A 72,089-nucleotide genomic window follows, 5' to 3' on the forward strand; every position below is an offset into this window, starting at 1 on the left:
AGTGAGAGGGAGTGACAGTCTCTCCGCTGTCTAATTTTGAGCCATTTCAGTTGCCTACAATAATCAGAAATGTGGTCAGATCTCGCATCTCTACATTCATACATCTTCGCTTGCACGCGCGCCGATTATTCCGACTTTTGACTTGTACGTCTTTAAGTATTTGTTAGATTTACTACGGTCATGCTAATCTTTCTCGGTCTTTCTCTATTTCTGCGTCCATCAACATTCAATTGTAAATATTTTTAGCCGTTCTTTCGCTGTCCATTCGCTCCACTTTTCCAAACAAGCGCAGAGAATTATCCAAATATCCACGAAATTCAAGATTCATTAATCAAATACCTCATCATCATTTCCCTACCCGCACCTATTGGTGCATAGGGCACTGCACTCACACTCCAATAGAAGCGTATCTAAATATTTTAACACAGTTTTCAGGCGTTGCCTAGTATGTGAAATAATGGTGATCAGATGAATGTCTTCACAATAATAAATGTTTCAGCTCTTTTACTTCGCTAAAGTCGACAGATGGAAGAGTTGAGGAAATGTGGATGTTCAAACATGGGTGAAATAGTGAATGTTACACAGTGTGTAAAGTGGCCACTTAAACCCGCCAATGAGAGGTCATAAGCCCTGTAAATGCCTAGACTTCCATATTTCCTTCTCAAAAATGTTTCCCCTGTCTGTTGAAATAAATTTAAATACGACATAATCTTGCTCATGTCATCACTGCTTACGTATAAAATATTAACTGATTATTTTTTAATTTATTTCAACAGAGAGGGAAAACGTTTTTGAGAAGGAAATATGGAAGTCTAGGCATTTACAGGGCTTATGACTTGTCATTGGCTGGTTTAAGTGGCCACTTTACACACTGTGTAACATTCACCATTCTGCCCATATTTGAACATCCATATTCCTTCAAGTCTTTCATCTGTTGATGTTTGTGAAGTTAAAGAATTGAAGGAATATTGATGTTCAAATATGGGCAGAATGGTGAATGTTGCACAGTGTGTAAAGTGGCCACTTAAACCAGCCATTGACAGGTCATAAGCCCTGTAGATGCCTAGACTTCCATATTACATTCTCTTAAATGTTCTTCATCTCTGTTGTAATATGTTAATATAAACAGCTCCCCAGTGAGTTGAATCCCGTCCTTGTCTACAAAAATTTGGACAAACTCAAAATATTGTTGATACATGTTTATGCAACGTAATTTGTATTTGTATGAATAAAAATTATGAATAAATTAATAAATAAAATATTTTTTAGGGTGTGAAAGGGTTGTTCGGGATTTTCTCAAAATAAATACCCTTAATTCTTGTTATTTCCGAATGTAATTATCAAATTCTGAAAATTTCAAATGACTAATTTGCGACCCTTAGGCCCATTTAATACTAACATATTACAACAGAGATGAAGAACATTTAAGACAAGGTAATATAGAAGTCTAGACATCTTTTTTTTTTTATTATTAAGTTTTATTCATTTTAACAAATAAGTAACATACAAAATTGTATTTTTGTTCCCGCAAAGCCGAAGCTTGTCTGCGGGTTACATTACATTTTTTTATTAAATTTATAAGTAAGTACATAGTTCAATAATAATTAAAGAATAAAATATATTTATACACTTAAGTTTCACTTGCGGTTTAATAATTTTTTGACTATTTTTTTTAATGAAATTTGGGCTTATGACCTGTCAATGGCTGGTTTAAGTGGCCACTTTACACACTGTGTAATATTCACCATTCTGCCTATATTTGAACATCTATAGCCCTTCAATTCTTTCATCTGTTGATGTTTGTGAAGTTAAAGAACCATTTAATACGCTTATGAAAATCCACACGGCACGATAAAAATAATAAATGATAGAATTAAATTTTGATTTATTTTAGAGTATGTGTCCGGGCGGATGAAGAGTACAGTTCTGTTTATGAAAAAGGAGCTGAATTCTGGCCTAGTGTTTTCGACTCGATGGCTACTTCCGGGTAAAAATCCCAAAGTAGGAAATCGATTAGAGATACATAAGTCCACCTCGTAGGGTAGTGGTTGGCGCGTTCGCCTACCACGTTTAAAGTTTTGTGTTCAATTCCCAGCAGACGTAAAATATTGGCCTTAAAGGTTATTTTTCACAGGTATATTCAATTGTTTCTGGCTGACGCCTGAAGCGTAAGCCTGATCGCCTTACCAGTATTGCAGTAGCAATGCACTGCCCTATGTACTATTGGATGCGATGAGGATGGTGCATAGGGCAATTGATATAGTAAATGCAGAGTAGTTATCCCGATCATTATAGGACGGTAAGTTTATCTGTCTTACGCTTTAGATTGAAGATGATTAATGTTACTGCAGTGTAAAACCACGTTAATAAACTAATTCATTCCAAAAATATTTTGAGTATGTCCAAATGTTTGTAGACAAGGCAGGATTTTACTGCCGAGGGAATTATCAATATTGAAATTTATTGTAGCAGAGGGAAAACATTTTAAGGAACGGAATATGGAAGTCTAGGCATTTACAAGGCTTATGACCTGTCATTGGCTGGATAAGTGGTCACTTTACACTGAAACTTGAAGTATCCACAAATATTCGATTTTAAATATTTCATTTTTGCATATTATGTATAGACTACATAGCAGCGGCGAATCGTCAAAACAAGCGATTATGCACAGTTTACCATTATATTTGTCTTCCGAAAATAATGTTTAAAGCTAGGGTTTCCTAGGACAGCGGTGCCCGTATCTTAACGGCCGTGGTGAACAGTGATTCGGCGGACAGCCGTCGTAACGGTGACTAGAGAGTGGCTTTATTTTTTAACGGTGTTATCAACACCGTTTTCCTAGGAAATTACTCTCTAGTCACCATTACGACGGCTGTCCACCGCATCACCGCTCACTACGGCCGTAAAGATACGGGTACCGCTGTCCTAGGAAACCCTAGCTTTATAGTAAGTATGATTATGTGAAAATAAATAAAATAATTGTTTTCTGTATATATATAATTCCCCTGTACGTGTGATGTCACTGAACTCCTAAACGGCTTAACCGATTTACGTGCGGTTTTCAGAGAAAAATAGATCTTTGCGCTGTGCGTGTTCGCAGATATTAAAATCTTCAATCTAATGTGTAAAAAAGAAGTCAAGAGCATGTTTTATTCATCGATCTACCAGGGTTGCATTCGAGCAGAATGCGTTTACAAAAAAATGGAAAAATGTTGAAAAAGAGTTTGTTATTTTTTCAATTTCTATACTTCTTCATGGACCAGGTGGATTTATCAACAATATTTTGAGTTTGTGCCATTGACAGGTCATAAGCCCTGTAGATGCCTAGACTTCTATATAACCTTATCTTAAATGTTCTTCATCTCTGTTGTATTATGTTAATATAAACTGCTTCCTAGGGAGTTGAATCCAGTCCTTGTCTACAAAAATTTGGACAAACTCAAAATATTGTGAATAATGTTTAGGCCCAAGTTTTAGAAGTGTTTCAAGGAACCAAAAAAAGAGCGATTTGAATTGTATTCAGTTGAAATTAATGTAATTTGATATTTTAAAAATGTTTTGAGTGTGTCCAAAGGTTTATAGACAGGCTGGATTTCCACCCTAGGGAGTTATTGAGATCTATTTATTTATTTTTTTATTTATTAACGGACATTGTCCATGTACACAATTTATAAGGTTTAAATATTACAATAAAAGAATAGTTTAAAACATTTAAAGAAAAAAGAAAGAAGCATTGACAAACATAAGGGACATCGAGACAAGATCTGGACTATTTATGTAGTGCTCGTTTAAATCGTTGTAAACTTAAACCAAAAAAGTCCAGATCCTGTCTTGAGTTAACAATACGACAAAGGCGGGTCATTGGAGAATTTAGGCCATAGTTTGTTCTATGCTGATCGATGAACAGTACTTCATTGTTTCTCAATCTACGAGTCGGAATATTGAATTTTACTTGTCCCAGTAATGATGGAACATCGATTATACCATTTAGTATGCCGAACATATATATGGAGTCAATATTAGTTCTAGGTTTTTGTAGACTAGAAATATTTAACATTGACTCTATTTCAGCATAAGAATAATTATCTCTCTCTAGTCCGAGCATCCACGCTATTTTTCGAAGCAAGCGATGTTGGACTGATTTAATGTGATTTATGCGATTGACATAGAATGGAGACCAGACCACTGAGGCATATTCAAGAAGAGGGCGAACAGTTGAGCAATAAAGAGTTTTGATTGTACGGACATTAGTAAAATCAGAGGATTTTCTGTTAATGAAGCCAAGTAATTTCAGTGATTTATTTACTGTATTATCTATATGCTCGTTGTATGTCAGTTTATAGTCCAAAACAACTCCTAAATCTCTGATGGACTTGACTACATCAATTTTGGAGTTTTCTAATAGGTACTCGAAGGAAATTGGTTGTTTTGTTCTATGAAATGACATTATTTTGCATTTTTTAATATTTAGTTCTAATTTATTGACTTTACACCATCGGTTAAAAGAGTTAATGTCTGATTGAAGAAGAAAGCAGTCTTGTAAAGTTTGAATTATTTTGAGAATTTTGTTGTCGTCCGCGAAGAGCCAAAAACGAGAGTAAGAGAATGATTTAGCAACATCATTAATAAACAAATTGAAAAGCAGGGGTGCCAAATGAGCAACCTGAGGTACACCCGATGTAACATCAATACTGGTTGATAAATAGTTATTTATCCGAACATTTTGTGTCCTACTAGTTAGATACGATTTAATAAATGATAGTAATGGATCTCTTATTCCCAAGGCATGTAATTTATACATGAGAATTTTATGATCTACTTTGTCAAATGCCTTAGAAATATCTGTATAAAGAACATCAATCTGCTGACCATTTTCGAGTGCTTCGACAATAACCTGGGTATAATCTACCAGGTTAGAGGTGGTTGATCTGGCAGATCTAACTCCATGCTGTTCATCGATCAGTATATTCTTAAACATGGGCGTGATTTTGCTAGCAATTATAGCTTCAAACATTTTAGGGATACAAGATAATGTTGAAATAGGCCTATAATAATTGCTAACATCAGATTTATCGCCTGATTTAAAAATAGGCCTTATATAATGTTCATTTGTTTTTTTTAATTTTTTTATTTATTTATTTTTCAAAAATATTTACAAAATATTCTTAAATTAAAGTCCTGCTGAGTTGCATACATACAACTCGTCAGCAGGTTCTTATAAATTACATTAATTATTTACACTAAGCCTACATTATCAATAATTTTACTTGAAAAACAATTACCGGTTACATTTTGACAAATTAAAAACTATCACTTATACAAAAAACTTTTTTCTAATAACCATAATTTGAGCAAACGTCGAACTCCAGTATTTAACTCAGTATTTTTAATATTGTTTGGTAACATATTAAATATTTTAGGTATACTGTATTGCAGTGTCCTTTTGCCATATTTATTGCAGTATCTAGGAACAGCTAGCCCTTCCATACTAGTAAACCTGGTGTTGTAATCATGTACCAACTTAAGTTTATAATCGGAGTGCGACGCATGCTGACAAATTAATTTGTACCAAAGTAGTTGCAACAAATATGTTTATTACTTTGTCTTTTGTTGATTTTTATAATTTAAATTAACTTAGATAATATCTGTACCTCAGAGGCAGACGGATGCAAATCCAGAATTTGATGAAATGACATTTCGATTTTCGTATCCAGCTTATGATCATGTCTATTGATTTTTTTAAAACGTCAGTCTTAAAATGAAAGAACCAATGTATTAAGATACTAAAAATACAAATTAATAATAAGAAGTTACATAGAGAAAGTAGATTCTTTAGACTTTTGTTGAACATTTGACGTTTGGATTTGCATCCGTCTGCTTCTGGGGTCTAGATATTATTTGTTATTTCATTTTATCAAATTTTATTGGAAAACGCATATTCATATTAATGCGCATTTTAAACTATAGCCCTTAAAATATAGCTTGATTAGAATGACAGCTGTCAAACTAATTTCATTAGCGATGGGAAATTACTGATCACTGATCAAATCGATTTTATCAGTTGTTCCATGCAATCGTGAAACTCTGTTTCCGAAAATTGATTTATAAAACGCAAAAACAAGCCTATTAGTGTGTTTAACACAATTATTCACCAAAAAATGAGACATTTATACTTTTTTCATGAACAACATCAAATAAATTATAAATTTTATATTCGATCAATTTACATTGATCAATTTGTCCCATCTTTAACGTTTTTGTAAAATGATGTAACCTTGTAAAAACGTCGTTAATAATTAGGTTTATTTTAACAATGTTTGATTATGTCCAAATGCTTGCAGACTGGCTGGATTTCCTCCCTAGGGAATTGTTCATATTTAAATTTATTTCAAAAGAGAGGGACAACATTTTTGAAAAGGGAATATAGAAGTCTAGGCATTTACAGGGCTTATGACCTGTCATTAGCTGGATTAAGTGGCCACGTTACACACCGTGTAAAATTCACCATTCTGCCCATGTTTGAACATCCACATTTCCTCAACTTTTCCATCTGTTGACTTTTGTGAAGTAAAAGAGCTGAAACCTTTATCACGTGGGTGAGATTCATCCGGCTGAACCAAATCACCTACTAGGCAACCCCTGAAAACCATTTTCCAATTTTTATACTTCTTCTTTTACCAGGTAGTAATTCAACAATGTTTGATTGTGTCCAAATGCTTGCAGACTGGCTGGATTTCCTCCCTAGGGAGATGTTCATGTTTAAATTTATTTCAACAGAGAGGGAAAACATTTGTGAGAAGGGAATATGGAAGTCTAGGCATTTACAGGGCTTATGACCTGTCATTGGCTGATTTAAATGGCCACTTGCAGCCGGATGAATCTCACCCACGTGATAAAGGTTTCAGCTCTTTTACTTCACAAAAGTCAACAGATGGAAGAGTTGAGGAAACGTGGATGTTCAAACATGGGCAGAATGGTGAATGTTACACGGTGTGTAAAGTGGACACTTAAACTAGCCAATGACAGGTCATAAGCCCTGTAAATGCCTAGACTTCCATATTCCCTTCTAAAAAATCTTTTCCCTCTCTGTTGAAATAAATTTAAATATATTTATTTTAGTTTTATCTTAGTTTTAAGCTGATTTTATATATTAATGTCGATTTGTTTCAAGAATTGTATTTAAAAAATAAATTAACACGCCAGATACAAATGATTTTTCGTGTGTCAATATCAATAACTCCTTTGACGTTACTACAAAGTTATGTCGTCACTTTTTCTGACAGCTGTCATTTTAATCATGTTAAATTTTAAGGACTAGAGGAAAAATTCCTAATGTGATTCCATGAATAAGTCCGTTCAATCGACACATAATTTTGGGAGCAATAATGGCATATTTGTTTGTTAAAATGAATGCATAATTATTAAGCCATTTTTATTAATATATTATAATGTTTTCCTTATAAAGCCTTTGTTTGATTTATTGTACACTAATTACTCAAATCTGAACCGCACGCCTAATGATCATAAGGGTTGATTTAAATTTTCTAGGAATTGTTGACATTAAATAATATAGTACAAAATTCCCCTATAAAGCGTTTTAGAAAATCCCACAATTTTTATTACTATAACTCAAATTTCATTATGAACTCATTTGATTTCCGTCGAAATAAATTAAGTAATGAAAATTTATTAAATTGTGACTGATAAGATAATTTTTTACGTTAATTTTAATTAAAAGACAACGGTTGTATAAAACCCTTAGGAAATTACATTAATTTTAATGCATTTAAAAAAGGCCGATATTTTAGGGAAAAAAATCGTATGTTTGTGTAAAAAAAAGACAAAACTGATAGCCGAACATTCAAAATAAGTTGGCCTAAGTATAAAATATTTCTGGCTGGATTTCCTCCCAAGGGAGTTATTCATATTAAAAAAAAATTCTAGCCAGTCTGCAAGCATTTGGACATACTCAAACATTGTTGAATTAACTACTTGGTAAAAAGAAGTATAAAAATTGGAAAATTGTTTTCAGGCGTTGCCTAGTAGGTGGTTTGATTCAGCCGGATGAATCTCACCCACGTGATAAAGATTTCAGCTCGTTTACTTCACAAAAGTCAACAGATGGAAGAGTTGAGGAAATTTAGATGTTCAAACGTGGGCAGAATAGTGCATGTTACACAGTGCGTAAAGTGGCCACTTAAACCAGCCAATGACAGGTCATAAGCCCTGTAAATGCCTAGACTTCCATATTCCCTTCTAAAAAATCTTTTCCCTCTGTTGAAATTAATTTTAATATGAATAACTCCCTAGGGAGAATATCCAGCCAGTCTGCAAGCATTTGGACATGCTCAAACATTGTTGAAATGATTTATATATTATGTACTTCGTCGGCCTCACGGTGTAGTGGTCAGCGCGTTTGCCCAGCAGAGAGAGGTTTCGGGTTCGATTCCCGACATGGTTGATTTGAAATATTTATTTAAAAGGGTGTTTTTACACTAGAATATTTCATAGTCCCTGGACCGGTATCTGAAGCATACGACTGATCATCGTACATTCATGTAACAAAAATCATCAAGATACGCTGCAATTGGTATACTGATGCAGTGCCCTATGCACCATTAGGCGCGGAAAGGGAATTATGATGACGAGTAGGGGTAGACGCAAACTTAGAAATCTCCATTGAAGGAGTTACGGAGATATTTGCAAAAAACTTGTAATTATGCTTCACCAACTTAATGGAAAATGCTGTTTGCGGTGTCAAGTAGTATAACTGAAATCTGTTTGTGCAAGATTTAGAGAGGCTTTTGAATTACGCTATTATTTAGGTAAGTAGGTTTTATGCATAGTTTATTTTGGTATCAATAACGAATTTTCCGTTTTTGGTGGAGATTTCTAAGTGTGCTTCTAATACCCTCAAGCGTAGTATTAAAATCTCAGAGTAATAATGCGTAACCTAGAGAGGAGCCCAAACGTAGGAAAACCATTCTATGACTATTGAGTATTAAGTTAGCTACAGTTCGCAGCAAAACAATGGGCCGTACTCAGGTCGAGAATTGCCAAATGGATATTAATTTGCATTGTAATTACTTTTAAATATGTACCAGTGTATTTATCATTGCAGGGTTATTCCAATCTATTTTTCTATAATTCGCCTATATTTATTTTATAAAATAGAAAATGCATGTGTGTTTATTTTTTAAATTTATTTATTAATTTTATTCACAATATACTGATGTTACATTTATTGATACATAAATCCCAACTCCATTGAACCAAAGTCCTGTGTTGAGTTTGTTTGTTTGTCCGTCACATCTCCGAAATGGCGAGTCGTAGCGGCCTGAAATTTAGTCACGTCATTTTAGATGCGATTTCAAGGTTAACATTGCTATTTTCGAGCAAAATTTTAATCGACCTCTACTCGATAAAAACTCAAACTTTATATGGATGCCTAGTACTGCCCCGACATATTGCCCATAATCAACTGTCATTATCAACAGTAAACATACTTTAATTCACAAATGTATCCCCTAAACTGAGAAAAAATAGTATCTGAAGTAAATATGTTGATATAAGGAAAGTTTTTAAGCAACATAATGCATGTGTCAGAACAATTCAACTATCTATTAAAACAATTAGTAACGAAAAAATGTTTAAAAAGGCTATAAAAAAATGGATAGTGGAGCTAGGTAGGAGTAAAATGGATTGTCTCATTCGCCCATACCAATATTGAATCAACTGCTCCACAAGTGTATAGCTTATGTTAGGTTTTTGTTATTTTTATTGTGGGTTTTGTAATATAAATAATATAGATGTACATAAATACCTTGTTTTAAAACTGTCTGAATATTTTTAAATTATCTTTGTTTTTTAAAGTTAGTTTTCATTGCTTATTCTCAAATGTAATTAAAAAATGGTATATTGTTAAGTGTCCTCGGCACGGGAAACCCCAAAAAGATCACATTATTTTTATTATTAATTATAGTTTGTAAGCAAAAAATATGAATAAATAAAAATAAAAAAAATGCCAAAAATCATTGTAAATCGAGGGAAAATATTCGGAATCGATTACCTGTGAAAACTGACTCCTTTAACACCGTTGACGCTCCTACTGCTGCTACCAAACATACTGCAATTCACCATAGTCGATTTTTATTTATTATAACGTAAATATCCAAGTTATTTACAAACAAAGCCAAGCACAGCTACAAAAGCATCCGATCAAACCGTTATGTTTATGTTGTCAAATAAAACAAAATGGCCACCAACTGGTCGCTAGCTAACAGACCAACATCGCTTGCGTTCTATGAAACATGGTGTTAGGGCTTCTCTCTAGGTTACGCATTATTAATCTAAGATTAAAATAGTGTATAATTCAGCTACGTATGTCGCGAAGTAAATAATAATTTTTGTTTGAGTTGATTTTCACAGATCCGCAGAAAAAATACTCACAGTAGGTAAAACTCGTTTTTTTTTGTAGATTACCTATTAAAAGAATCGCCGCTCGCCACTGCTACACAGCGGTGTGCATCACTCGGAACGCGAAGGATGTTTTTGACACAGAAGGGGAATGAAACAATACATTATTTACAAAAATATATTTATTGTCAATAAGTTCATGTCGCGAATCCAATTGAGGTAAATTGCGATGAAAAGTTTGTCGGTGTTTGATGGCAGTAACCGATCGTGCTTTTCTCTGTACACAACACCCGCTTTAGAGTAGTCTCTCACTGTACACGCTCCTGCTCAGTTTGGGTTTTGCCGGTTGCGACGTCGTCAACACAAGAGCACTTCATCAAGGAGTGGCAAGTTGAGCTTTAGGCTGTAATCTGATAATACATAAGAAATCATACAATGTTGCCATTTTAAAACGCTGTCGGGCTCGTGAGGCTACCCTCGAGAAGACAGCCTCCGATTTCCCACTCAGCTTTGCCAAATTTGAAGCAGGATCCTTCAACTCTGGATTATCGTTATTTGAGTGAACCTACCCCGATTACACGGATTTATTTTTATTGCAAACCAGGCGAGAGAGGTGTGCTAGTCAATTTAATTGATGGATGCCTCAAGATGTCCCTCACCTGTTGATGCATTGCCCCCTTTTCAGCTTTCAAAGACAACAGCTGGAGGCGCGATGCAGAAGCCTGGGTGAAGATCTACGCGACGTCCCATCGGTGATAGGTAATAAAGAACTCACACGAGAGGTTGTATCATACATGGTCAATATAGTGCGGGCAATCGGTTAATAAAACCAAAGTAAGGAACAAAATGCCGAACACTCTTCTAGTGGAACGGAAGGCCTGTTGACTGCTGCCAACAGGCCGGCTTCTCCCGAAGAGTTTTAAGTGGTTTTCTCTCTACATGAGCAAATGCTGAGAAGTTCCTGATTGGCCCACTCCAGAATATCCTTCCTGGTCCCAAAAACTTTAAAGTAATTTAACTGCAGAAAAATATATTTTTTTAAATATATAAAAAGAAACATTTGGGTTCTTATGATTTACCCAAATATTTAATTTTGAGGGCCGCTTTCAACGAGTTGTAAATAACACACTTTGAAAATGGGAATCAAGTCGGGGTAGAGTGGGATTCGAACCACGGACCTTTGATCCGTGAGTCCGAGACACTGGCCACAGGACCACAACCAGATTCCAGTCTCTTCACATATGGAACATTTTAAAGTGGAAAAATTGAATGATTTCTAATTTTTTATCAGACTACAAGACTTAAGCCTTGTAGTCACCGGATATTAGGTCCGGCCACATCACAATCCATTTTATCTCTAATATAAATACATTTATACTATAATTAATTTAAAGAAAATACATATATGGCATTGACCCATAAGATCAAAGCCACAGAAATAAATAAATAATAAGGATAAATAATATGGCGTATAACAATGACGCATAATTAAATAGGCACGGTACAAGCGCGCAGTAGGTGGCATTTTAAATCGTCCGCCTTATCTTTATTTTAAAGAACAACAATAGGGAAATATCACATACTACGAATACCGATAAAAATATGTGAAATGGATTCAGGAACGCAACAATGTTTTGAGTATGTCCAAATATTTGCAGACTGGCTGGATTTCCTCCCTAGAAAGTTATTCGGATATAAATTTGTTGGTCGACCTCATGGTGTAATGGTCAGCGCATTTTTGCCTACCATGCAAGAGAACTCGGGTCTAATTCCCGATGTGGTCGATATGAAGTATTTATTTGAAATGGTGTTTTCACACCAGATTATTTCATAGTCCCTGGACCTGAAGCGTAAGACGAATCATCTTACATTCATGTATTAAAAAAAAGATCAAGAAACGCTGCGATTGGTGTACCAATGCAGTCCCCCGTGCACCATTAGGTGCGGAAACGGAATGATGATGATGATGAAATTTTTTACAACAGAGAGGGAAAACTGAACGAATTCACTACCTAGTAAGAGAAGTATAAAAAGTGGAAAATTGTTTTCAGGCATTGCCTAGTAGGTTATTTGGTTCAGCCGGATGAATCTCACCCGCATGATAAAGGTTTTAGCTCTTTTACTTCGCAAAAGTCGACACATGGAAAAGATGAGGAAATGGGTGAAAAATGATTCAAACACAAGCAGAATAGTGAATGTTACACGTTGTGTAAAGTGGCCACGAAACCCAGCCAATGACAGGTCATAAGCCCTGTAAATGCCTAGACTACCATATTCCTTTCTCAAAAATGTTTTCCCTCGCTGATGCAACAAATTTGGATAAGTATTGTGGAGAAATGTTTGACTATAAAAAACAAAATATTAAAAAATATGTCGCTATAAAAACGCGACGGTCACAAACAAAGTTCAAAATTAACCCGAATCGTGACACATTAGGGGCGTGGCCGATGCAATTGACTGTTTTCGCGGGAATTCAACGTCATAAATTAAAAAATATTTTTTATGCTACTAATAAGTTTGTCGGCCTCGTTGTGTAATGGTCAGCGCGTTGGACTTCGATGCAAGAGGTCTCGGGTTCGATTCCCGACATGGTTGGTACAATTTTTTTGAAAAAGGGTGTTTTTACACCGGAATATTTTATAGTCCCTGGACTGGTACCTGAAGCGTAAGACTGATCATCTTACCTTCATGATTAAAAAATGATCAAGATACGCTAAAATTAGTGTACCAATGTAGTGTCCTATGCACCATTAGGAGCCGAAAGAGAATGATGAGGATGATGATTTCATAGACCCTTATCAATTTTAAAAAGTTTTAAAAAAACGTGATATTTCCCTATTGTTGAGGGCAACGCAACACTTGCTAAATCCGGGATGTAGCTAGTAAAGGAGTAATGTGTCTATTTACTATGCGTCAGTGGCATATAATGTAAAAATAAAATATGGATGATGTGTTACAATTTGGTTTCGTGTTTTATCATTCCTAATTTGCTGATTCCATACATTCTATTTCTCAGCTGGCGGCCGTGTGCGGGCGAGACGCCAGCATAAAACGGCTGCCGATCGCCGTTGGCGAATCCGCCGCTGTACCTCTGCCCGTCGACGTTGCCCCCTTTCAGGTCGCCGTTGTTCCTGCACTGTTTGACGCCCGGGTCCTCGACGCCGCCGACTGCCAATCGTTGGTTCGAGCACTCCTCCGGCCCGAAGTCGTCCGGGGCGTCTTCGGCCGCCATCTTGCCGTAGATGCTGACGTTCTGGCAGCTCAACTGCTGCTGGACGCTGCCTTCCTGCGAGGTCTGCCCCTGCCTCCACTTGTCGGCGATCTCGCTGCTCGGCTGGCTGAGGGAGTGTTGGTGCTGGGACGGAGTGGGCATCTTCGCCGGGTGGAATTTCTGGACTTCGTTGAGGTTCGCGGGGGATTTTCTCGTGTCTCCGTGCGGAGATTTTCGGTTGGCGGACGTGTTGGAGAGGCGTTCGGATTCGTTATCGTCTCCGCTGTCCACGTCACCTAGAATATATTCAAAATGTTAACATCATTTTAATTCAAACTGAATAATCATTTTGCCAAAAAACTTAATTGAACGTAGTTATACAGAAAGCAGCAAGCCATAGAAAAGTGAAACTGAGATAATAGCCATTTTGTGAAAAGAGTGAATTATAAAATCTACACAATAGTTTGAATGTTTTTGACTTTAACAAACGATAAACAATGAATAAATTAGTTTTTTTTACATATTACAAACAAGAATCTTATTGTGTATTTGACCAGTTCAAAGATTTTTAAAGTACCATAAGATTTTTCTAGTTTTGTGGGTGTTTTCTGCAAATTGAGAAATGCCGTTTTTGTGATCGACACCTTTTTCCGGAGGTGATTAATACAGTTTTTTATATGAAAGCGGTCTGGCTGATTTAGCAGAATATAGAATCGACCTTACTGCATCCGATAACATCAATATCTCATTTTTTCGAAATCGCAGACAGGCTGCTTTCTGCATAACTACGTTCAATTGGTGTACCTAGCAAGTTTAAAACTCCGAGACTTTAAGACACCGCTTTGGTACCCAAGCGCAGAGTCTCATCATAATATTTTTTTGTTGCATGTATGAGGTGTGTTTAGAAAATAGCGAGAATTTCTTTATTTCCTGGGTGTGGAGAGTCCGATGGTCGATTTCTTTATTATTTTGGTAGGTCCCTGAAGTATGCTAAACACTTCTTAACTTTCTTAACCTAACCTAACCTAACCTTAGCGGCCGCCTCAGACAACGTAAACAATGAACACAGCTAAGAAATTTAGCATACTTCAGGGGTATGTACGAGTATACCAACATAAAAAAAATAATTGACAATTGGACTCTACGAACGCGAAAATTTAAAAATTCCCGTGATGTTCTGAACACACCTCGTATGTTAGACGATCATTCTTACGCTTCAGAAAAACTTCAAAAAAACATTTTGAATCAACACATGTCAACACATGTCAACCATGTTGCGAATCAAGCCAGAGACCTTTTCCATGAAAAATTCACTCCATGGAGCTTCATTATTATTAAAATTATTATTTAAAGAGCACATTATTAAAATATCTAACAAAGCTGTAAAATTATTAGGATTTGTACTTAGAACCGGAAAAGATTTTAATAATATAAACACATTAAAATATTTAAATTTATTTCAACGGAGAGGGAAAAAGTTTTTGAGATGGGAATATGGAAGTCGAGGCATTTACAGGGCTTATGACCTGTCGTAGGCTGGTTTAAGTGGCCACTTTACACACTGTGTAACATTCACCATTCTGCCCATGTTTGAACATCCACATTTCCTTAACTCTTCCATCCGTTGACTTTTGTGAAGTAAAAGAGCTGAAACCTTTATCACGTGGGTGAGATTCATCCGGCTGAACCAAATCACCTACTAGGCAACGCCTGGAAACAATTTTCCAATTTTTATACTTCTTCTTTTACCAGGTAGTAATTCAACAATGTTTGATTATGTCCAAATGCTTGCAGACTGGCTGGATTTCCTCCCTAGGGAGTTGTTCGTATTTAAATTTATTTCAACAGAGAGGGAAAAAGTTTTTGAGATGGGAATATGGAAGTCTAGGCATTTACATTTTTTTTACATTTTTTTTTTGCACCACAACAGGCCAGGAGGCCTAATTACAGTGGTGAATTACATCACAGAGCACCCAGGCTTGAGAAAAATCACATTTTAGTTTTTGTGTTCTCACCGGGAATCGAACCCGGAACCTTCCGTGTGTGAGTCAAGCGTCTTGACCACTACACCACGGAGGCCTTATGTATTTAGCTTATGTATTAGTTATGCTTATGTATTTAGTTATGCAAGTTTTAAACAATTATTTTTTTATACTTACGCATCCACACACACACGCACCCTCTACCTCACTCATTTACGCAAACACACATTAACATACACATGAATACAAACGTCACACACATAAAATTACGTTAAATTCAAATAATTTATTCACAAAGTAACATAACAAATAACAAAGGATTTAAGACGTTAAATTGGAACTTTATATCAAACCAAGAGCCCTCGAGCAATGGTTGAACATTATTAAGGTATAATACTCTCTAATAGCAAGAGTATTTGCCTCTTGAACATACTTTCACTAATGTGAAAGGTGTCGATCTCCAAAGTGATAATGTTCGGCTGCTTGACTGCTCTTCCAACCGGCATGACTAGAGGCAGGTTGGTTCTGGAAACCGGGAGGTAAAACAGTCTGTGCTGACGCTGTCGGAGATAGCCATCAGGAACATAAACTCTTTTCTTATACATTATGTGTCATTAGATTTACAGTGGATTTTTTAAATTGGCTTAAGTATTGTTAATATTGTTCTACTTATTTTGTTTATGTAATAGCTGTAAAAATCCCAAATAAAATAAAATAAATAAATTATAGATTTTCGGTACTCTCACCGTCGCTGCTGTTGGTGCTGGCCACAAAATGGTCCGGCCTCAGGATCCTGCGTTGTCTGTTTCTTCTGTAGTATTTAAACTCTCTGGGCAGAGTGTAGGATCGAGGTAGGGAAATCTAGAATCAATCAAAAACCGGTTAAAATAATACAAAAAAAGCAAGAAATGTTTTGATTTCAAATTTAATTTAATTTAATTTAATTTTTATTTTATTTATTTCGAATACAAACAGATGTACAGGTTAAATGAATATTGAAAAAAAAAACTATATAAAATGTATACATAGTAGGGCCTGCCTTCCAATTATATGTATTCACTAAATAATACTGTAATAAAGCGACGACGGCTTGAAGTTTAAACTATATAAATAGTAAATATACTATATATTAAAATAAGATAAATATGGACAAAACAAGGAGATAGTGGAAAGGAAAAGAGGGAAATTGATAAGGAGTGGTAAAGGATGATTGAAGGAAAGTGAGAGTGGAAAATTGCATTTGATTTAATGATTAAATGAATTATGAATGAAGAGCATGAATCAAGCCTATTAATTCTCTTCTGTACATATTGTATGGAGTGTTAAATATATCAAGACTATTAAATTTTTTGTTGAATGTTTCACATATACGAGGGATCGTAGAATGTTTCCGATGATTTGTTTTAAATTTACGAATATAGAAAATATCAGAGAGTCTAGTCGGCCTGGAGGGGACACGGTAAGCAAGTAGATTAATGAGTTCCGGGGAATCGAATTTATTATTGACAATTTTATAAAGCCGGATCTGATCAAACATATCTCTTCTGTGTGCTAATGAATCAAGGTTATAAAAATAAATATAAATTAAATACGTAATAGGGAAATATCGCATTTTTAAAGGACATTTTTAAAGGGGAGCTTGCACAAAAACCGCCCTTGAACCTGTAGCAATTGCACAGAAATCTTTAATCCGAATAATTTTTAAAAAAACATTTCGTTATCCAAGTGACTTGCTCTTCAAAGAATTCAGAGTACTGAATATTATTCAACAGTATGTATTGAGAACGGTAGTGGTTACACACATCAATCAACCACAACCATAATACAAGATACTCTAATAGGGATCTGATACTAAGTGAAGGGGTCAACACTGTTCTGGCATCGAGACAACACTATTACGTAGGCAAAAAGGTCCGTAACCTTTTGCCAGAATCGTGGAAAGACGGGAGTGTTGTCAAGTTGCGGAAGGTGTTGACCTCGCTCTTTCGTGACATTGGTCGTAGGGAGTCAGAAAAGTTGATGCATGCCACGGATTGGAGATTCTTACTGGATGTCGAAAATAAAATATAAAAAATAAGGAATAATTTTAAAAAATATATTTATAGATGACAACCATGAAGTTTCGCATAAAAAAATTGTCTATGTTTTTATGAATGTATGCATGTGTAGCGCATGTATGTGTCCGTGTGTGTGTATGTACATGTGTGTATATGTATATATATATATTGTATTTATGTGTATGTCTGTATGTATATGTATAAAAATGTGTATACGAATAAGTTTATATTTTGTTTGTCTGTGCTCTATATTAATTTGTTAACTATTATAATATATTAAAATGTAATTGCCTAGCTTGGAACGGGGTATGTACCCTTGTTAGCTGGGCAAAGTGAACATGGAATTGTATTTTGATTAAGAGTGTAAATAAATAAAAAAAAGCATGAAAAATAGCACCCCTTTCTCGATTCCATCGATAATGCATGTCTCAGCCTTACATAGTTCACGGATCTCGACATTTGTGCGCCACATTCGCCTGAGAGATCGCATTTTGAAAGCATTTAACCTACTTTTTGGTTGCTTCCTTGAAAAATGTAACAAAGGGGTTTTACAAAGTTTTTTTAAGTAAACAAATAAATGACTATCCCTTTATCAATTACACTTGACTCAGATTTACACTCTCGCCTGATTTCATCATTCGTAACCCTGTCACACATTGATTTCCCACACATGCGTCTAAGAGATCGCATTTTAACCGCGTTCACTCGGCTTTTATCCTTCATCTGCCAGTTCTATGTTTCACTTCCATACATAACTGTCGGGACTAAAACTCCGCTGTGCACTGCCAGTTTAGCTTCGATTGACATATTTTTATTAGCAATTACTGTGCTGAGTGCGCAGTTCATTTTGTTGCCCGCATTCACTCTCCTTTATACATCATTTTCTACTCTTCCGTCTCTTGAAAACATGCTTCCCAGATACATAAATTCTTCTACTTGCTCGAGACATTCGTTGTTTACATTTATTATGCAGTCAGTAACCTCACTTCCCCTTTCAAATATCATCACTTTTGACTTACTTTCGATCATCGCCAATTCGCTCTCCAGGCATACATCATACATTCTAGAGACTATTTGTTGCAAATCCTCGTTGCTGTACGTGAATTTATTTATTTATTTATTTGACACTTTATATACATATACAATAAATATACATATAAGGGCGGGCATATTGCCTTAAGGCAATTTCTTCCTACCTACCCAAACTGTTCAGTTTGAGAAAATTATAAATACATGGACATATTGAATCTTACAATTTTATACAAAAATTAAAAGCAAAGATTAACAAAAATAAATATATCTATATAAAAAAAAAAAATAACACTATACTATGAAGAGAGGAGAGGGGATGGGAAGGAAAGAAGAAGGATAAAGGAACAATTTAAATATTTAGATAGTGACATTTCAATCTTGACTTAAATGTAAATAATGAAGGGGCGTCTCTAACATTAGTGGGTAGATTATTCCACAATCGAGTGAATGAGTTACCTGGCTGTCTATATCGCTGGGAGGCCGGCAGGGTAAGTCGGGGGGCTCTCCATCTCCACTACTCAAGGCTTCTCCGCCTATGGATTGCTGACAACAATCCGTGTCGTGCTGGCCTCTGGAAAACACAATGTTAATTATTGGGTAATTTTGTAGTGGGTACTGAGGTGTTCACAAAAATGACATATTACATTTAATTAAATATTTAAATTTATTGCAACAGAGAGGGAAAACATTATTGAGAAGGGAATATGGAGGTCTAGGTATTTACACAGCTTATGAACTGTCATTGGCTGGTTCAAGTGGCCACTTTACACGCTGTGTAACATGCACCACTCTGCCCATGTTTAAACATCCACATTTCCTCAACTCTTCCATCTGTTGGCTCTTGTGTAGTAAAGGACAGTCGAGACTAATGAACCAGGGACTGAAATTACACAATAAACTACCAGACAAAACTAAACAAAAGACAGACAAACTTTTCAAAAGATGGAAAAATATTATTTTGAACAACAGAGTATGAATAAAAAATGGAATATGAATGTAATAATCCGTAAATGTTGATAAATAAATTTTCAAATAAAGAAAAAAAAAAAGGAGCTGAAACCTTTATCATGCGGGTGAGATTCATCCGGCTGAACCAAATCACCTACTAGGCAATGCCCGAAAATAATTTTCATGCAACATGGCACATATATACACTTTATATTTGTATAATAACGATTTTTAATTTCTTACATTTGATTAGCTAGGAATTTATAATTAAGAAGTTTTAAATAGGTGCGAAGGTTTTCACGGTCACTGTTATCAATATTATGTATCTTTTTTGGGTGATACCGTGTATGTTGGATTTGATCTGACGTTGAAGAATTGAAGGAATATAGATGTTCAAATATGGGCAGAGTGGTGCATGTTACACAGCGTGTAAAGTGGCCACTTGAACCAGCCAATGACAGTTCATAAGCCGTGTAAATACCTAGACCTCCATATTCCCTTCTCAATAATGTTTTCCCTCTCTGTTGCAATAAATTTAAATATTTAATTAAATGTAATTAATTAAAATAAAGATTATTTACCTGTAAGGCAAGCCCCAGTGGCAGCAATTCTGTCTCGAAGCCTCTAGGAAATGAGGAGCTAGAAGGATCTCGGGAGTCTTACATCGCTGCATCCTCTTACTCTGTTCCACCGGGTTTAAATTCCCTCCGTTCCTATCGAGTTTGGTCTTCGGGGGAGGCACCACTTGGTATGGAAAACTAAGACTTGACTTCTCGTTCGAACTGCAGAATAGTCTCTGATTACCATCTGTGTAAATGCCCCGCGTTTGGTTGTGAGACCCGTTTGAATCTGTCGTTTTATGATCGGGAAAATTGACAAAACTACGAAGATTGTATTCGCCGGATTTCTGGTTTGCGATGTCTTGGCGCGAGTCCGTATACATGCAGCCGTTTTGGGCTACGTGCAACGGGCTCGACGTCTCGTGGTTCGTGACGCTGTATACGCCGGAATACTGCCGCCCGTGCGATTGGTTTTCGCTGAAAATACCGCCATTCGAAGTGCTACTCAACTGTCTCGGAGACATATTGTCTATCAATCTATTTACTTGATTGTTGTTCGATCGCTCGAATGAATTCGCAGCGGATCCAGCGTCCGTGTACACCGTTCTCGGACTCATGTTCGTGATGTTTCTGGGACTTGCGGATTTTCCGTTTTCGTACGGAGTATTCCTCGCGACGGCTTCTATCGACGGAGAAAAATTTGAAACCCGAGACGTCGGCGCGTGCTCCGATGTGCACTGATAATTTCTCTGCAGCCTAGAACTGTTTTCGTTTGTGTTTTGGCTGTGCAGAACCGTGCGCGGGCTGCTGGAGTCTCCGTACAGTAACCTCGCTTGTTCGCTGGCCCGCTGCATGTCGCTGATCTGCCGATCGCTCGGGTAAGCATTCTGTCGGTGTTGCCCTGAGCTAGAAATAAACTGCCTAGGATTCTTGCTCCGAGGCAGAATTTGCCGCGTCAATGAATTGTTCTGTTCTCCGTTTGAAATCTGCGAGCTCGGTGACATGTTTCTATTGTTGCTGCATTGAGGGACGCTCTCGTAATTTCCGGGAATATTGATTGGGGAAATAGCGGACGAGTTTTTGCCGATGCTTGGGATTTCTGTATAGCTGGGAAAGCTGCCTAAAAACTGTCCTACGAGATTCGTAGCGGCGAGAGCATTTTGAGAGAATCCGCTAAAGTTTTCGTACCCGTTATTTTGATGTCCGTTTTGAGCATTTCCGCTTAAAAGTCTCTGATTCTGACCTTGCTGGCAGTTCGCCTGGCCGAGGGTGTTTAAATTTTCAAAACTCTGTCCTAAAGAACCGAGTTCCGGGCTAGGGGGGGCCCAAGTGAGCGGCTCTAGGTCGATATGCTTCTTGGCCCTCGGTATGGGCTGCCTCTGAAGACTGGAGTAGATCTCGTCTCCCGAGATCATGGCGTTGTTGGCCAGTTTTCCCTGCTTTATTTCTTCTTCTATGATCTTCAGTTCCGCAAGCTGTTTCTGTTTTTTCTCCTGAAGCTTCTGGTGGATGTTGACGCGGGAACCAATTGAGGATCCCTCATTTTCTGATGAACCCTGCCAAGATATACTGAATTAGAAAAATCCCTCATTTTTCAAGCAAGAAAGAAAAAAGTGTAAAACTGAGGAAAATGCTAAAGTGAGGAAATTAAAAATGGAATTACATAAAAATTAAATTAATTTGCTGGACTGATCATTATTCCCTCTCCGCAACTAATGGAGCAAAGGGCACTGCATTGGTACACTAATAGCAGTGTATCTTGATCATTTTTGTTATATGCTGGTAAGATGATCAGTTTTACGCTTCAGGGACTATAAAATATTCTAGTGTAAAAACACCTTTTTAAATAAATATTTCATGTAGAGAATCGAACCCGAGACCTCTTGTATGGTAGGCAAACACGCTACCACTACACCACGAGGCCGACTGCTAGACTATAGTGTAAATATACTTCCAAAATTGTAATAAAAAACTAAAATAAAATTTAAAATTTGCATAAAATACATACAATAATTTTTCCCTTAAATATTGGGAAATTTTATATATATGGTATATCCCTCTGTTGCAACAAATTTGGAACTTAATTTATAGCTTACGCAGTGAGAGTGGTTGTGAGGAGCGGGCAGAGGCCTCCGCCAGAAGGGTAGCGGCGCGGGGCGCGGGGCGCGCAGGGGGGCGGGGGGCGCGCACGGGGGCGGGACAAACGATGTCGGCTTCTTCTTCTTCCGTTTGGTAGCGGCGCTGAAATATTATTATGAGCATATACAGTGGAACTTGGTTATCGCGAGGAAGACGGGGCTGACTGAAATTGCTCGTTACAAGCATTACTCGTTATACCAGAGAAAGATTTTTTAAAATCCAATTGCCATTGCATACCGTCACTATTGAAAATTATAGTAGAAGAAAACTGAATGATTTGTTATTTTTATTTAAAATACTAAATTCAACATTTGATTGATCCGAACTGTTACTACTAATTAACTTGCGAGTTCCGGGCCGGGTTACCCCATTTAATAAACTATTCTATGTAAATGTATCTACAACAAACTACAGTGTACACTGCACACTCGCCCATAAGGAGGATTCATACATTTGCAAATGAATACGCAAATGACGTAGATATATTTAATGTTTGTGTAATATTCATGTAAAAAAGTGAATTTGAACAGGAATGTTGCGTCTCATAAAACGAAATAATACGGACCAAAATGGACACCGAGTCATTGGAACAAAAGGCATAATAGTACTACACATGTGCGTTTCCAGAAACTATCTGCCAGCCAGCGGGCCACATGGCGACGGTATCTACCTACTGTCTACAAAAGCTTCTCTTCGGACCTCTATCTCCCTTTGTTAACCATGGAGTTGAAACAGTGTTTGATTTATTTAGTTTTTTATTGCTTAGTTCTTGGCATGAACACTTGACCAATTTACTACTATACTCTATTTTTAATAAATTTATTGATATTGTTTTAACTTTGCTGGAATTCCTCTCGTCCATGCGCTTTGTAGCTGCACGATGATTGGTTATCTAGCTTTCATATATCAACTTTAAAATACCTAAATTTTGTAAATGGGGTCTAGAATTCCAATCGTCTATGCGCTTAGTAGCTGCAAGACGTGTTGTAATCTTACTCCTTTTTATTATTCATATTATTATTATTTTTTAATACACTAAATTTATTTGTCAATTTTAAAAATGTGTAAATTGGGGCTAAATTTCTAACTGTCTATGCGCTCTGTAGCTGCAAGACGTCATGTAATCTAGCTCCTATCTGTTATAATTTTTGATTGATCTTAATTGAAAACGAGGAACTAGAATCCCAACCGTCCATGCGCTCTGTAGCTGCAAGACATACTGGGATATTGATTAATTGTACAGCGCCCTTGAGGTGATTTTCACAAAAATGGCGCTATATAAATTATCCAAATATATATACATATATATATATATATAACACTTTTGAATTTTAAAAGGCACTCTATCAATTTACTTTATTTAAATTGTAATACCTAAATAATACTAACATGTTAGACATAATTTAAATTGTACATTGGTGGATTTATTGCCAAATGGCAACTTCTTCCAACCAACTGATGATGATGATTTCACTAAATAAAGGTATTATTTAGTTTATTTAATTTAAGTTTTTTTATTTTAATGTTCAAAAAACTTATATCTAGTTATTCTTAACTTTACCGTGTTATATTAGAACATAAGATTTTCTCATGGTTATTGTTATATTTTATTTAGAGATGTAATGTTTTTTTTTTACTTTTTGTTTTTTGTATTATATCTTCAGTAAATTTTTTAGTTTTAATTATTCAATTATTTCATACAATGTACTACATGTTTATTGTGCACTGCTGTGATTATTTCTGTAAATTATTATTTTTTGTAAAAGGTTCTTTGAACCGTTGATGTATAAATAAATAAATGTTGATTTCAATTGTTTACCATTTATTGACTTATATTACGTATTCTAAATTAGTATTTTTCTAACTTCTTCAAATTTTAAGATTATTTTGATATAACCCATACGAAAAAATGTAATCCTGTTCTCCACTGCAATATATGTATGAATTATTATGTATCCCTATATATTAATGGGGGGGAATATTTGTATGAGAATGTATGAAGAAAAATGGGTCCTGAATATTTCGGTGTAAAAAGCGGGAAGACGTAAAATTGAGGAACGTGGAAATGAGTTTTTACTGTACTTTTATTATAAAAATAATAATTATTTTACATTGAAAGTTTTTTATAAATTATAATTATCTTATTTGGTTAAAAAATTATGTTTTAAAAATTGCACAATCACAAAATCTCGTTTTTCTGGACATTTTGTTCAATGTGTCTCCCGTGGTTTCTTCTTCTTCTTGAGGTGCCTTTTCAGATCCCCCGACGTTGGCGATCACTACAGCGAAAGCATCTCGGTCCTGCGCTACTCCGCAGCCAGGACAACTGGTTTATTTATTTATTTATTCCGTGGGTTATTTTATTTATTTTATTTTACTAACATAAGCGCAAATCTGCCTTTTGCAAACATTTATAATACTAACATATTTGGCTTATTTTTATTTTTTTTAAAACATAAATTTCCTTAAACCCAAGATTTATAAAAAAAATTAAACGTAAAAATTATCATCATAATCATCACTCCCTTTCCACACCTAATAGTGCATAGGGCACTGCATTGGTATACCAATCGCAGCGAACCTTGATCATTTTTGTTACATGAAGGTAAGATGATCAGTCTTACGTTTCAAGTACCAGTCCAGGGACTATAAAGTATTCTAGTGTAAAAACACCTTTTTGAATAAATATTTCATGTCAATCATGTCGGGAAGCGAACCCGAGACCTCTTGCATGGTAGGCAAATGCGCAGACCACTACACCACGAGGTCGACGATCAATAAGTACAATTTTTTTTTTGCTAGACAGTATTTTATAGGCCCCTAATCAATTGAAATTTGTAAAAAAAACGTAATATTTCGCAACTGCTATTCTCTAATAAAAATACTGAAAATGAGTGGAGACAAATCCGCCTTGTAGTGTAGTGGCTGGCGCCCCCGCCTACTACGTTCGAGGTTATAAAAATTATACAAGATTTATATTTAAAAAAAATAACCTAAAAATTATACAGCATATTCAGTAGAAAGTTTAAATAATAAAACATTCTACAGTAATACAACAAGAAAGTCATAAGTACTGTTTCATACAGCTGGGCAAAGTGCACAAAAAACTGTATATATTATGAAATGCATGAATAAATAAATATAATTACCATTCATTATCTTTGAAAAAGTTCAAAAGGTTTGTTCTATAGGAACAATACCCAACAATAAATATATCAGATACGTGGGAATAAATATTGCCGAGTTTATGAAGTCTATTTAATATGACATTACAAGTATACACTGTTCGTGAATTGTTGCTACAAAACGGTGGCACCTGTCTAGTCATTCTTCCAGGCACCCTGAAGTTGATGAGAGATAATGGTTCAGGGCAATCCCATATTGAATTTACAATTTTGAATAAATTTAAAAGGTTTATACTTAAGATACCAGTATTATGGTATACTTACTTCCCGATTACCGGATTGGTGAAGCGACAGTTGAAGACTCCGGGAATAGTGTTTCTCTGAGGATGGTAGCCGGTGCTTCCTCCGCAGTAGAGGGCCTTCCCCTGACCTGACTGTAACTCGCCGTTACCCGGAGAAGCGGGACCATCATAGCACCCCTCCACATACTGCCCAGAGCCTGAAAACATTATCAATAATTTAATGTCATCATATAAAAACAGCGGTTATTTGCTCTAGTTTATATTATCTTTTTATTACACAAATTTAATTCTCATTGATGGTAGTTTTTAATACAATATTTTAATCCCCATTTTAGAACCAATTGAAACCCAATTTGGTGACAGTTTTTAGTAAATAAATATGCCCCCTATTTTTTACTACATAAATTTGAATCAGATTTTGTGACAGTTTTTAGCACATAAAAATGCCTCCTATTAACAGTTTTTACCACGTAAATTTAATCCCCATTTAATGAGTTTTAGTACATAAATTTAAACCCTATTTGGCGACAGCTGTCAGACCATAAATTTAATCCCCATTTGGTGACAGCGAGTTTTTGGTATATAAATTTGAACCCAATTTGGTGACAGTTTTTAGCACATAAATATGCCCCCTATTAACAGTCTTTACTACACAAATTTAATCCCCATTCAATGACTTTTAGTACATAATTTTAAACCCCACTTGGTGACAGTTTTTAAAACACAAATAGTAATTTGGTTGGCACAGTTTTCTGATCATAAATTTAATTACCATTTGGTAACAGTTTTTTAGCGTATAAATTTAGTCCTGAATTTCTCCTTGCCTAAACTGTTAGATTATGCATATGATTTACGAAAAAAAGTGTTTTATTTATTTACCAAGTTTGTTATCGGCATTACTGGAGGGCAGAGGAGGTAACCTTCCTCCGAGTTCATACCCTAATCGTCGGACATGAAAATATCTGCAAAAATATATTACAAATATTAAAAATGAACGGAAAATAAAGCAGTCTTTCAAACAAATATTTCACGTTGACTGTACCAGGAATCAAACCCGGGACTTCAAACCGTTACATTAGTGCCAAGCACTACTTATCCCCACTCGATTTCCATTTAGCAACCATGTCGAAAGCACTCGTCCAGGGTTCTGAGTCAATTTCACACACAAAACCGTATTTTCCATCTTCCTGTCAATATCTATCATAAAAAAAATATATTTCGTCAGCAACCAGATTCTAGATAAGGATTTGGAGCTACAGTGTAACCACTCTCTCAAGTTTTTAAGCCAGGAGACAGGTCTTCATCCTAAATTGCGTTTTCCTTCAGCTATCCCTTGTAACATGATACGGACTATTTTGTACTTCTTTCTCCCCCAGCGTTGCCAACCCTACAGATTTGTCGGTAGATCTACCGATTTTGGGTGAAATCTCCTGATTTTGATCAAAATTCTACCGTTTTTTAAACATTTCTATTTTTGCCGCAGATTTTTTAAAACTATTTATTCGTCCCCAATATAGACAATCCACTTACAAATTAATACACCAAATACTTACTTTTTTCTGTGTGCTCATAAAGCTACTTTTTCTGCCATCTGTTTAATATTATGAGTACTACTTATCCTTCGGTAAGACATACAATAAAACCCTTTTTTAAATATTTTTATATTTTTTCAAACAATATTATGTAATCTGTTTTTTTTTTTTAAAAACAGCATGTTAAAATTATTTTATGCGTAAAAAAACGAAAATAGAATTTTGAATTTGCATAAAATAACATACAATAATTTTTCCCCTAAATGTTGGGAAATTTTATTTATACAGTATCAGTTTTTTCTATGGCATCACTAAAAACAACTGTCATATAGATCGCGGAAAAATTGTTTCCACTTTTATAACAACTTTTTAAATCATCTTTTTTATAACTTTAAATATTTTTATTGTATGTTTTAAACATCGCAATTTAATGATGTGAAAACATTATTGTTTCTAAACGTTTGTCAACTGCGTATCATGATTTGTACAAGTCAATATGACGTTTTTGTTAAAATGAAAACTAAGACTACCCCTAAAGGAAGACACTCATACAAAAAGGTCAATTACACTGCACCTGCTTTGAATTTAGGTTAAGACAATAATTTATCCTTTATTCGTTGTTTACGTGTTTTTATTCTTCATTCGCGCAGCGCACGCAGTGGCGCGCGGGCCGCGGCATCATTATTACGATATAATTTTGGCTTTTTTGACACATCAAAAAATGGATTCCGAAATATTTAGGCGTAAATCCTGAGTGATGAAAAATGTAAAAAACGTTAATTGGGGGAAATATTTGTAAGAATGTATGCAGAAAAATGGGCCCTTCGGTGAGACCAGACCACGGATGCATATTCTAAAAGAGGACGAACAAGTGAGCAATATAATGTTTTAACCGTGAACATATAAGTAAAGTCACTAGATGTCCCGCTAACAAAACCCAAGAGTTTTAGTGACTTGTTAATCATAGTATCAATATGCTCATTAAAGGTAAGTGTTTCGGATTCATTTTCTTTTATTCAAGTGTCAAGCCATTCCTTCCTTTGATTCCGGTGGTCCTTGTTTTGAATCCCAATATACCTACTTCTCCCTGACGGCGAGTCAAGAAAGCAACGCGTGACAACACAACAAAAAAACCGTACCGCGAACAACAACGAAAACCGTACCGCGAGCGTGACAGTGATTTCGAATCACCAACAGATAAGAAAACGTGCAAAGTGACCAGTGCAAACGATATCGGTGTCTTTCTGGACCAGTGCCAAAGGGAGGAAACCGTAAGTCCTTACTCCTTTCATTAATTCCAGGATTGACACTGAAAACCATAACGTCAATTAGTTTACCTAAAATCAAACGTTCCCTGTTTTCTTCGAACACGCGTATCGCGAGAGGGCAGGCCTTGTTTACAGTCCCGAGGTCGAAGGTATCGAGCATCCAACAGTAAGTTTACAGTCCATGATAACTCCGAGGTCCTTAATAGACTTGACTACATCTAAATTAATATTTTCTATTTTGTAATCAAAGGAGATAGGTTTTTATTTTTCTTTTTATACACGTTTTTTGACATTATTTTTAAATTTTTGTATATCTAACTAACTCATTATTTTGTATATTTTATATTGTAAAATGCACTTGGGCCGTATAATAAATAAAGTGTTTCTTTTTCAAACGTCTTAATACTTCTTTGTCCGATTGACCAATGATATTTGGAGCGTTTTTCTAAGCACCACATTTCGAATGCTTCAATTTGCTTTTTATTTCCAATTTCCCATAGCCCGGAACTTCTTCATCAACGCGGACTGCGAAAATAATGACGCACCTGTAGTAGAGGAGCATGAAGGCGATCCCGGCAGAGAAGGAGGCGAGCACGAAGAGCGGGAGGGCGGCCAATCGGATGCCTTCAAACTCCCCGCCTCTTCCCCAGACCTCCACCAGCCACACGAACACCAATAGACAATTCTCTACCAACATGACAAGGTAGAATGTGACCTGAAAAAATATATTTTTAAGTTACGAACGCTTCTTCAGTAAGAAAAATCAACAGAGGAACCAATATATATAATTGTATACGATATATCTTTGATCTTCGCAAATTTGACCACATAACCGAGTATCGCTCGCAACTGCACTGGCTCAGTATCAGGCATGGAAGAAACATTCACATTCTATCACTTCTTCACAATATCTTAAATAATCCCACTTCGCCTGTTTATCTGAGAGAGCTCTTCCAACCTCTTTCAAAACACGGACTATCTCTTCGTTCTAGTAAAGAGAGAACCCTTTTAATACCCTGTCGTCGCTCTAATTTTCTTGCTTCCTCTTTCACAGTAGTGGCCGCTCGATTGTGGAATAATCTACCCACTAATGTTAGAGACACTTACATTTAAGTCAAGATTGAAATGTCACTATCTAAATATTTAAATTGTTCCTTTATCCTTCATTCTTCCTTCCCATTCCCTCTCCTCTCTTCATAGTATAGTGTTATTTTTTTTTATATTTTTATTTTGTTAATCTTTGTTTTCAATATTTGTATAAAACTGTAAGATTCAATATGTCCGGGTATTTGTAATTTTCTCAAACTGAACGGTTTGGGTAGGTAGGAAGAAATTTCCTTGAGGCAATATGGCCGCCCTTATATGTATATATTGTATATGTATATAAACTGTTTAATAAATAAATAAACCAAGTTTAACGAACACAATTCGTTCTATAATAGAATTTTAAGTAGCGACCACATGAGGACAGGACAATATTGTCTTATCCCAGAATCGGATTTATTGTCCTTGAATTAACAAAAATTTGAAAAACAGGATAACAGACAGACATTGTCCTAGAGATGGACGGGCAGGCTATCTCCGCAGGACTGCGCGCATCCCCATTGTCCTCATGTCAACGTTCAACAAGCGTCCGTGGACACGGACAGGGCAGTAGGATAATAGCCACTTGCTTCACGTGAGTGTCGCTCCCGCGCATCTTTCCAACAAAAATGATGGCAGAAATAACGTCTTAATTATTTCGTTCGTCCTCCAACAGTTCAAATACATCTGGGTATAATAGAAATAATATTGTTCGCAAACTCGCTCGTAATTCACATAATTGTATATTCATTTTCACAGCGTTCTGTGTGAACTAGGGTATTTATATTGGTTGAAGCTCCTACCCCAGTTGGAGATTGAGAGAGGACACGAGGTTGCTGTTTGATGTTCATTTATTACATGGCGAATATATAATAAATTATGTCGCGCGAGTGTTGAGGAGTTGAAAAAACTGCACTTGAACTACATGCTGGAACTGAGAGACTTCGTCGAGCTGGACTGACTACTGCACTGAACTCGGGCTGACTGACTGGCATTGCGTTCTGTGGTCTCTTTATAGACCACGTTTATTTGTAGTTAATTTCTTCATGGTAGGGACGATGTTAATGTACTGCAGAACGATGCTCCCGATTTATGTGCAATACTGTTAGAGTTGCATTATAATGTTATTTATGCTTTATAAAGTTATTTCATAACATCTTAAGAACGAATATAAACTTTTAATATATATATTTTTTTTTATTAAAATTTCTCAATAACATATTTTTCAAATTAATTAAAAATATTTCAATCTTTTCTATCTCCTTTATTTCTTCAGGTAACTCATTTTACAGCTTCAATCCCTTGTACAATGAGTTTTGAAATTCTGTTTTTCTCCTCATTACTAATCTTATCTTTTTTTTACCCCTTTTTTCATACGTATGACATTGTTGGTTAAATTTTATTGTTGTTTTAATTTTATTCATCCTCTTAATTATTTCATGCATAAAAATTGCTACATTATATTTAATTTGCTGCTATACTGTGAGCGAGCCAATTTCTTTGTGCATTCTTTCTACATTGGAATAGATATTTCTTTTGAGTATAATATCCTCATCGCCTTATTTTAAAGAATTCGTATATTTTTTTATTTCTTCTTCATTACATAAAAAAAGAATAGAAGAACAGTAATTTATGTGTGGACGAATTATTGTTTTATAGATAAGAACACTACTCTTTATATCTATTACATTTCGCGATCTTCTCATAAATGTTTTTTTTGTTACTTTTATTATTATTATTATGGCTAACTTATATAGCGCCATTTTCATAATATGATACCTCAAGGGCGCTTTCTATAGATAAACAAATCTAATTGAAGCTTTTAAATTTGTAATTTAATTAAAACAATTAATTTTGCTGTCACATGCTACGGATTAATTCAAATGATTTAGAGAACAAGTGTGTTTTAAGTTTTTTCCGAAACATCACTTCACTTTCACAGCCTCGCACCTCTGCTGGGAGAGCATTCCATGCCATAGGGCCTGCGACCGCAAATGGGCGTTCACTAAATTTAGTGCGCTGTTTGCGTAGAGGTATGATAACTTTTCCTCTCGCCGTAGACGTAGCTGATCTAAGCGTGAGACGCCTGTCAGCTAGTTCATCTGGAATGCATAGTTCCCTTAGATATTCCGGAGCAGAGTTGTGCAGTGATTTATACATAAGCCAACAGAGTTTGTATTCCACCCTCTGTGGAAAACGTAGCCAGTGTAATTCCCGAAGTAGTGGAGTGATAGGACTGAACTTAAGAGATTCCGAAAATAAGTCTCGCTGCGGCATTTAATACAGATTGTAGGCGAGTCATTTTGTTCATTGGTAGACCTGCATAGTACCATTACAATAATCGACTCTAGACACTACAAACGCATTTATTAATTGACGGGGGGCATCAACCGGCAAATTTTTGCGTATGTATTTAATTTGTCTCAACTGGTAGAAGCATGAACTTATCGTTCTACTAATTTGAGCGTCAAGAGAAAGGTCAGAATTAAGTAAAACTCCCAGTAGTTTAACGGTGGGTAAAGCGGTACTCCCTGCATTGGGTAGGGCCGTATCCTGGATCAAATTCTGTCGTCTGGCTGAAGCCACCCATAGTTGTTCAGTTTTTGATGGGTTTAATGTTAGTCTGTTTTCAGCCATCCAGTTTCCTATTTTCTCGATGTATCCATCAATTAAATTGACAAGCACATTTCTCTCGCCTGGTTTGCAATAAAAATAAATCTGTGTATCATCTTGAGAATGTGTTTTGAAATTCAAATGTCTATTCAAGTAAACCCCGAGATACTTAATTTCGTCCACAGAATTTATATTTAAATTTTCAATATTAATATTTTATCCTTGGGGAATATTTCATACATTGCTTTCTTCAGTCATCACACTATTTCAGGTCAAATGTTTTAGCACGTTTGTGTCATCGATAATGGACTATGAACCCTACACATGTATTAAATAAATAATAGAATCGGGTTGTGGTTCCGTGGCTAGTGTTCCAGACTCACGGATCAGAGGTCCAAAGTTCGAATCTCACTCTACCCCAACTTGATTTTCATTTTCTAATAGTGAGTTATTTACACATCGTTGAAAATGGCCACCAAAATTTAAATATTTGGGTAAACTATATTTATTTCTTTTTTCTTTAAAAAGAAAAAATTTCTTTGTCTATTTTAACGATTATACAAACCATCTTTTGTCTATGGTTGACCTCTTGCAAGTTGACATAGGCAAAAACATAGACAAACGCAATGAGTGCAGATAGGTAGGCCTTCCTCGGGCGGCTGATTCTTTCTCCGTGGAATACATTCTTAGGAGAGATGAGCCATAGAAACATGGACACCCAATGAAGACCTGAAACATTATTGTTATTGGATTATAAACAAGCAGCCCAGAAGGCGAAATTATCAATATTTTTAATGCCACCATTAGATAACGCCTTTGGTCATTGGCATATTTTTAGTGCTACTTCTAGATGACAACCGCGGACAAAGAGCTATTTAAAATTATTAACTTACCTATAACAAGGAAAACCCAATGTTCGTAGAGAGAGGCGTAGACTGTCAGGGCTGTTACTCTAGCAGATATGGTGCCAAGCCTCCAAGCAAACTGAAAAGGTAATTAAGATCTTGCAAACAGAAATATAAACAGATCGAGAAGATTTTAGAGATGAAAGCTAGGATATCCAGAAATTTTTCAGAAAACTTATTCTCTTCATCATCGAACCATTATCCACACCCAGTAGTGCATAAGGCACATCATTGGTCAATCTTTCGCTTCGTAATTCCTCTTTCTTCTCTAACTCATATGGTGTCCATGCGGCTCGACTGTGGAATCATCTCCCATCCACCATCAAAGTTGTTACTACATTATCTCTGTTTAAATCACGTCTGAAGAAACATCTCCTTTCTCTTCCTTAATCTCGCCTCCTTTCCTTTTTCCTCTTTCCTCTTTTTTCCTTTTTCCCATTGAGTAATAGTTTTGATTTAAGGTAATTTATAAACAAATACGTTTATTTCTATTTTTATATATTTTTAACTTTTTAATCTTTTTTTTTCTCTATTGAATATGTTCTGTAACTTGAATTATGAAATAAAACTTTTATTTTATTGGTTGGTTGGAAGAAATTGCCATTTGGCAATAAGCCCGCCAATGTACAAATAACATTATGTACAAAAAGTTAAATAAAAAAATTAAAATCCAAAAATTGTCCTTGCGCATTCCTTCGGTGTTTTTGGGACGAGGGGGACAGTGAGACGTATTTACCCAAAACATCTCAGTGATGAGATGCTCATTGACACAGCAAACTACACATCGATTTTTCAACTCGGTTTGCTTTGCCGATTTGATGTTTTCTTCGGTACTCGACGTTGCTGGACGTCCAGTATGTTTATCATCATCTAAGCATTCACGGACGTCTTTAAACCTCTTATACCATCCGTGTTTCCGACATACACGATTCTCCAAAGGCTTTATTCAACATTTTCAATGATTCGGCACACAAAATTTCAATAGCAACACAAAATTTGAGGCACGCTAGTTGTGCCAATTTTTTACCCACAGTAAAAGTTGCCACACAGCAATTTTTCAACTCACTCAAACAGGCGCTGACAGAATACTGAGCATCCGATCGCCGTCAAACTTTGACAGATTGTCAAAAACAGTGCTGTCAACTTGGCTACTCTACTAGACTTCCAAATTCCCTTCTCTAAAATGTTCTCGATCCCTGTTGTCAAACAAACAAAACAAACCATCACGCCGTTTCCCCGTAAGGGTAGGCAGAGAGGATAGAACGCCACAACACTCTATCTTTGCATACAGATCTCGCTTCCTCTACATTCATACATCTTCTCATGCACGCGCGCCGATTATTACGACTTTTGACATGTCCATCTTTAAGTATTTGTTGGATTTGGTCATGCCATGTCTTTCTCGGTCTTCCTCTATTTCTGCATCCATCAACATTCGCATTGTAAATATTCTTAGCCGTTCTCTCGCTGTCCATTCGTTCTACATGTCCAAACCAGCGCAGAGCTCCTTTCTTGATTTTGTCAAAAATGCTTGTCTCAGCCTTACATAATGTACGGATCTCAACATTTGTGCATCTATCGTACATAGTTTTACCACACATTCGCCTGAGAGATCGCATTTCGACAGCATTCAGCTTACTTTCATCCCTGTTTTTCCAAGTCCATACTTCGCTCCCATACATCAGGGATGGGACCAGGACTCCGTTGTGAACTGCCAATTTTGCCTCTTGTGACAACCATTTATTTGAAAATAAATAATATGGATAATGCCTCTCAGCTCACCTGAAAAATGACTCCTAGCCATGTCAGCACAAGTCTGTGAACATTCTGAAGGCGGACGTTCTTGCTGAAGCTCGCGAGGGCCCAACACACGGAGAAGAGACTAAGTGAGGCCGAGATCACATTCAACTCGGTAAATGCTGCACTGGCTGGAAACAAATTCATAAACTATAGTCCTTAAAATATATGTAGCTTGATTAGAATAACAGCTGCCAAACTAATGTCAATAGTGATGGGAAATTACTGATCACTGATCATGTACCGATCAAATCGATTTTATCAGTTTTTTCATGCAAACATGAAACTCAAAATGCAAAAACAAGCCTATTATAGTATGTTTAAAACAATTATTTACTAAAAAATAAGACTTTTAATACTTTTTTCATGAACAACATCAAATTAATATTTTTTTTATTCGATCTTTTTACATTGATCAATTTGTCTATCTCTAACATTTTTGCAAAATGATGTAACCTTGTAAGAACGTTGTTAATAATAAAGTTTATTTTAATATTATGTTAATAAAATTTGTATAAAACCACTCACCGACTTATCTGTCTACCGGTTTCGAGACGTAACCCGTCTCTTCGATAAGTCGGTGAGTGGTTTTATACAAATTTTATTAACATAATATTAAAATGTTGGACCACAAAGTTAATGCTTTGAATATTAATAAGGTTTATTTTAGTTTTAAAGCTGATTTTATATATTAATGTTGATTTATGTGTCAAGCATTGTATTAAAAAAATAAATTAACAAGCTAATCAATATAAATAACTCCTTTGACGTTACTTCAAAGTTATGTCATCACTTTTTCTGACAAATGTCATTCTAATCAAGCTATATTTTAAGGACTATAACACAAATAATATAATAATACTAGTTATATATATTGCTATTTTCCATGTACTCATTTATTTATTTATTATATATACGGCCTAAGCCAACTACAACAGTTACATGAAGAAACATAAATACAAGAAACTGAACAAAAAGAACATAAAACTATGTAGCAACGACAAACAAGGGCAAAACAATAATTGTATACAATATATTCGTAAAAACGAAAGACCTAAGACTTCGAACTAAACCATGCCAATCCAACTTCATCCCACACTGTTTAGTCGCGAAGAGATCTACGAAAAGCCGGAAGATCTATCCCAGAGAATTCCAAGTCATGTGATGAATTGTCTAATCTACACATTCTGGACATTGGGGCATAAAAACCAAAGTTGCTCTTGGAAGATTTTAATTATAAATTATAAATTATAAATTACAATTATAAATAGCAGATTTTGACTTCTGGTGACACGGTTGGGAACATGAAAAGAAATTGATTAAGTCCATAATAGGCCTTTTTTCGAAGTACGCTTTTTATAAAAATGTTGAATTTATTGTCCGTCATAATTAGGACATTGTCGGGTATTCTAATGTAGAAGCGTGCGCAGTGCGCCGCAAACGATGTGCTCACTTTACTTAGCTTCAATTTTGGGATTACCAATTTGCCTTTATTTCTAGTATTATGGTTATGATTGACGCTATTTTTTTGAAAGAGAGATATATTTTTACGCACATATAGGGTGAGCCTTAACTGTATACCTAGATTCAATTGTCAAAAATTAAATAATTGTAGAACTTTCAAATGTTTTGTTTATATTTTCAGAAACTACAATAAATGGAAATATTTAAAAATTATACTGTCCAAGTTCCACCAGTTTGTAGACATTGTTTAGGGCGGATTCGCAAATTCTCAAAAATCAGGTTAAAAAGTTGCTCGTGGGATGGCGTGCGTTAATTTTCCGTACAATGTTTTATTTAAACTGATTTATTATTGTTGGACTGTCTTCATCGACTCTTGATTTTAAATATCTCTCCAAAAATAATCACACGGGCTGAGATCCGGGCTCCGTAGGGCCACTCAATGTCTCTTCTGTCTCAAACGGTCGAAGATCGGTATCATTCGGCTTCAACTCTTGTATCAGTTGAATTTTATAGGCTTTTAGATGTAAATCATTGCGTAAAATTCTTTGTTAAGTGGTGCTCTTGTTGTTTGAGGCTTGGCTTCTCTTGCGAGTTGATTGTTGCAGATTTTCCCTAACCGATTCCTCGCCGACTTCGGGTGGCTTTCATTCATTATTCTTACTGCTGAGCCGGTTGTCTCGAACATTTTGATCCATTCCCGAATAGACTTTGCGCTTGGTGCTTGAGTAATGCCTCCTAAACCAAAGTGAGCGTGGTACATTAGTCTCGAAATCGTCACGGAATAATTGTTTACGAAATATGCGCGAACACACAACGCGCGCTGCATTCCCGTGAATGGCTCCATGGCGACTAAAAATTTCACAAAATAGCGCATCTAACGCTACCCCTCGCACCGCGCCCGCCCTACGTATAATTAAAAAATAACAAAACAAACCGCGAACACAGTTAAGGCCCACCCTGTACATAATATTATCATTAATATACTGACTATAAACAGTCATAATTTTTATAAACTATTAACTGCGCCATCTCCAGAACAATAAAGCCAGTGTGCATTTATTACCTCCTCTATCTATGGTGAGTATCGGACGAGTGGAAGGTGTAGTTGTTTGGATGGACTGCGAACCAGATCCGGTGATACCCTCGGCCAGGACGTGGAGTTGCAGAAGCAGCATAGGTGCAGCTTCACAAAAAGCATGCACCAATCTTAACATACCTGCAAACACAAATTATCTTGATTCATAGGTGTTTTAACACATTTTATGCGGGATTCGCTACAATCTAACAGGTTAATGCAGCGGGCGAAAATCAACAAAAAATTTAATAATAACTCATTTAATAAAAATCACTCTTCCTACTAAAATATCGGTTCTTTTTTGATGAAATTTTGAGTGCACATTCACATCTAGTAAGAGATGAGGGTAGATGTCAAATATATTTATAGCGTGGCAGTAAAATATACAGGCACTTGTCTTTACTCGCATTTGCAGGATGACAAACAAAGAACAATCCACTAAATGTTATTAAATATTTGTGTGTTTGTTTATTTCGATGGCTTACGCCTTTAAAAAAGTATAAAATAATATTGAAAAACAATTATAATAAAACAAAACACCTGAACACAGAATAAAAAATATAGATACATGAAATACATGATACATAATTAAAAAAGGAATGGCCCACGCTCAGACGCTGAAGTCTTTGTGGGCATTTTTTCCAATTTATGGTATAGCTTAATTTTAAGATGTATTTTTTCAAAGTGTATTTTGTAATTATATTTCTATGTAAATAATATATGTATGGAAAAATAAACAAATTAAAAAAATAAAATAAAATCAGCAGAAAATAAGGAAATAATAAAGAAAAATTAAATAAGATATTATAACATAGGTATGCAGCAAATTAACAATAAATAATAATAATCATAGTTTATTAACAAAAATAACAATTACTTTATCTACTACATACACACTTAGGTAATAGATTTCTCTGGATCATGTCTAGTCTGCCTGACTAGGTACAACCTGTTTTAAGGCAGACATTTTTATGCAAAAATAAACAATAACAGTACTACCTACTAGTTAATTTACTATATAGTTATAAAATATTAATTTATTAGGAATGTATTTTGAGTAAATTTTCCGAATTTTCTCGACCTAAACCCAGTAACAATTTTTTTTAAATTTATTAAATTGAATCCGGGTCATGGTTTTGCAATGTTTGGGTAACATATTGAATATTTTGGGGCCCAGAAACCTGAAATTTCTTTGCCCGAATTCAGAGTTTGTGATAGACCCCATGACCCATCCTCTAGTTTGACTTCTGGTAGTGTGGGAGTATTCCTTTTGGGGTTTGATAGAATAATTTACTTTCACAAACATTAATATTCTAAAAACATATATTTGTCTTATATCTAAGATCTCAAATTCCTCAAACAACTTGACGCTGGGGTACCCGAAGGGCTTTTTAAAATTATTTTAATGATTGATTTTTGAGCAGATTTGAGAGGTTTTAATATCGATTTATTAGTGTCTCCCCATCCTATTATGCCATAAATAAAGGGTTTAAATAAAAAAGTAATGTATCATAGCATAAACAGTAAAACAAGTATAACACTTAGTACATTTTTATGATTTAGAAAAGAAGTGATTAAAAAGTAATGATTTGAATTGGTATAAAGATAAATTAAATAAGTTTCCATGTTTGTTTGCTAACATGTGGAACCGTGGAATAGGCGAGTATTTGGCAAAGTTTGAAGTATGCAAATCAACAGCAAAAGAAGTATTTTGTCTCGTCCCACGCTGTCTCACATAAAAATCCACACAATTTAAAAGTTCGGGACTGTCAAGAACATTATTCAATAAATTTAAAAGCAGCGCTAAATCTGAAATTTCCCTTCTATCACTAATACATATTAATTTTAACTGCTCCATTAAATATTTATAGTTAAGCTCTTAAATTGGAATGTTTAATTTGAAATTTACAAATCTTAAAAACTGGTGTTGGACCTTCTCCACACGGTTTAAATGGGTAACATAATGAGGAGACCAAACTGAGGACCCATATTCTAACTGGTTTATTACTAGGGTCATGTATAATATTTTTAATGCATCAACAGACTTAAACTCTCTTGTTTTTCTGATAACAAAGCTTAGGGTTTTTGTGGCTCTATTTACAATCTCATTCATATGGGGAACAAACGTAAATTTATCATCAAAGATGACACCTAGATCATTTATTTTCTTTACAAGAGTTAATGTCGTATTACTGATGCTTTATTGAAAAACCAATGGATTTCCTAACTAACTAACTAACTAACTAACCATCACGCCATTTCCCCAGAGGGGTAGGCAGAGAGGATAGAACGCCACACCACTCTGTCCTGGCACACTTCCTTTGCTTCCTTCACATTCATACATCTTCTCATGCACGCACGTCGATTATTCCGACTTTTCACATGACCACTTTCAAGAATTTGTTGTACTTGATCATGCCATGTCTTTCTCGGCCTTCCTCGACTTCTACAACCAGACACATTGACTGCATTACATGACACTTATCCACGTTAAGAAAAAGATAATTTCTTGTGCACCAGGTCTCAAGACTATCCAAACAATTATCCGTTTAACAACTTACTGACTTTTCTTTGCCTACCGGTTTCGAGACATACCCGTCTCTTCGTCAGGACGCCAATTAAACCAACACGCAAAACCCACTATACACCTTCACCATAGTTATTGCACAAAAATATAAAACCAACACGACATACATTTTAATAAGCACATGAACTGATTAGATTATGAAAATATTTTATCTTGTTTGAGAAAGAGTGTCCAGGGTTCTGATTCCATTTCACGCACATAAGTGAATTTTTCATCCGCCTGGACACAGAGATGATTATTAAAGTTTAGGAAAACTTACATAGATTTCTGACTTCGTGCTTCACATAGCGAAGGTCCACGGGAACGAATAGCTTGGCGTACCTCCATAGTACGCCTAGTTGCAGGCCGTGCAGGACATGGGGGGCGTAGCGGGCACAGCCCCGGCGCTTGGGGCCCCCTTCCGCCACGTGCAAGTACCAGCGGAGGGACACAACCTGGAGTTTATTTAACACCACGTAAGTTTCTGAATTTATTGCAACAGGGAGGGAAAACATTTTTGAGAAGGGAATATGGAAGCCTAGGTATTTACAGGACTTATGACCTGCCATTGGCTGGGTTGAGTGGCCACTTTACACGCTGTGTTACATTTACTATTCTGTCTATATTTGGACAACAATATTTCTTCAATTCTTCCATCGGTTTGTGAAGTTTAAGAGCCGAAACCTTTACTGGTGCGTGTGAGTTCATCTGGCTGAATAATTTTATCTGCATACTAGGCAACGCTTGAAAATATACATGAACAAATCATAATGTAATGTATCCATTTTAGATAGCCGTACAAATAAAATTTGGACACTTAGTTATACCGTAACTAATTAACAATATATATATAACTTTTTTTGAGTTGCCTTGATTCTTTTGGAGAGTCTGAAACCGTCCCTCCTCTCGTAGGATAGCGATGATATTAATTATTTTATTTTATTTTTGGGTCCCGAGAACTGCCTGAGATGGTCACCCCACCAAAGTCTATTTGATCTCGGAATTATTGTTACATGTCTGCTATATTTTATGTTTATATCCATAATTAATGTTAGATGGAGACTATCATAAACAGAGAACACTCCGTTTTCATTTTACATTAATTTGTTTTATATAGATTCCCTGTTTATTAAGTATGTATATTATTTTTTTGCAATAAATTATAAATAAATAATAATAAATAATAATAAATAATAATAATTTCTTTTACAAGACAGTGATGGTAAAACAATTTCGAACACCTATTTATCAAAATTCTCTGTCCTCACAATTTATGTAAACCAAAACACAAAAATAACAATGTATAAGTTTTAAATAGTGTATTTGTTGCACAAAAATCCATAATTAAAATAATACTCAGAGTCCGGATACAGACATCAACGAAGAAATATTCCATATATCACAACTTATGACACCAAAACAATTATACGCTAAAACAATACTCACTTATAGATTCAAAAACTACTCTTACTCAAATGAAAGACATAACCTCCACAATACATCACATACAAATAATATAATCACTAGATCCTCAACACATAGACAACTTAAACAAATACAAACAAAAACCACTTTCGGACAAAGGGATTTTGAGTATTATTAATTAAAATCTATAACCTACTTCCACTATCTATTAAAACAATTAGTAACGAGAAAATGTTTAAAAGGCTATAAAAAATGGATAGTGGAGCTAGGTAGAGTAAAATGGATTGTCTCACTGCTCCACAAGTGTATAGCTTATGTTAGGTTTTTGTTATTTTCATTGTGTGTTTGTATATAAATAATATAGATGTACATAAATACCTTGTTTTAAACTGTCTGAATATTTGTTAATTATCTTAGTTTTTTTAAGTTAGTCTTCTTTGTTTATTCTCAGATGTAATTAAAAAAAAGTATATTGTTAAGTGTCCTCGGCACGGGAAACCCCAGTGAGGTCACATTATTTTTATTATTAATTATTGTTTGTAAGCAAAAAATATGAATAAATAAATAAATACGGTTTTATTTATTATATTATATTTATTTATTACTAGCGGACCTGACAGACGTTGTTCTGCCCAAACGTTGGCTTGGAAAAATATTTTCATTGATAAGAAGGTACCTAGGTACTTGTTTATGATTGAATTCTAAATTATTAAATAATTAATTTTCAAATATAGAATTCTTTTTGCAAATGTTAAACTCGGCTCTTCTCACCAACAGCGGGGCACTTTATTGTCTTTATTCATGAATGCAATTTTTTTAAAATGTATTGAATGTCAGTAAAAATAAATAAATAGAATAGCAACTTCCCGGACTGGACCTACGTGACTGACTGCGGCGGGCGTAAACACGTTACTATTTGCTTCACGCGCACAATGCAAAACATTGGTATACTGTGAGTGTAATTTACCCCCGATTTCCGATAAAATCCTTTTTTTGCCTAATAAGTACTTATTATTTAATAACAAATTATTTCAGTCGATATGTAACATGTGTAATGGAGGAATACTGAAAATCTAAACCCAATATTTATTATATTTATAAAGATATTACAGTTATTAGACGCAATGTGTACTAGCTACACATCACCGGGGAGGGAGGGTTAATGTCATTTCCCCCGTGGGGGTAGACAGACAGGATGGAAAGCCATATCACTCTGTCTTTGCATACAGACCTCGCTTACTTCACATTCATGTATCTCATGCACGCACCACGATTATTCCGCCTTTCGACATGTCCCTATTCAAAATTTTGTTGGATTTAGTCATGCCATGTCTTTCTCGGTCTTCCTTGTCTGCATCCATCAACATTAGCATCGTAAATACTTTTAGCCGTTCTTCGCAGTCAATTCGCTCTACGTGTCCAAACCGAACCAACGCAGTAATCCTTTAATGATTTTGTCGATAATGCTCGTCTCAGCCTTAAATAATCTTGAAAATATTTTTCATGTGTAAAAGTTTCAACTTTCAACTTCACAAAATTAAAATGATTTAACCTGATATTATTTTTGGTATTATACCTGGGAGATGAGCAGGGAGCTGGCTATGATGACCAGGGCGATAGCCGCGGCGGCCGTGCGACCTCGCTCCAAGAGCGCATAGCACATGACCACGTCGAACACAACATCGCAGAAGTAGCCGGCAGCGAGATCACGTTGACAGGACGTCGCACAGCGGCAGGAATTCCGCTGCCATAGCAGAATACCATCTACATTCACCACCATCTGGAAAATAAATATTGCATATTATTACAAACATCTTAAAAGAAATTATGTACGTAGATTACTACTACTATTTATTTATTTGACACTTTATATACATATACAAATATATATATACATATAAGGGCGGCATATTGCCTTAAGGCAATTTCTTCCTACCTACCAAACCGTTCAGTTTGAGAAAATTATAAATACATGGACATATTGAATCTTACAATTTTATACAAAATTTAAAACAAAGATTAACAAAATAAAAAAATATATATTAAAAAAAAATAAAACTATACTATGAAGAGTGGAGAGGGGATGGGAAGGAAAGAAGAAGGATAAAGGAACAATTTAAATATTAAGATAGTGACATTTCAATCTTGACTTTAAATGTAAATAAAGAAGGGGCGTCTCTGACATTAGTGGGTAGATTATTCCACAATCGAGCGGCTACTACTGTAAAAGACGAGGCAAGAAATTAGAGCGATGACAGGGTATTAAAAAGTTCTCTCGTTACTAGAACGAAGAGAATAGTCCGTTGTTGTGAAAGAGGTTGGATGAGCTCTCTCAGATAAACAGCGAAGAGGGATTATTTAAAATATTGTGAAGAAGTGATAGAATGTGAATGTTTCTTCCATGCCTGATACTGAGCCAGTGTAGTTGCGAGCGATACTCGGTATGTGGTCAAATTTGCGAAGATCAAAGATATAACGAATACAAATATTCTGCAATCGTTTTAACTTATCAAGTAATTCAGAGTTAGCAACTGGATAACACACATCCGCATAGTCAAGGAGTGTAAGAAGTAAGCTCTGGACTAATGTTTGCTTATTATTAATTGGCAAGAAATTCTGTAATCTTTTAAGTGAGTGCAAACTGCTATAAAGTTTACGACTAACTTCGTTAACCTGATCGTGCCACCCCAAATGCCTATGAATGATGATACCTAGTTTTCGACTGACGTCACGAATGGAATTTACTACTACTACTACTACTACCATCACGCCATTTCCCCGTAGGGATGGGCAGCAGGCGCGTGCGGTGACTTTCATCAGTAAGGATGCAGACAAAAAATAATCATGTTCTTAATTTTAGTAGGTTTATTCAGAATTATTTAAGTTGTCCATTAGAATAATATTAATTAATAGTTGACAATCAATAAATTGACGGAGCACAGGCGAGTCTAGAGGTGAAGCTGCAAATTTTCTTATTTTCTTCTTTTTCCACTCCTAAGTGGAGCATGTGGACATCACCAGACGCCTCCGGGAGACCTTATCATTAGCCAGCACTCTCGCCTCCTCCAACGTCAATTCCGCGTTCCTTTAGTTCCGCCAAACAAAGCTGAAAGATCGCCATCGATGGTCTTCCAGGACGGTCCCCGTAGGTGTGAAAGGAGATAACAATATAAACATCAAAACACTAAAACAAGACCTGAGACAATCGTTCATAAATTTGGGCCAAGTGCCAACAATGCGCTACTTTAAACTTTATGATAAACGTTATTAGAGTTGTTATTTCTTTGTATTATACAAGTTGGATGGTTCTTATCTCTCTGAGTCTCGAAAGAGAAATCTAAAACCTTATGAACCTAATTGGACAATTGCTATGGGAACTAGACGCAACTAGACGGATTAAGAATATGGGGATTAAGTTTTAAATCTTATACGGATAGAGTCTTGAACTTACAGGTACAAATTTTAAAAATTATCGTACCTGTAAAAATAAAGAATGAGGCAAAAGACAACAATAAAATATTATTTGATTTTGTTAACGTTTTGCCAATTAACAAACAGTGTCAGTATAAGATAATGACAGATCATTTCCTCGATTGCAATTTTAAATCCAAAATAAACCACCAGATCATGACCCGACAAGTATCGGCACAGCAGCTGATGGTACCACGACAGAAAAACTACTATGGTGACAGAACAATGGGTAGTGTAGTACCAAAACTGTACAATTTAATACCAGCTAAAAATCGTGAAGAAAAAAACCTAATTTCATTAAAAAAAATAGTCAAAAAATTATTAAACAGCAAGTGAAACTTAAGTGTATAAATATATTTTATTTTTTAATTATTATTAAACTATGTACTTACTTATAAATTTAAAAAAAAAAATGTAATGTAACCCGCAGACAAGCTTCGGCTTTGCGGGAACAAAAATACAATTATGTATGTTACTTATTTGTTAAAATGAATAAAACTTTTTTTTTAAAAACTCGACAAGCAGCATCCCGCGCATACAACCAATACTATCAAGAACAAGATACCTGCATATTTAGTACGTACGTTGGTATAGGAAATACGCATATGTAGCTAGGTATGTATACTGAAGATATTGTTCGAATCGAGTGCACTTGAACATTCTCAGTGAGAATTTTAGGAATACATATTTGAAGGTTTTATTTCGTATTTATTTTGTAAAATTCATATAATTTTTAATTTTCCAAGGGACGCGCCGCATTCGCAGTATCGCAGAGAGAATGGACCGCCACACACGTCTATCCTGGCATACATTCCTAGCTTCTTCCCCTTCTTCTTCGGTTCTGCCCGCTTTCGACATGACCAGACTTAAGATTTTGGTTTATCTGATCATGCCACGTCTTCCTTGGTCGTCCTCGTCTCACGTTACCGTTCATTTTCGCCACATATACTTGTTTTACAATTCTCTCGTCGTCCATTCGTTCTACGTGACCGAACCATCTCAGAGATCCTTTCTTAATCTTATCAATTATACTTGACTCAGATTTACACTCTCGCCTGATTTCATTATAGTTACCAAATTTAGATCTAAGATCAAAATTAATAAAATCTAAATGTTGAATCAAACACTTAAGTCTACTAACAGAATAAAATATAAAAATAACTAAAGAATAAAATCATAAGATTCCATATGTCCATGTACTTGTAATTTTCTCAAACTGAACGGTTTGGGTAGGTAGGAAGAAATTGCCTTGAGGCAATATGCCCGCCCTTATATGTATATAAAGTGTTAAATAAATAAATTTACCATATTGATGTACCATATATATTTTTTTCAATTATTATTATTTTTCTGATCCTTTATAATATTTGTGGTGATATACTTGTATGGCTGTGTTAACTAATTACTTGTCTAGTTGGGACTTAGTCTCAAAAAATGTGTAATAAATTGTTTATAAGTGCAAATAAATTGTTTATAAGTGCAAATAAATTGTTTATAAGTGCAAATAAATTGTTTATAAGTGCAAATAAATTGTTTATAAGTGCAAATAAATTGTTTATAAGAGCAAACATCGCGTACGATGTTTGCTCGGAGACACTTTTCATATATAGCTCCAAGAGTGTTCAACGTCTTGGATGAACATATTAAGTTCTCCAAAACAACGTCTATGTTTAAGATGAAGATCCATAACTGGATTGTATCGAGGGGTAGAGACCACTGTATGAGATTGCTTCGGGAATAAATGCATTACATCGCTGCTGTTTTCATTATTATCCATATACGTATATCGTATATGCGTATGTCATCACTGTCATACGTATTATTATATAACTTTTGATTCCATTTTCGACATGTATTATAAATTTTTATTAATTTTATTTTTCTATTACTATTTTGTATATTGTTTTGATTATTTTGCATATTTTTTTGATTACCTGTATATTGTTTTAATATGTAAATAAATATTTTTGATTTATATATCGAAGAGTCCCGACTTAACACGGAATTTTCTAACAAGTCGGGACATAAAAAAACATATAATTGTGTATTTTGTGCATTAAAAAAAAAAAAAAGTAAATGAATAAATAAATGTCATTTAAAAAAATCAATGAATCATTCCCTTTCCGCACCTAATGGTGCATAGGGCGTTGTTTTAGTACACAGATCGCAGTAAATCTTGATCGTTTTTGTTGCATGAAGGTAAGTGGTAGGTACGGCAAAGTTTCTCAAAAATGTATAATTTTTTTTATGTATGTATGTCCAATTGCTAGCAGACTGGCCGGATTTTCTCCCAACGGAGTTGTTCATATTTAAATTTGTATATGGACTATTGTATATGAAAAAATTTAAATAATATGAACAACTCCCTAGGGGGAAAATCCAGCCAGTCTGCAAGCATTTGGAAAATAAAACATTCGGAGAAAGGAAACCATTCGATGTTTTTTTATTCATCATCATCATTCCATGTCCGCTCCCTAGCTGGGGCATATGGTATCCACAAAGAGTCTCCATGCATCTCTGTCAGCCGCCGACTCCTTTGCGTCCTCCCAAGGTTCTCGTCCCAAAGTTCTGACATAAACTGCCGGCGAACTGTCAGCGTGGACGTCCAGGACGTCGAGAACCTGATGCCTCGTAAAGCAGGCAAGCGTGGTTAGGGCTCTCAGGAGGCCTCCGTGGTGAAGTGGTCAAGGCGCTTGACTCACACGCGAAAGGTTCCAGGTTCGATTCCCGGTGAGAACACAAATAATAAAAATGTGATTTTTCTCAAGCCTGGGTGTTCTGTGATGTAATTCACCACTGCAATTGGGCCTCCTGGCCTGTTGTGGTGCAAAATTAAATAAAATATATGGCCTAGCCAAGCGTATCGCCTCCGCTTGACGACAGTTGTCACCGGAGTTTGCTGCGTCCGTTCTATTATTACCTCATTCCTCACAAAATCAAACCACCGCACACCCAAGATTCTTCTGAGACACCTATTCTCAAAACTCAGAATTTTGCTATTTTTTTATTAGATTTGTGAAAAATCGCATTTATTGCACCAGATAAACGAAATAAACTTTTTTCTGCTGAAATATAATTAATTTTGGTTTAAAACAACGTAAACAAATCATTTTAGATATTGAACTACATTTTGAACAGGTAATGTAGGTTACTCGTTAGAAATGTCAAACTTTCGAAAACTTTTCCTAACTTGTATAGATATGAAAGCGCTATATAAAGACAACAAATATATAGCTGGATTTGTTATCAAACCCCCCAGGTACACGCTATTTATCACTTAAACATTTTAAATTAACTTTACACTAAGATAAAGGAGTATTTGCTACTTACCTATTTATTCCCTTGCATTCCTATATTCCTAACCTACACAATTCTTGATACCCTCGAAACTTTTAAGTAAACAAAGCTTTTCATGAACACACAACACTTGTAAACAATAGCCGCAACTGTTACGTATTTATTTATTAAGATCCCAGCGCCATTACTGCTTATAAATCACATATAATACGAATATTCTTAAGACACTGAAAACACTGGTCAAAAAACAACTGTTGCAACTAAGGAATGCAGGAAACACGGCGTTCACAAAAGTCAATGACCCAAAGTTTTAAAGTAACTTTTTTGCTTCGCCATTTAACCGCTTTTTTACTTATAAATCAATGAATCCATCAAGCAAACTAAATGATAAAGTGGCAATAGCTTTTTGTAGCTTGTTATGGGGTGGTGTGGCGTATTTCGCCCTGTGAAAATATTATTCAAATCAGTGTAATTGTTCATTTTTAGTCAACTTGTAGCTGTCAAAGGAATGCGGCGCGCTAGCTCGCTCTGGTGTTAAAATTTGTCATTAATTGAGCTTTTTTAAAGGGTTTTGTTCAGAAAGCTTATGCATTTTTACAGCAGATGGCGAAAATGAGGAAATAAAATAATTATTGGAGAGTTTATTTAAATATTATAAATATAAAGAATGTAAAGATTTGAAATCTTTCTCCGCCAGTAATTAAAAAATCGGTCAATTTTTATTATTCATTTATCTTCGATGCGATTTTTTAAAGTTTTGTAATTTTGAAATCACTTTGCCCGTGACGTCACGGGTCGGAGTCGGTGAGTTGCGCTGACGTTTTAAAATAGAGCCCCGTAGCGTCAAAATACACTAAACGCTGAAAAAATTCTGCCCGAAAACCGGAAATCTAACACAGCACATAACAACGCTGTAATTGATTTGCTGATTCACAACGACTTGTGACGTGGTTCAAACTAGTTCATTTATATTAAAAGCATTTTTTTTCATACGTACATAGTTAAAATAACATTTCCCTAGAGTCCCATATTATGTGCATTTTGTTTTAATAATTAAAAACAAATAAATAATAATTTTTGGTTTTTGGCTCTCCTGAACATTCAACTTTTTTGAGTTATGACTATTTTATCGGAATAAATAAAAGATATGTTGTTTTCATATTATTTACTACAAGCTTATTTATCGTTTACTTCGATTCGAATAGTTTTATCCTTTAGGATTATCTTTGGATATAATGATAAACAATTTAGTTTCGTCACTTTCTATAAGGGGGTGGTAGAATCTTGAGTCCAACATTCTTTTGCGGTTGACCAGAGGTTCATCATGCCAGCCGTACCTGCAACAAAAAAAAACAGTTTTTTTTTCAATGGGAGCGCATTTTTGGCATTCTTGTAGATACAATATAAGCTCAGTAGCTCAATCACGAATAACTATAGTAGGGCCAATTTAATAGGTCACATTTGACATTTGTCGGTTTTAGCTTCATAGTGAGGTGACCTGCTTAAAAACATCGATTAAAGTTAATGAATCGATTCGGACTTCAAACCTAATACATGTGAATTGAATTCAGTTACTATGAAAAAGTACTTATAGGTACTGTAATTTTATTTTTAAAACCATAAGTCAAATCCCTGTCCCATTAGGCAAAGTCACAAAATTCAATTTTATTTAAAGCAATTAAAAAGTATTACAAAATGGAAAAAAATATTTATGAAGAAAAAAACATAACAAAATTTAAAATAATGGTCAAGACATATGTGATAAACAATTTATAAATTAAATATATTTTCAATGTTATTATTAGAACACACATAACAATATGTATGATATGTGTGCCCTACTTTAAGATTTAAATAAATAAAATTATTAGGTACTTTATATCGTAAATTTAAGGAACAAAATAAGATAAGTACATAATTTAACAAAATTATCAACATTCGATTTTTCTGGGTAACATCCCTAGTGTTTAAAAAGAAAAAGGGTTCACTGATGCAACATTGTAACGACGTTTAGAACAGAAAAAGTTTATTATGTTTAGAATGGTTTATTAGTGAAAGTAAATCGTAAAATTACCTTCTTTTGTCGTTATTACAATAAATATGTAATCGGAATTGAAAAAAGTTAAGCAATTGTGCAGTTCTAAAGTCGAAAAAAAGTTGAATTTTGATGAAGTGTCAAATGTGACCTATTAAATTGGCCCTACTATATCGACGTGCTAATAAGCGACGTGATAACAATTTCTCACCATGGTTGTTTATCGTATTCGCGACACAATGCAACATACGTGAGCACCTAATATTGAATGTCGAAATACGAGGGTTGTGTAAAAAATGAGGTTCTCAAATTTTTTTCTTGTGTTAAGCATTTTTTATTTGAACTGAAAAATGCCTCATTGGAAAGCTTAATTTCTTAACTATTTTTCAACATAATCACCAGATTTTTCAACGCATTTTTGTTGACGACTAATCCACTTTTGGGATCCAGCTTCGAAGAAGTCCGCCGCCAGTCCGTGGAGGAATTTGGTGACCGCTTCCTGCACTCTTTCATCAGCCTCGAAACGTTGTCCACCCAAGTGTTGCTTTAATTTTGGAAAAAAGTGGAAGTCGCTCGGTGCAAGATCAGGGCTGCGGGAGCCTGTTCAACGAGATCCCAGCCAAAATTTTCGATTAAATCCTCGATTTGGCGAGAGGCGTGCGGGCGCGCATTGTCGTGGTGCAGTCTAACGCCTTTCGTCAGTCTTCCTCTCCGGCATTTTGGATGGCTCTTCTGAGTTTTTTCAAGGTCTCGCAAAAATTTTCCGAATTTATTGTGGTCCCTCGAGTCATAAACTCAACAAGCAGGACGGTCACCAAATTCCTCCACGGACTGGCGGCGGACATCTTTGAAGCTGGATTCCAAAAGTGGATTAGTCGTCAACAAAAATGCGTTGAAAAATCTGGTGATTATGTTGAAAAATAGTTAAGAAATTAAGCTTTCCAATGATGTACTTTTCAGTTCAAATAAAAAATGCCTTAAACCTGAAAAAAAAATTGACAACCTTATTTTATACACAACCCTCGTATTTACGTTTCGCGACGTATAATCCTGCTACGCAATAACATATTTGAATTTCACCGGTGTAAATATGGAAAATATTCCAAAACTGCCATTTTTGTTTATTTATTTATTATTTATCACGCTATTTATTGCATTTAGCCGGCGCGGCGGTTGGCAAGCCAAATGTCAAGGAAAGCAGTCGCCATAGAAGTTGTAATTTATTTTTCACTTTTTTGTATTAAATACTCCTTACTATTTTGCAAATGCCATATACATATTGTATGATTTTTATAGTAAACGCCGATTTTTCGCCAGTGGACTGCATTTATTTACGAGGAAAACAAAAAACAAACCGACACGAGCGTTGACTTATGACTGCGATAACTTAAGCATGTTCATTATTGTTCACTGTGATCGCTCAAATGCTTAGCACGTCGATAGTTATTTGTGATTGAGCTACTGTAGTAGTTTTAAATAATAATATTTACATTTTTTTTGTCGTTTAGTGTTATTCAAAACTGTTTTAATTTCTTTATTAGTATGTATTGTTTTCACAGGTTCAAAATATTTCTAATACCAAATTTATTTTTTTATCAATATTTTTTTAACTGTTTTTATATGTTTTTTTCTGTTTGTGTATTCAGACTTCTTAATTTGAAAATAACTATTTAATATTAATTTGTTTTAAATGCTATATTTTACTTTTAATTCTACTTACGTGGATGTGTATTATTGTTTTTTTAATACAGGGTGTTGTCTGCCTACCATGCAAGAGGTCTCGGTTTCGATCCCAGACATGGTTGACACAAAAAAAAAAAAATTGGTAATGTATCCAAAATAAAACCCATTTATTGGATTTTAATTAAGCTTTATTATTTTGTTTTTCTTAATATACAGGTTGTTCATTAAACCCTGTCACATCCGAAACCACAATGATCAGTATGAGCAAGAAGACATATTGGCGAATTAAAATATTTTTTTAGAACGAATAATATTTTTAAAAATTAAATATAAAAAAAAACAAATGGTTGCTTATTTCTGCAGGGCAGAAGTAAGCGAGGAGGAGGAGAGAGGAGTCTGATACTGCCCGCGCTCCCCTCACTTCTCCCCTGCAGAAGAAAGCAACCATTTTTTTAAAAATATTTTGTTTTTAAAAAAAATCTTTGTCCTGATTTTTTTTTAATATGCTAATATGTCTTCTTGCCCATCCTGATCATTGTGGTTTCGGATGTGACAGGGTTTACAGAACACCCTGTATGTTTTTTTTATTTATTAATGTAGTTACATTAATTATATATGTTATTTTTCTCTGTTACAATCTACTTTTATAATTTTACAGTAATTAATATATAGTCAAAATAAATAAAAGTACTAGACACAGTGAAAATATAGTTAAAAACGCGTTAAAAAAACCCAGTAAAATACATTGTAAAAACAAAATACATTGTAAGAAACATAGTAAAAGACATAGTCAAAAACATATTTAAAAGCCCGGTAAATTCGTAGTAAAAAACAAAATACATAGCGAGAACCATTGTGAAAGACATAGCCAAAAATTATATAATCGTATGTGTGTAGAAGGAATTCTAACATCTTCAATGCTTTGCCACTGATTGTCTCTATGTGTTCATGAAATGTCAGGGTGCTCACAAATTTAACGCCCATATTCCTAACATTCGATCTTCGTAGGAGATTCTAGTCTTTCATTTTGTAGCGAAAAGGTTTAGCTTTTTTACCACGTGTAAACGGCAGTTTATGCTCTGAGTTTGTGTGCGTGTTAATAAAATATCACAAAGCTTACTCATGGCTCTCAAGAACGGGCAGGGGAAACTTATTTTTGGGTCCTTTCGCCCTCGCCAAGTCTATTTTCTTGTAATATTCCTCAACTTTTACATCTTCCTCGGGGCTCTCGCTTTTAGAGCTCTCGTGCCTTGCGTAAAACTTCGGGGATATTGGGTTGACTAGAAATCAATTGAATTAATTTAAACAAAATATTTTCCAAAGAACTTCGAGTTTCTCAGTCGCTCCCTCAATTGCAAATTAAAATCGCAATTCCTGAATCGCACATTTTTTTGTAATTTATTTATTACGGATTATTACATTCATTTTACTAAAATGATATTTATATATCAACGGTTGAAAGAACCTTTTACAATAAAAAGTTTTACAGAAATAATCACAGCAGTAAACAATGCATTATGTAATATATAATATGAAGTATAACGATATAATTCAATTAAATAATTAAAACTAAACGAATAAGTAATTTTTAAAATATTTTTTTTAAACGGCAAAAAAGTCAAAAAGAAACATACAAATGTAAGATGACAAATAAAAGATAACAAATTGAAGTGAGAAAACCTTATGTTATAAATATAAATATAGCAAATAAAATTGAGAATAATTTAACATAAACATAAAGTGACTAGTATTTAGCTAGGTTATAATGAAAAAGAAAAATAATGCTACAATAAGATTTTATAAATAATACGTTTTTTGGATCAATGTGAAAGCTTAAATAATTTCAATAACACCTTTATATTATCAGATATATCCATTTTTATTCATGCTCTGACGTTGATAATAATATTTTATACATCTTTTGAAAAGTTTGTCTGAGTCTTTGGTTTCATTTTGTCTGGTAGTTTATTGTATAATTTCAGTCCCTGATTTATTTGTCTCGATTGTCCTTGTCTCATTTTAGAATGTTGTATGTGACATTGTTCTGATATTCTTATATTATGTCCATGTTCATTTCTTTGTTTTCAGATTTAGTTCTTTGTCAACAATATCAGTGCCTAACTTATGAATAAATTTTAAAGATTCTAGTTGAAAAAGTTAAATAAAGTTAGTAGCAGGCGTGGGCTGCCAATTTTTTCACAAGGGGCTCGCGGGGGGAGATGGTTGGGAAGGGGGTTCCTGGCATGGGTGGAGGGGGAGGTGTATCATTTTGTTCTAACTATCCAAAACACTAATACATAATAATTAAAAATAATTAAAAATACTTAATATGCACATCAAACGACAAAATATAGATATGACTTGTTTTTTTATGGTAGAAAATTCCACTGCAAAATATAAAAGCCGTTCTCATAATTAAGACTGCCAGGGCTGTGCATTTACTTAAAATATTAAGTTTAAATATACTTCAACAGAGAGGGAAAACATTGTTGAGAAGGGAATATGGAAGTCTAGGCATTTACAGGGCTTAGGACCTGTCATTGGCTGGTTTAAGTGGCCACTTTACACACTGTGTAACATCCACAATTCTGCCAATGTTTAAACATCTTAAACACTTAAACCAGCCAATGACAGGCCATAAGCCCTGTGAATGCCTAGACTTCCATATTCCCCTCTCAACAATGTTTTCCCTCTCTGTTGAAATATATTTTAATATGAATAACTCCCTAGGGAGGAAATCCAGCCAGTCTGCAAGCATTTGGACATACTAAAACATTGTTAAAGAAAAATACTCTCCATTACACCTACGTTGATCGTAATACCACGGATTAATCGGAAAAAATGCATAACCAAGTATGCATCTCTTCTTTTCTCCAAACTATTGTAGCCAAGCATTCCCAGTATGAAGTCAGACGGGTATCAAAGTACGTTGCATTTGGTTTACAATGACTGCCTTATGCACCACTGGGCAATGATGCTGATGATGATGATGATGATGATATTTATTTATTTATTTATTCATTCAAAATTACAAAATTAAATATTTATGAACTTATTGAGGCTTTTTAGGCTATGCCCGTGTCAAGCCACAATAAATAACATAAAAAATACATAGTAAAATTAATTAGATCAAATTATAATGACATAGAATAACAATCTAGAAAAAAAGGTAAATGTAACAAATAATCAAATTCCAAAGAATACAATGCAAAAAAGATAATCGGAAATAATTTTTAAAATATAAATTATACAAATTAAGAATCACACATAATCAAATATACAAAATAGTGGTGTCATTAAAATCAACAAAATAATAGTAAAATATAGTTAATTTCAGAAAATTTCTTCATGGGGTCGATTATTTGGGATAGTTGCTGAATTTACATCTTGAGTGGTTTATGCTATGTATATGTGCCGCATGTAATGTATATGTTTGTGTATGTTTTATATGTGCGTTCATGTGTGTGCGTGGATGGCTCGGAGTGAACATTCGGTATTTTTATTTATTTTAATTTATTACCTCCATGGAAGATGCAAATGTCAACAATTATTCTTTTCTCACTTAAAATTCTTTTTTATTTTCTATTTTTTTGTCACATTTAATGTTTGTATCTTTTTTTTAAAAATTTTTATTTACAATTTTAAAAAACCCGTTAGGGTTACATTAGAAATTTAATATAGTCTAGTCATTTTGTGTCTCGTCTAGTCTAGTTAGTTCAGTCATCATGTGCTTTTTCAGATTGATTTTAAATTTGTCTCCAGTAAAAGTTTTCAAGTAGTAAGGTAAGTCGTTGTAGTGTTTAAGTCCATTATGTAGTATTTTTGACTGTCCTGTGTTTGTCTTTGCCTTTTCAATATGATAGTGTTGTTGTTGTCTGGTGTTATATTTGTGTATGTCAGCATTTTTGACTAATATTATATCGTCGTCTTGTACGTTTCCCAGTGTTATTTTGCGCACAATTTTATAGTCTCAATTTTAGTCAAGCAGTTTATGTCAAACTGGTGTGTTTTTTTGTACAGTTCAGTCGAAGAGGTCAGGTAGGGTAGGTAATTTATGAAAACTTAATTGGTCTTTTTATGTTAAAAAATTGTTGTTTTTAATACTTATTTTGTATGACTGTATGTTTTCTGAATAAAATAAAACAAAAAATTAAAATAATAAATAGTAGCATAAAAAAAAATCTAAATGAGAGTATCATTTAAATCAACAGAATATATATATATATTTATAAAAGCATAATTGAAATAATAATTGAGATATGTTTTTTCTAAAATTATATATTTATTAAACGATATCTATTTATTAAACGTTTGTTACCGTTAAAGTTGGCTTTATAGGCATTGTAGATTTTATAATGTTTGATTTCCCTCTCTATTTGTGCTTCTAAAGTGACCCTATCTATTGGAGGACGCATCCCAAATGTGCATTTAACTTCTTGTGTCATTTTGCTGTTTTTATTATTATTTTTTACCCTTTTTTATTTTCAATTGCTTCTGCTTTTTTGGCACTAAAAATCTGAAACAAAAACGCAGTTTTAGCAGTGAAACAATTCTGATAGGCATACGATTATCTCTACGGGAGTGTTTTCAAACCTTTCAACCATTCAACATACTGGTTAAAAAGCCCAGAGAAAATAAAATACAAGCTGTGCTGGACAGTATTCAAATCCCTTCATGAAATGGCTCCAAAATACCTATCGGACCTTTGCATTAGGGAAAATACATGCCAAAGAAAATCTACTCTTAGGTCAGCATTTGATTCAGGAAAAAGAAAACTTGTCGAAATTCGGCGCTCCTCAAACACTAGATTTAGAGATCGTGCTTTTGCCGCCGCCGGCCCCTCTGCCTGGAACCAATTGCCTGCAAACTTACGAATCATCGACAGTCCCAGTCAGTTCAGATCCCTACTAAAATCCCACTTCTTTAAACTATCATACCCTCAATTTTAAATCTGGAAATATAATGTATCACTTAAGTTTAGTTAGAATGTAAGTTTAGATATACAATTGTAAAGCGCCCTTGAGGTGATTTTTTACAAAAATGGCGCTATATAAATCAGTCAAATATTATTGTTATTATTATAGAATTAAGAATAGTCCAGAAGGAGCGTAGAATCATATTTGAATACATCAGACTGTGTCCGAAAATTCCCCCTTACTTTCGCTGCGCGCATTCGTGATATCGCCGCATAATGTTGCACGGTGGGAAAAAATATAATCATAAAACAAATGTAAGGTAAAAAAAAAAAAGCAATCTGTTCATTTCTCTAAAATTTTATTGTGCACGCGGAAATATTGATTGACACAACAGAGTAGATAAGTAAAAGGTCATTTAAAAAAATAATTTATTCATAAATTTCATAAAAAGTACGTGTTCATGTTTTTGTAAAATTCTAAACATATCTATTTTTACTTATCTAGTAAATGTTTTCACTGTAACTCTCCAAAAAAAGAGACTAACTCTTGTCGGTTTTAGTTGTTTATTTATAAGAGTTAATATAATTTCAAATACGAGTACGTGAAAAGGAAAATAAAAACGTAGGATATATAAAGAAAAAACATAAAACAATAATACATTCATACTAATTAAAGTTTGATGTTGTTTTTACAAGAGTCAAAAAAATTCCTTTAGATTAACTTTAAATTTATTTATTGATATATTATTTTTAATAGTTCTAAGTAAGAGTTAGTTAGCTAGTTTTTTTTAGTTTTTTTTTTCAATAAGAGTAATTGAATTAATGAACTTTGAACATAAAACATAAAACAAATTTCACTTTACATAAAACGGATATTTTTATATCATGTTAAATAATATTTGATGTTTTAAAGATAATGTCGGTCAAATGTCCACTACAGAGTTGTTTAATTCGAGGTCCAATTTTCATTAGTTCTCTCATTAGATGAGCAAGTAGGGAAAAAAAAATTACTACCCTGGCAACACCAACGAAATGTAATTTTTTTTTCTTCGTCAATCTGACAGATGGAAAAATAATTCAATTTTTAAGTAATGCATTTGCTACTTACACATTACTTTCCTAAATACACATGAAATGCGATCCCATCCTGTTTGTTTAAGATCCTAGCAGTATTTCTGCACTTTAAAAGGATACAACACGGCATAGTTGAATTCAAATCAGGAGTTGCGTAATGAGCGACGTCTAGAAAGAAACTAATGGGTCAAAACGTAAACCTACTCATTTATGCGTAGTTAAGTCGCTTTCTGTTTGATGTGCGTATGCGGTTTCTGGACTATTTTTAATTCTATTATTCTATGTTTTCAACTATCTTTCAACCTTTTGGAGTGGCGTCAAATCTGTAAAAACAATAAAATAGAAATTTACGTACTTTTATTTTTTTATCTTTTAGAAAAACTTAATAATTTTGTATCCAAAACGAGTTGTCCATATTTTTTTATCGTGTGTATTTATTTCAATATTTATTACAAAATCGATATTTTTGACATTTTCAATAAAATGACTTTAAAATAAATTTGAGTGTTCTAAAATTAAAATTAATTTAAGTAGGTAAAAATCATTAATTGTTAATAACGAAGGTGCTTATTTGAGTAAAGGGCATTTAACATTTTAAATGAATTAACATACTTAAAAAATCTTATCTAAAAAAATGGAAGAAATTTATAAATTTAAAATGTCTGTTTTCATTACGCAATGTGGTAGGTATTTTGGCTGTTTCGTTTTGACTGGCTTATTTAAACTATTTAAATTTAGCTTTCGCCGTAAATCTCAAAGCTGGCCGAGGTGCAGATTGTCGACATTGACATTTGCTAGGCTCTAACTAAGCCTTCATCTTCAGCATCATCATCACTATAATCCACGATTATCTTCATCATCATCATCATCATCATCGTCATCTTCATCGTCATCATCATCATCGACATCATGTTCATCGTCATCATCATCACCATCATCATGTTCACCGTCATCATCATCATCATCATCATCATCATCAACGTCATCATCGTCATCATCATCGTCATCTTCATCGTCATCATCATCATCATCATCATCATCATCAACATCATCATCATCGTCGTCATATTTATCGTCATCAGCATCATCATCACCAAAATCACAATCACCATCACGATTATCTTCATCATCATCATCATCATCATCGTCATATTCATCGTCATCATCATCATCGACATCATGTTCATCGTCATCATCATCACCATCATCATGTTCATCGTCATCATCATCATCATCATCATCATCATCATCATCATCATCGCCAGCATCGTCATCACCATCATCATCGTAAATTTTTTCCATCCCTTTTACTTTCCAAATCCGGTATGAAAATAAATGTCCATTTGAAGTATACAAAAAACAACTTCATCGTTTAAATAAATAAGAGAGATATATCAAATCTTGTATCCTATGTAGGTTCGCGTTAAACCACTACATTTATATATATATATCGACCATCTTCGGCAAATACCGTACCGTCTAATTGTAATCCACGCAAGTTTCGTTCTCAAGCTTGCGGCAGTGCAAATAATTAACAATAATGATTAATAAAATTAGTTCACAATTTAGTTTCGAGAGCCCTGGGGGATTTAGCGGTAAAAGCAATCATCGAATAATAATCCTTGCCCGCTGGTACGAAATCGTCTATTCTAATTAAGGCTAATAAGTTTTCGATTTTCTGATATGACGCAACTAGAAGACAAATTTGACAAATTTAGCAAAATTGTGGCCAGATCTCTCCCATGCATTGAAATGCAAAAATGTTAAAAGTAAAATTAAAATGTTTCTTATATAACAGTTTTTGGCAGGCAGCGTGGCTCATCACCAGAAACAGTTTTACTAGTTTAAGACTAAAAAATATATAATGGAGTTAGGTAGAAGTAAAATGGATTGCCTCATTCGCCGTCATAATATTATAAATCCATTTTTCTAGGCATCATACTCGTATGCTATGCAGCTGGCCGTTGGGCACACCGGTGTGAGTTGCAATATTTCAGGCGAATTATTTTAAGCGGACAAAAGCAACCCCTTCTGGCTCTTTCTAAATCATATGGGACATGCTCGACGGATGCACTCCCGGTTCTAACGGGCTTGTTTCCTTTGGATCTGGAGGTTCAGCGACGATCTGCTTCTTTCCACCTTAAAAAAAGGCGTTCCTCTGTTATTGGTGGCGTCCGCCTACTCCCAACTCCCAACTGAAGGAATATCTCAATCGAATATTTAAAAAATGTCTTTAAATGCTCTTCTTGATGCTTGGCAATCGCGATGGGAATCTTCCCCTTCAGGGAGGGTTGCCTTTCTTTTTTTCCCTTCAATCCGTCAGCACTTAAAATCTTTTTGGGTTATCCCCGATCACTGGACTAAGCAGTTTTTATCAGGTCAAAGTAAATTTAATCAAAAATTATTTGTTTTTAATATTGTTGACTCCCCTTCGGCTGCTGCGGATATCCTAACCAATTTTCTGAACAAATCCTGTAGTCTTTTCTCTTTCCTCTCTATGATTACCGAATGGAGCTTCTCGCTACTATCCGTGGCCCTGTTATAGGTCCTGTCGGATATACAGATTTGGTAGCTTCCGAAAAGAATTTCAAGGCTTTTAAAAAGTTTTGTAATCATTTCAGCGAATTGATCATGTCCAATCAATTTAATCCCAGTCAGTGAAGAATTCACTTATCTCTTTTCTCAATCCAATGAAGTACATATTACGTAGCTCTGGATTACTTTCTTTCAGCACAAAGATGCTAAGACCACCAGATTACAGAGTTACTTCGGGCAGCGTTTCACGTTTGACAACGAGCAAATTTTCCGTGTATGTGGGCACCGCCAAGGAGACTTATGTCCTCAGATGCGGCGTGCGGTATGTGGTGGGCAAGCTGCCTCATTCGCCCAAACCAATATTGAATCAACTGCTCCACTAATGTATAGTTTATGTTGTGTTTTTGTTCTTTTATTGAGCGTTATATTATTAAAATAATATAGATATACATAATTTAATTATAAACATTAATTCGTAGTGTTTGACTCCCCCCTCCCCCCACCTCGTTTCCCTCATGCAGAAGTTAGCAACCATTTGTTTTTTTTAATATTTTATTTTTTTAAATTTTATTATTTCTATAAATTTATTTAAATGTGCCAATATGTCTTTTTGCTCATACTGATCATCGTGGTTTCGGATGTGACAGGGTTTAAAGAACACCCTGTATATGCTGGTGTGTACATAGTTGGGTACTTAAAATTTAAGCTACTTTTAAGAAAGTTTCTAAATAATCTGACCGCAGTGAAGTTATATTTTTTGTTTGAAGGCATTTATTTAATCTTTTTAGATTTTGTTTGTGGTCAACAAAATATGAATTAATATATTTTTAAAATTATTATTTTATTAATAAATTTCATAAAAAGTACAAAATTCTATACAGATCTACTTTTACACATCGAGTAAATGTTATCACTGAAAAAAGAGACCAACTCTCGGGTATCGAAAATTCGTCTAACTTCTTGGCTCTGAGTTCTGCCTTTTTTGAGTTTCCCTGCGATTGCCTTTAGTACTTTCATCTCTGACGTTCTGTGCAGTTTTTTGGTTTTTCTATTCAGTTTTTCTATTTGGTTTTTCTACTTGGTTTTTCGTATTTTTTATTTTCTCTCTATCTATCCTCGCCTCTGTTTTATACACCATGATTTGGTCTGACACACGTTTTGTATATCCGAATTATGTTTCCAATAATCATGTGTTCATTGTACTATACGACATTTCTTAGGCATCCAGATGTTTACTAACTGAGATGGATGTGTTCTCATCATCACTATGGCAGCATCATCTGCATGGCATGTGATTTTAATGACCTTATCTCCCTTAGTATGTTCACTACTTTTTTTTATTCTTAAAAGCGTTTTTTTATATATATTTATTCTGCTTGTGTAAGAAAAGGTTTTAAAAAATATTAACCATGAAATGACTAAAGTTTTACATTTTTTTACAGCACTACCTGTTTAAAAATTAAATATGAGAAAAAACTATAATACATATTTACTGCATACGAAAATAAAATAGGAACGAGTTTGAGTTTGGGTATCGTCTATTGTCTTGTTAACCTTAATAATAAGTTAAGGAATGCTATCTTTGTTTACTTTTTCATACTTTACTTTTTGTGCTGTTACATGTTCACTTAATTGCCATACTTACTAGTTCTTTGCTCAATGTATTATTATTGCGTTTCTTAAAATTATTTTTTATAATTATCTTTTTAAAATCATTCGTATGTTGTTAAAATTCAATTTGTCGATGCGTTTTGAATCTGCAAGACTTTTTGTGATGTTAGCTATCATATTATGTAAATGTTATCAACTATCAAATATCTAAATTTAGTAAATGGGGTCTAGAATTTCAACCGTCCATGCGCTCAGTAGCTGCAAGACTTGTTGCTATCTAAATTATAATTTTATAAATCTGCTTTTTATTTCGTTTTTTAAAATATCACTTAAACTCTAAACTTCATTGTCAAATAAAAGATTTAAAAATAAAAATGTAATTAGGGGCTAGATTTCTTATTGTCCATGTGCTCTGTAGCTGCAAGACGTTCTGTTATCTAGCTCATATATATCATAATTGTAATATATCATAATTGGAGACGAGGAACTAGAATCCCAACCGTCCAGCTCATATTATGTAAATGTCATCAACTATCAAATATCTAAATTTAGTAAATGGGGTCTAGAATTTCAACCGTCCATGCGCTCAGTAGCTGCAAGACTTGTTGTTATCTAAATTCTAATTTTATAAATCTGCTTTTTATTTCGTTTTTAAAATATCGCTTAAACTCTAAACTTCATTGTCAAATAAAAGATTTAAAAATAAAAATGTAAATAGGGGCTAGATTTCTTATTGTTCATGCGCTCTGTAGCTGCAAGACGTTCTGTTATCTAGCTCATATATATCATAATTGTAATATATCATAATTGGAGACGAGGAACTAGAATCGCAACCGTCCATGCGCTCTGCAGCTGCAAGACGTGTTGGGATATTTATTTATTGTACAGCGCCCTTGAGGTGATTTTCACATAAATGGCGCTATATAAATTATCCAAACATTATTATTATTATTATTATATTTTTCAAGTAATCTCCGTTTTTCCGAACAAAAATAAACATTTCAACGTAAAATACAACCTTGACCGTAGCGGACAATGAGCGAATAAATACAATTAATTAATTACAAATAAATACATGTACTTTAGGATGCAATCATTAGTACAAACATGAATCAGTCAAAGCAATTAAGCGTGCGTTTGTTTAGCTGATTATTCTGGAGTACTTCGAAAAATTCCGAGCTTATATGAAGCGAACAGTATGCATCGCGTCTTGTTCTGAAACCGATCGGAATGTAAAATTTAGCTTAGTGATTTTACAGTAACTAAATTCGTAGTACAATTATTCAATTGAAACCTATAACCTACTTCCACTATCTATTAAAACAATTAGTAACGAGAAAATGTTTTAAAAGGCTATAAAAATATGGATAGTGGAGCTAGGTAGAAGTAAAATGGATTGTCTCATTCGCCCAAACCAATATTGAATCAACTGATCCACAAGTGTAAAGTTTATGTTAGGTTTTTGTTAATTTTCATTTTGCGTTTTGTAATATAAATAATATTTATTTATTTATTTATTTATTCACACTTTTTATCAAAATACAATTCCATGTTCACTTTGCCCAGCTAACAAGGGTACATACCCCGTTCCAAGCTAGGCAATCACATTTAAATATATTATAATAGTTAACAAATTAATATAGAGCACAGACAAACAAAATTAAAAAAAAAACTTATTCAGATACACATTTTGATTCATATACATACAGACATACACATATATACACACATATATATATATATATACACATATATACACATATACATACACAAACACGTACATACACCCATGCGCATACACATACATACTTTCTTAAAAACATAGACAATTTATTTATTTATTTATGTATTCAAAATTACAAAATTAAATATTTATGAACTTATTAAGGCTTTTTAGGCTATGCCCATGTCAAGCCACAATAAATAACAATAAAAATAAATAATTTATGCGAAACTTCATGGTTGTCATCTATGTATAAATATATATTTTTTTAATTATTCCTTATTTTTTATATTTTATTTTTGACATCCAGTAAGAATCTCCAATCCGTGGCATGCATCAACTTTTCTGACTCCCTACGACCAATGTCATGAAAGAGCGAGGTCAACACCTTCCGTAACTTGACAACACTACCGTCTTTCCACGATTCTGGCAAAAGGATATGGACCTTTTTGCCTAAGTAATAGTGTTGTCTCGATGCCAGAACATTATGATGTAACATTATTGATATACATATATACCTAGCTTTTAAAACAGTTTGAATATTTTGTTAATTATCTCTGTTTAGTAAGAATCTCCAATCCGTGGCATGCATCAACTTTTCTGACTCCCTACGACCAATGTCACGAAAGAGCGAGGTCAACACCTTCCGTAACTTGACAACACTCCCGTCTTTCCACGATTCTGGCAAAAGGTTATGGACCTTTTTGCCTACGTTATAGTGTTGTCTCGATGCCAGAACATTATGATGTAACATTATTGATGTACATATATACCTAGCTTTTAAAACAGTTTGAATACTTTGTGAATTATCTCTGTTTAGTAAGAATCTCCAATCCGTGGCATGCATCAACTTTTCTGACTCCCTACGACCAATGTCACGAAAGAGCGAGGTCAACACCTTCCGTAACTTGACAACACTCCCGTCTTTCCACGATTCTGGCAAAAGGATATGGACCTTTTTGCCTAAGTAATAGTGTTGTCTCGATGCCAGAACATTATGATGTAACATTATTGATATACATATATACCTAGCTTTTAAAACAGTTTGAATATTTTGTTAATTATCTCTGTTTAGTAAGAATCTCCAATCCGTGGCATGCATCAACTTTTCTGACTCCCTACGACCAATGTCACGAAAGAGCGAGGTCAACACCTTCCGTAACTTGACAACACTCCCGTCTTTCCACGATTCTGGCAAAAGGTTATGGACCTTTTTGCCTACGTTATAGTGTTGTCTCGATGCCAGAACATTATGATGTAACATTATTGATGTACATATATACCTAGCTTTTAAAACAGTTTGAATACTTTGTGAATTATCTCTGTTTAGTAAGAATCTCCAATCCGTGGCATGCATCAACTTTTCTGACTCCCTACGACCAATGTCACGAAAGAGCGAGGTCAACACCTTCCGTAACTTGACAACACTCCCGTCTTTCCACGATTCTGGCAAAAGGATATGGACCTTTTTGCCTAAGTAATAGTGTTGTCTCGATGCCAGAACATTATGATGTAACATTATTGATATACATATATACCTAGCTTTTAAAACAGTTTGAATATTTTGTTAATTATCTCTGTTTAGTAAGAATCTCCAATCCGTGGCATGCATCAACTTTTCTGACTCCCTACGACCAATGTCACGAAAGAGCGAGGTCAACACCTTCCGTAACTTGACAACACTCCCGTCTTTCCACGATTCTGGCAAAAGGTTATGGACCTTTTTGCCTACGGAATAGTGTTGTCTCGATGCCAGAACATTATGATGTAACATTATTGATGTACATATATACCCAGCTTTTAAAACAGTTTGAATATTTTGTTAATTATCTCTGTTAATTAAGTAAGTCTTCTTTGTTTATTCTCGAGGTATTTTAGGATGGGGTGGTGCATATGCCAATATATTAAACCCTCTTAAAATAGTCCAAAGATTAATTATTTTTTAATTTTAAAGAAACGCTCAACATTCAATACGGAAAGTCTATATAAAATATTTAAGGTTCATACAGTAGACACTCTTTATAAAATAAATTATATTATACAAATATATAAAAAATAAAAAATAAAAGAATTTGAAATGAATAAGTCACTCAGATACCAACATAATATTAAAATTCCTAAATTCCAGACAAGTCATAGTAAAAATAGCTTTGTCTTCAAAGGTGTAAAAAATTATAATAATCTTCCTAATGAACTAAAAACGATTAAAAATAATATATCAATAGATAATTTTTTTGAACTCGTGTAAAAACAACATTAAATTTCAATTAGTATGAATGTATTATTATTTTACGGTTTTTCTTTATATATCCTATGTTTTTATTTATCTTTTTCATGTACTCATATTTAAAATGATATAAACTCTTATAAATAAACAACTAAAACAGTGTAAGTCACTCTCCAAGCACAAGAGTTAGTCTCTTTTTTTGGAGAGTTACAGTGATAACATTTACTAGATGTGTAAAAGTAGATATGTTTAGAATTTTACAAAAACATGTACTTTTTATGAAATTTATGAAAAAAAAAAAATATTTTAAATGTATAAAAAACATTTCAAAAAAGTATATTGTTAAGTGTCCTCGGCACGGATAACCCCAGTGAGGTCACATTATTTTGATTATTGTTTATTGTTTGTAAGAGTAAAATACAAATAAATAAATTAATAAAATAAAAATATTCATTTTAAAACATTGGTCACCTTATATTTAATATATAAACCTTGAAATAAGATCTCAAACAGGTAGTTTTAAAGAACAGGGTGGTATTGAGAAATACTAAAACAACGCACACTAAACGATTACGACTTTTAAAATTTTCATCCCTTTTTTTATTGGTGATCATTTCTGAGGTTTATGACCGATATAAATACTATTATTTGTATTAACATATTACAACAGAGATGAAGAACATTTAAGAAAAGGTCATATAGAAGTCTAGGCATCTACAGGGCTTATGACCTGTCAATGGCTGGTTTAATGCCTGGTCCCCAGGGAGTTGAATCCAGTCCTTATCTACAAAAATTGGGACAAACACAAAATATTGTTGAAAAATTACCTGGTCCATGAAGAAGTATAGAAATTGAAAAAATAACATTTTCAGGCGTTGCCTAGTATGTAGGTGAAATAATTCAATTAGATTAATCTCATCTGCATAAATAAAGGTTTCAGCTCTTTAACTTCACAAACATCAACATATGAAAGAATTGAAGGAATATAGATGTTCAAATATGGGCAGAATGGTGAATGTTACACAGTGTGTAAAGTGGATACTTAAACCAGCCATTCACAGGTCATAAGCCCTGTAGATGCCTAGACTTCTATATTACCTTTTCTTAAATGTTCTTCATCTCTGTTGTAATATGTTAATATAAACAGCTCCCCAGCGAGTTGAATCCAGTCCTTGTCTACAAAAATTTGGACAAACTCTAAATATTGTTGACTATTATTTGTCTTAATTTGTTACAACAGAGAGGGAAAACATTTTTAAGAAGGTAATATGGAAGTCTAGGCAATTACAGGGCTTATGAGCTGCCATTAGCCACTTTAGACACTGTAACGTTTATCATACTGCATACGTTTAAACATTCACATTTCCTCAACTCTTCTATCGGTTAACTTTTGTGAAATAAAAGAGCTGAAACCTTTACCATGTGGGTGAGATTCATCCGACTGCACCATTTCACCTACTGGGCAACGCCTGAAAACATTTTTTTTTTATTTTATATATTTCGAATACAAACAGATGTTCAGGTTAAATTAATATTTTTAAAAAAACTATACAACATGTATACATAGTAGGGCCTGCCATCCAATTATATAATTGAAAAGATTAAGAAAGAGTCTATGAAATGGTTTGGTCACGTAGAACGAATGGACAACGAAAGAATGGTAAAACAAGTATATATGTCGAAAATGAACGGCAACGTGAGACGAGAACGACCAAGGAAGACGTGGCATCAGATAAACAAAAGTCTTAAGTCTGGTCATGTCAAAAGCAGACAGAACCGAAGGGCATGTATGACAAGATGTATGAATGTGGAAGAGGCTAGGATTGTATGCCAGGATAGACGTGTGCGGCGGTCCATTCTCTCTGCCTACCCCTACGGGGAAATGGCATGATGTGCCATGGCATGGCATGCCAGTAAGGACATAATCAAAAATTGTTGAATTAACTACCCGGTAAAATAAGAAGTATAAAATTTGGAATTGTTTTCAGGCGTTGCCTAGTAGGTGATTTGGTTCAGCCGGATGAATCTCACCCACGTGATAAAGGTTTCAGCTCTTTTACTTCACAAAAGTCAACAGATGGAAGAGTTGAGGAAATGTGGATGTAAACACATGGGCAGAATGGTGAATGTTACGCAGTGTGTAAAGTGGCCACTTAAACCAGCCAATGACAGGTCACAAGCCCTGTGAATGCCTAGGCTTCCATATTCCCTTCTTAAAAATGTTTTCCCTCTCTGTTGAAATAAATTGAAATAAAAATAAAACCTTTCAACCTGCTCTCGTAGCGTGGACAAATATCAGCCAAAGTCACGCGGATTGATTGAAAATGGGAAAATTCGCCCCCTCCCCATCTTGCACCCCCCGCTGTTGTCCCCTCCCCCGCCATTCCGCGCTCACCTATTGTCCGTCTCCGGAGGAATTCTTGGAGGAAATTCTAATTTGATGTGAGCGGGAATCATAAATACCTCGACGGGCATAGACAAGCCTAGAGCTCTATTGGTTTCACGGAATTTAGGGATCACCATTCAGCCATAGATAAAATTTACAAGAAATATCTTAATACGTCCCTGTCTTATTCAAAATTTAAAAGTAGAATAGAATACTTTCCCTCGATATTAAAATTAATTTAATTAATAATTATCATTTTGCCTATGTTTGAACATCCATATTTCTTCAATTCTTCCATCTGTTGATTTTAGTGAAGTTTAAGAGCTGAAACCTTTATTGTTGTGAAGAGATTCATCTCCTTTCTTTTTTCCTCTTTTTTCCCTTTTCCCGTTGAGTAAAAGTTTTGATTTAAGTTAATTTATAAACAAATACGTTTATTTCTATTTTTATTTATATTTAGCTTTTTTTCTATTAAATGTGTTCTGTAACTTGAATTATAAAAATAATACTTTTATTTTATTGGTTGATTGGAAGACATTGCCATTTGGCAATAAGCCCGCCAATGTACAAATAACATTATGTACAAAAAGTTTTTTTTAAATGTCATTCCTAGCAATATTGTCTCTGAGCTAAAGAATTTCCAACTATTAGTCGGGAAATCTAAGCACTTTTGGAGGACTGAGTATATTTTGTATTGTTTTTATTTTAAATTTAAATTTAAATTTCGATTCTCTTTAATTTTAATTCCGCGTATTTTTTTTTACATTTAAAGTAAATAATGATGATAATATTGCTTTATCGTCCAAACCGAATCTAATTGTCGCCCGATTGTTTGTAATCAACGTCCGCGTTTTATGTTTTGAATAATATGTAACAAATTCTTGTAGTTCCATGTTTCCGAGTTAAACGATCCGTGAGAGATAATTCTGAGTAACCTAATAATTGCGTTGTATTGTAACAATATCTCAAAAAGATAGGCGGTAGGTAAGAATTTCGACGACAAGATATTTGTACGTTGTCTTTCTGTCATTCTCTCGCCGAAGCTCGTACTTCGCACTGTGTACAGTGCGAAAAAGACAACGGACACATCGTGGGTATTCTGCGAAAAAACACAAGTCAAAATTACTCCGGAATCTTATCTCTTTCCGGTCGCACTTTTTGTCCCATCTGTTGAATTGAAACAATTTTTTTGAGTGTAAGATGACGTTTCTCTGTCCATTTAACGCTTTGAGCACCGGCCGAAAACACATAGAATTTACCCTGTGCCAGGCCCATTTTCGTGAAATTTCATGCTTTGTAAAGGGTTTCTTCAAAGTGTCATAATTATGAAAATACTTGCTTAAATCAATTGAAACATTCATATTTATTTGAAATACGTAACTACACTAAAATCAACAGATGGATGAATAGAAGAAATATGTATGTTTAAACATGATGTGCCATGGCATGGCATGCCAGTAAGGACATAATCAAGAATTGTTGAATTAACTACCCGGTAAAAGAAGAAGTATAAAAATTGGAATTGTTTTCAGGCGTTGCCTAGTAGGTGATTTGGTTCAGCCGGATGAATCTCACCCACGTGATAAAGGTTTCAGCTCTTTTTCTTCACAAAAGTCGACAGATGGAAGAGTTGAGGAAATGCGGATGTTTAAACACGGGCAGAATGGTAAATGTTACACAGTGTTAACATATTATAACAGAGATGAAGAACATTTAAGAAAAGGTAATATAGAAGTCTAGGCGTCCACAGGGCTGATGACCTGTCAATGGCTGGTTTACGTGGCCATTTAACACACTGTGTAACATTCACCATTCTGCCCATATTCGAACATCTATATTCCTTCGATTCTTTCATCTGTTGATGTTTGTAAAGTTAAGTTTGGTTGTGATGTTTGAAAAAAATATGATTTCTTAAATGTTCTTTATCTCTGTTGTAATATGTTAATATAAACAGCTCCCCAGGGAGTTGAATCCAGTCCTTGTCTACAAAAATTTGGACAAACTCAAAATATTGTTGATAAATCCACCTGGTCCATGAAGAAGTAAAGAAAATAAAAAATAACATTTTCAGGCGTTGCCTAGTATGTAGGTGAAATAACTCAATTAGATGAATCTCACCCGCATAAAGAAAGGATTTAGCTCTTTAACTTTACAAACATCTACAGATGAAAGAATAGAAGGAATAGTGATAAATAAGGAAGGCGGCCTCCGTGGTGTAGTGGTCAAGACGCTTGACTCACGCACGGAAGGTTCCGGGTTCGATTCCCGGTGAGAACACAAAAATTAAAATTTGATTTTTCTCAAGCCTGGTTGTTCTGTAATGTAATCCACTACTGTAATTGGGCCTCCTGGCCTGTTGTGGTGCAAAAAAAAAAAAGAAATATAGATGTTCAGATTTGGGCGGAAGGGTAAATTTTACACAGTGTGTAAAGTGGCCACTTAAACCAGTCATTGACAGGTCATAAGCCCTGTAGATGCCTAGACTTCTATATTACCTTCTATTAAATGTTCTTTATCTCTGTTGTAATATGTTAATATAAATAGATAAAACTACAAAAATTTGGACAAGCTCAAAATATTGTTACACAGGGTGTAAAGAGGCCACTTAAATCACCCAATGACAGGTCATTAGCTTTGTAAATGCCTAGACGTCCATATTCCCTTCTCAAAAATGTTTTCCCTCTGCTGCAACATATTTAGTTATGTAATGAAACTAAAAAGTACATAAAGTGTATTATATTTAATAAGATACTAATGTAATGTAATGTAATTAATATGATAAATGGTTCATTGTATGTAAAACCTCCCGGTCAAGTCATGGTAGGGTTATTTTCATTCCTTTTTTTTCTTAATAAAAAAATACACTTTTTAAAAGTATTTCTTATTGTGCATTTTACTAATAATTAATTTTTTTATTTAATGCAAAGATTAATAGTTAAAATTATCTGACCTTACTGGGGTTACCCGTGCCGAGGACACTTAACAATAAAGTTTTTTTTATATTTCAACAATGCGACACAATCGGGACATTAGTGCATGCAAGCCATACTTTGTGCTGTGCTGATCAAGGAACAGCACACTATTATTTCGCAACCGGCGGATCGGAACATTGAATGCCACTTGTTCCAGTAACGATGGTACATTAATTAAGCCATTTAGTAAATTAAACATAAATATCGAGTCAATATACTTTTCTGGCCCCTAAGCTATACAACTTTTTAAGCATGGACATATTGATGAACAAAATGAAAAACAATATATTCAAAGCTAGAGTACATAAATGGATTGCTGAAAAGACTAGACAGGAAGCTGAGGAATATGTTTCACATATAAGAATGTAATTATAGTTTCTTGAAGATCCTTTTTCGTTTTATTGATGTAGATATGTTTGAATTTTTTTTTATTTTTATTTATTTTAAATTTTTACACAATTGATGTGAAATTATGTACAATTATGTATGAATAAATAATACACTGACACTCCGGAACGTGCCTGTGGGCCAGTGGAGTGGCTATATCCATAAAAAAATATAGATATATATTGAATGTACCTACCTATTGTATAGACATTTTTGTTAACTATGTATATGTATTGTATTTTATATTGGATTAAATAAATAAATAAATTTTAT

The 72,089-nt window shown here is 34.4% G+C and overlaps 2 protein-coding genes across 3 annotated transcripts; both read right to left on the reverse strand.

Moving 5' to 3' along the window:
- Positions 1 to 13,365: 13,365 nt before the first annotated feature.
- On the reverse strand, positions 13,366 to 43,251 carry LOC148279926 (uncharacterized). The gene is given in 15 exon segments (XM_088229198.1): positions 13,366 to 13,923; positions 16,356 to 16,470; positions 19,155 to 19,269; positions 20,228 to 21,762; positions 22,303 to 22,447; positions 25,795 to 25,969; positions 26,652 to 26,734; positions 29,118 to 29,287; positions 32,834 to 32,997; positions 33,162 to 33,252; positions 34,956 to 35,101; positions 37,498 to 37,650; positions 40,356 to 40,530; positions 43,077 to 43,209; positions 43,211 to 43,251. Coding segments are annotated over 15 exon segments (3,795 nt in total). The 3' UTR covers positions 13,366 to 13,369.
- Positions 43,252 to 49,418: 6,167 nt separating this feature from the next.
- On the reverse strand, positions 49,419 to 58,460 carry LOC148279927 (uncharacterized). Of its 2 annotated transcripts, XM_088229218.1 has the most exons (5): positions 58,331 to 58,443; positions 58,010 to 58,143; positions 56,305 to 56,502; positions 53,107 to 53,266; positions 49,419 to 49,605 (listed from the first exon to the last, which is right to left on the reverse strand). In XM_088229218.1, the coding sequence occupies exons 3-5, from the start codon at positions 56,429 to 56,431 to the stop codon at positions 49,476 to 49,478; spliced, it is 417 nt and encodes a 138-aa protein (XP_088085344.1). In that variant the 5' UTR covers positions 56,432 to 56,502; positions 58,010 to 58,143; positions 58,331 to 58,443; the 3' UTR covers positions 49,419 to 49,475. The 2 variants fall into 2 exon arrangements, with proteins under 2 accessions (XP_088085344.1, XP_088085343.1); XM_088229217.1 differs by lacking the exon at positions 58,010 to 58,143 and having other exon boundaries at positions 58,331 to 58,460.
- Positions 58,461 to 72,089: the final 13,629 nt, after the last annotated feature.

This window comes from Micrasema longulum, unplaced genomic scaffold, assembly GCF_059751315.1.
Source record: "Micrasema longulum isolate JH-2025_06_02 unplaced genomic scaffold, ASM5975131v1 h1tg000644l, whole genome shotgun sequence".
In the NCBI taxonomy this organism is placed as follows: domain Eukaryota; kingdom Metazoa; phylum Arthropoda; class Insecta; order Trichoptera; family Brachycentridae; genus Micrasema; species Micrasema longulum.

Bases quoted from the DNA above. Each gene is read 5' to 3' on its own strand.
- LOC148279927 (XM_088229217.1), bottom strand. From the start codon at position 56,431: ATGACACAAGAAGTTAAATGCACATTTGGGATGCGTCCTCCAATAGAT. The intron at 53,267-56,304 runs GTAACAAACGTT...ATTGATTTCTAG, and splicing joins CTATAAAGCCAACTTTAACG to TCAACCCAATATCCCCGAAG. The intron at 49,606-53,106 runs GTAAGCTTTGTG...TTTTTGTTGCAG, and splicing joins CCCGTTCTTGAGAGCCATGA to GTACGGCTGGCATGATGAAC.